The sequence below is a fragment of the Canis aureus genome, chromosome 9 (assembly GCF_053574225.1).
Source record: "Canis aureus isolate CA01 chromosome 9, VMU_Caureus_v.1.0, whole genome shotgun sequence".
In the NCBI taxonomy this organism is placed as follows: domain Eukaryota; kingdom Metazoa; phylum Chordata; class Mammalia; order Carnivora; family Canidae; genus Canis; species Canis aureus.
In genome coordinates, this window is record NC_135619.1 from 5,568,467 (window position 1) to 5,640,555 (window position 72,089).

Sequence of the window (72,089 nt, forward strand, 5' to 3'; positions counted from 1 at the left end):
CCTTCATCAGGAAGCTTGGAATGAATGGGGCAGGGGATCTGTGTCTGCTGATTGCCTGGTCTGAGGTGTCTTTGCAGACTGTTTGAGTCCTCTAGGGGGCACTGCGGGCCGTACAAGACACCAAGACTTTCTGATGGTCCAGGGTTGAATGTTAGTTAAGGAGAGAACAGAAGTCAAGTGAGCCAGTCCATTATGGATAGCAATGGTGGTGGAGTGAGGGTGGGGTGGGGGAGGGAATCTGTGTCAGTTCATCTCATGTTTTCAGCTCTGCCATTTCAACTTCAGACATGTCGAGGCCATGACCCTATATCCAAGTAATTATTCTCAGAACAGGGTAGGATTTTTCTGGGCATTGTGATGTCACCATGGAAGCTCAATAGAAAACATGGTTTACAAGCTGCCAATTGTTATGAATAAAATCCCAAAAATTACTGCCATTGAAATTTTTTCAATACCGCAGATATCCTTCCTCTTCGTACATCCATGCTGAGAGTGGAGAGAACAAGAATGTAGAGAAGAAGAAGAGAGGAAAAAGTAAGGAACAGAAATAGAAGGAAAGGTAGAGGACAATGTTGACTTTGACTGGCCATGTGTGACTTGGCCAGACTCAGCTGTGTAAGTGAGCAGGTGTCCACCAGTTGCACAGGAGACTAAGAGAGCTGGAAATTAAATTAGAGAGGACGTTATGCAGACATCTTATTTTTCTCTGACCAAATTCTGTTTGGAATCATTATCTATGCAGATGGGAAATGTCTCTATTGGTTTCTAGAATGATCTTGATATCAGGAAATTGTAGATATTTCTGCAATACCCAATGCAGACTATCAGATGGTTCACCACGATCAACTATTTTTATATAACTGAATTCTGCCCTTGTCTGTCCAATGATGCAATTTTGGGAATGGAGTCACTCTTCCCCATGATTTATCAAGGTTCTGCATAACCCAGAGACGCTGATACTTCTAGAAATATCATCCACCTCTCCTCACACACTAACCCATACATTTCTTATGTAACGTGTTTATGAAAAGAAAAAGAACTCTTATATCTTTCTATATTGGAAATATTGCCCCTCTCCCTCAGCAGTGTTGGCAAGTGCAATTTTGAAGACATTACTGTGCAGTGTCACTGGGGCACTGTGGGAGGAGTCTCGAGGTTTGTGACTGATGGGACTGAGGTGTGCTTGGTGCCCCGTGATTCTAGTGGAACAGATTGAGTGTAAGAACAGAGTTTCTCTGGACCCAGACTCTACACTCTGTAGAGTAGGGGTGAAGGCACCTCATTGACTAGACAAGGAATCATGAAGAGACACTGGGATGCTCTGCTGGGGCTCCTGTGGGTCCATGTTTGCTGTGAGTGAGGCGATCCAGAATGGGGCCTGGGGAGTGGTCCAGGGCCACAGTGGTGGGGGAGCTGACACTGAGCTCAGTGGTATTTCTTGGGATGTTTAGAGATTGAAAGCTGCATCAGTGCTCTCCAGTGATATCATTTGTGTTTGTTTTTCCTTTCTGGCAGTAGTGACAGGGATGAAGGTGGAGCAGAGCCCTTCAGCCCTGAGCCTGCAGGAGGGAGCCAGCTCTATTCTCAAGTGCAATTACTCTAGCGCAGTGAGAAGTGTGCAGTGGTTCCGACAGAATCCCGGGGGCGGCAGCCTCACCAGGCTGTTTTACATAGCTTCAGGGATGAAGCAGAGCGGAAGGCTAAACTGCACACTGAATGCTAAGGAACTGTTCAGCACCCTCCACGTCGCGGCCTCTCAGCTGGAAGACTCAGCCACCTACCTGTGTGCGGTGGAGGCACAGTGCTCCCTGGTGATCTGCAGCCTGCCCCCAAACTGCCGCTGGGCCTGCAGCACCAGCACTTCCCTGGGGAGGGCATTTGCCCCCACAGCAGCCTGTGTAGTTTTACAATTTCAGCTTTCTCTTACAATAATTTTTTCCTCCTAAACTTAGGTGCATCAGTGCTGTTGTTTGACTTACTTTTCTTGCCCTTTTTCTTCCCAGAAAATTCTTTGTAGGTAAAAACCTCTATGAAGGATCTTGAAGCAAATGACACAGATGCCTATATCCAATGCCCTGATAAATAAATTGATCTCCGGGCACTACCTATAAAGTACCTCTAAAATAATAGAAATAGAAGAGGCTTGGAAAAATAGATACCCGTCAACAGATAGAAAGAAATACCGAAATTCTTACTTAGCCTGTAGATGGTCCGTGTTCAAGTAAATGTGAAGAGAATGTGTACAATGTTCTTTCAAGTCTCTGTTAGCTTTTTCACTCTTGGGAATAGAAATGGAATTACATATTTTTATTGAAGTCCAGGAATTCTACTTATCCCACTACATATATTTTCTGTTTCAGTAATATAATCCCTGGTAAAAAAGTAGTTCATTTTATACACGAACAAAGGGAAGATTTTAGAGTGTAAGTGACTTGGTTGAGCTCATAGTATTCCTAAGTTAATAATCTGAGGTGACAGGAGAGCTTATCCTCTGAGTACCTGTTATCGAATGCCCTATAGAAGCACAAGTCTAAATGACTTCTACTGATCAATTTATATAATGTGTGGACATATATCACTGACCACGGTATATCCTTTTAAGGCATTTTTAAAGAGCACCTTGTGGAGAAGAGCTTGTGGAGATTTTCATTCTGTTCCATGAAAATGCATTGCTCTTCCTCATGTTTTGAATGAATCTACTATCTACATCATTCCCAGGTTGGGAATGGAGCAGAAAGCTTCCAAGACTGTGCAGAGGAATCTCTTCTCTGTTGTAGCCAGAGACAAAGACTTCTGAGACCAAACTCAAATTTGAACCTATCATGTGGTCCAATTACAGCAGAAATTGACTTCCAGCCTGTGCCGGTTTTTATGTTCATGCAGAACATTGGTAGGAAGGACTGGGACCCTGAAAAATCAGAGGGAGGTAGCTGGACGGACTCGCAGTAGCTGGGAGCAGAGGTAGCTTCTCGAATATGTGACCTGACAGTCACAGAGCCCGCAACTCTCCCAAGGACCCCTGCCCTTCATTGAATGCTGTGAAATCCTAAGAATGTGTTGAAATTCCTAATGATTTTATCTTCGTACTTGTCTTTAATGAGTGAGTCCCAGAAGTGGGAGGAATAGGTGCCTGAGCAGACGCTATACATAGGGCAGCAGGACACAGGCAGGAACATGTGCAGGCTCAGGTTCTGGGTCACAGCAGGCTGTGTGTGAAGTGAGCTGTTGGCAGGACCCCCTGCTGTGCCTGTGCCTGCTTTGGACTCTCTGGGGCTTTGGTATTCAGCAAGGGGTGTAGTAAAGTTTGTTGGGAAATTTTTTTTTAATTTTTATTTATTTATGATAGTCACACAGAGAGAGAGAGAGAGGCAGAGACATAGGCAGAGGGAGAAGCAGGCTCCATGCACCGGGAGCCTGATGTGGGATTCGATCCCGGGTCTCCAGGATCGCGCCCTGGGCCAAAGGCAGGCGCTAAACCGCTGCTCCACCCAGGGATCCCCTGTTGGGAAATTACTACAAAGGAAAGTGTATACATGGACATTTCAAAAGGGATTTGGCAGTTTCTTACACAGCGAAACACTCATACTATGTAATCCAGCAGAGGCCTTCCTATTTCCCCAAAAAGGTTGAAGATTTATGGCACGCAGAGTTGTACACAGGTGTTTTATGGAAGTTTTATTCACATTTGCCAAAATGAGGAAGTAAGCAGTATGTTCTTCAGGAGGTGAATGAATAAATAAATGGTGGTACGTTTAAATAATGGAATATGGTTGACGCTAAAAAGACAGGAAGTATGAAGCCATGAAGAGACAGGGCAACCTCGTATACATTTTACTCAGTAAAAACAACTAATCTGAAAGGGCTATATAGGGTATGATATAATCCCATGATGTTCTGGAAAAGCCAGAAATATGGAGGTGTTAAGATTGTGGTTGCCTAGTTTTGAGGGGAGGCAGAGGGATGAATAGAGCACAGGGTATGTTTAGTGGAGTGATCCTGCTCTGTGTGATAGTAAGTGTTGGGTACATGCTTTATACATGTGTTCACACCATTAGAAAGTACAACAGCAAGTGGGAACTCTAGATATTGTAAGCTTTGGGTGATGTGTTTCATTGTGAAATTTGTCATGGGGAAGATGATAAATGGAAGGCTATGCCTGTGCAGGGGCAGGAGGTGCACTGGAAACCTCAGTACATTTGCCTAATTTTTCTTTGAACCTTTTTTGAAATAGTTGAAAAAAGAAATTTTTTAAAAAATCAAATTCACGGGGTCCCTGGGTGGCTCAGCGGTTTAGCACCTGCCTTTGGCCCAGGACGTGACCCTGGAGTCCAGGGATCGAGTCCCACTTGGGGCTCCTTGTATGGAGCCTGCTTTTCCCTCTGCCTGTGTCTCTGCCTCTCTCTCTCTCATGAATAAATAAATAAAATCTTAAAAAAAATCAAATTGAGAGAAATAAAACTAATACGTGTAAAGAGTTAAACATTTTTAAAAAATGTTCCCTTTGAAACAACCTAAACACACTTTTATGCTGTTTTTTGTTGTTGTTGTTTTTTTTTTTTTTTTTTACTAAATATGCCCAATTTTCTTTCTTTTAAGGACTAAGTCCCAGTTTCTGAGGAGGCTCAGGGTGGGTTAGGATCAACATCAAAACCACTAGATCACATGTGTTTGTGAAAATGGTCCTGGGGTTCCATGATGCCAGCAGTTTCATCCCTTGATGACACCAGTCCAGAGTGCACACAACCATCTCAATAAATATTTGCTTTGTTATGTAGTATAAAAGAAATTTAGAGGTGGAAAAGCCCTTAGAAATCCTTTGGTCCAGCTTCATTTTTATACAACAGAGACTGCATTCAGGATGACAGTATGGAACAATTAGGTAGTGAATGAGCTGGACAAGAAAGAGAGTGCATTTTCTCACTTCCTACTTAGAAATTCTCCCCTGCCTTTTTGTTGTAGGACCATTGCTGGGTGAAAAGAAAGTGTCTAATGCAAGCCCAGTCGTAGCTCTGCCGTGTGTGTCTGAGAAAGTCGTGGTCCAATCAGTTGGAACTCCCGAATGGAGAGTTCCAATTTGGGTAAATGTCTGGGACCTTGGGCAAGAAAGGAGACTGGGGCTGAGCCACTGTTATTCTACCAGGAAACTCATCCATCACTCACTGTTTCTGTAGGAGAAAGCGAATGGTGATGCTGCCATGTGAACACCTACATATATTTCTAAAGACTTTCCCCAACATAGCAAATAAATTTTGTACCCAGATGGGCATCCCTTGAAGGAAGGATGAGTATTATAATCAAAACAACACACTGTCTGCAAAAATGATCACTGGAACGGAGCACTCATGCAGCAGGCAGTCATTGAGATGGCATAGATAAAGCTTTTCCTAGACAACTCTTTGACCTTAAGTCAAACAATATTGTATGAAATCATCATGGTGCCTGGAATTTCACACAATTTACCTTTCGATAGTTAATTCATGGAAGGAGTCATTCATTGGAATGTTCACGTTCATATCATTATATTCGGTTAGGAGAGCCACATGTGAAAAGTGCAGATATTGACCTAAGTATCTTTCTCTGAGAAGAGGAAATTTGCCCAGAAAGACTTGGAGAATTCTTCTTTTATGGGGAATAGGAGAAAGAATGGAAGATTCTCAGAATGAGAAGCTTTCCATGTATAAAAACACATTTCATATATACACGTATATTTACGTATTGAGTTGATATTCTTCACCATAACTGTCTTTAAATCTTTCAGAGCGGGAGAGGAGGAAGAAAGAGTAGTTTTATTCTTTGTCATTTCAGAGGATCCATTTGTAGGAATTATGGGACAGGGGCTTGACGTTTGGAAATGAGGTAGTCTTGGTTTTTCTGTGACCCTTTATCTTGATCATTCTTTAGGGCCAGGTTCCTGTGGGCACCATTCCCATAGCACTCAGAATTGTATTTTTTTAATCTATCTATCTATCTATCTATCTATCTAGATTTTATTTATTTATTCAAGAGTCACAGAGACATAAGCAGACACATTATGTGGCACATGGAGATGCAGGCTTCCTATGGGTAGGCTGATGTGGGACTGGATCCCAAAACCCTGGGATCACAACCTAAGCCAAAGGCAGATGCTCAATCACTGAGCCACCAGGGTGCTCCACTCAGAATCTTTATAATTGCCTGGATTCATTATCACAGAGGTCATCAGAAACTTCCAAGAAATTAATATGAATGAGAAAGGGGTTTTGGCAAAAAGAATACTGGAACTCACCGGACCGGAGACTTTATCAATGAATCTTGGGGAGCAGACACTCTATTGGAGTTTAGGAGATAGATGAAGGAGTGTGGAATGTGAACCAGTTGGCCAGGAAGTAGGAAGTATGACAGGATAGAAGGCTAATACTTCAAAAGAAATTCTCCTGAGGCTATGAGTCAGTAATTACGTTGGAGGACATGCCGTGCATTTTGACTGGAGAAAATGAAGTCTCTTCATAATAAAGTCATATGGTTATATTTTCTTGAGGTTGCAGGTGGATGTTTCATCAGAATTTCTACTCTGTCTTTCAGTACATTGCAGAATATAAGACACATAGCTTTCAAGTGGTTTTACAGATTGACAGATTTCTCTACAGAAATTTGTCTGTCAGAGGTACAATTAAGAGAAAAACATTTCCCTTACAAATCAAAACCACAATGAGATACCACCTCACACCAGTGAGAATGGGGAAAATTAACAAGGCAGGAAACAACAAATGTTGGAGAGGATGTGGAGAAAAGGGAACCCTCATACACTGTTGGTGGGAATGTGAACTGGTGCAGCCACTCTGGAAAACTGTGTGGAGGTTCCTCAAACAGTTAAAAATAGACCTGCCCTACGACCCAGCAATTGCACTGTTGGGGATTTACCCCAAAGATACAAATGCAATGAAACGCCGGGACACCTGCACCCCGATGTTTATAGCAGCAATGGCCACGAAAGCCAAACTGTGGAAGGAGCCTCGGTGTCCATCGAAAGATGAATGGATCAAGAAGATGTGGTTTATGTATACAATGGAATATTACTCAGCTATTAGAAATGACAAATACCCACCATTTGCTTCAACGTGGATGGAACTGGAGGGTATTATGCTGAGTGAAGTAAGCCAGTCGGAGAAGGACAAACATTATATGTTCTCATTCATTTGGGGAATATAAATAATAATGAAAGGGAATATAAGGGAAGGGGGAAGAAATGTGTGGGAAATATCAGAAAGGGAGACAGAACGTAAAGACTGCTCACTCTGGGAAACGAACAAGGGGTGGTGGAAGGGGAGGAGGGCGGGGGGGTGGGAGTGAATGGGTGACGGGCACTGGGGGTTATTCTGTATGTTAGTAAATTGAACACCAATAAAAAATAAATTAAAAAAAAAAAGAAAAACATTTCCCTGATGAATTGAGTCGAGATGTGGCCACTGACAGTAGTGCACTTGTGCTGACACAGAACACACACAGAGCATGTGGAGGGTTCATTCTAATGCATTCTGATTGACCAGGCTCTGTCAGAAGCAGGAGCTTTTTCTTATTGGCTGGGTGGACGGTGTGGGAAAGTACTGTTAGAGGAAAGAAGGGGCGGCCTGAGAGGAGAAGGAGCTGAGCTGGCTGAAGGCTGCAATTCTCAAGCTCTGAAGCTGATCAGCACTGAGAGGAGCCATGAAGACATCCATGAGAGCATTAATCACGTCCTTGTGGCTGCAGGTGAACTATGAATTGAGTGTTTATGGGAAAGAGAGGATATTAGTGGATATTCTTCAGAAGTCAAGAATGGTTTTACTCAGGCTTCCTCCAATTAGTGCAAAAAAGAGAATTTGGAAATATTGTCACCTGGAATCTGTTCTCTTTGTTCTGACCTTTTCTTTCTGCATAGGGGTCAGCCAAGGAGAGAATGTGGAGCCGCATCCTTCTACTTTGAGTGTCCAAGAGGGAAACACCTCTGCCATCAACTGGAATTATCCAGACAGTGGCTCGGACTACTTCCCTTGGTATAAGCAAGAATTTGGGAAAGGTCCCCAGCTCATGATAGACATTCGTTCCTCTGTGGCCGAAAAAGAAGACCAAAGACTCACTGTTTTCTTGAATAGGATGGCCCAACACCTCTCCTGCACATCGCAGGCACCCAGCCTGAAGACTCACCTGTACTTCTGTGCAGCGAGCACACTGTGCTTCCAAGGCACCTGCTGCCTCCACTCAACCCTGTGTGATGGTTGTTGGTTATTTACTAATTGTCTTGTTCTTACTGGGAAACTCTTGAGATTAGATTCGTGTAAAACATTTTACACAGGGTGAGCTAGTGCTGTCACCCAACATATCAGTACACTGGATTCTTTCCCTCCTTATAGTGCTAACTCCTGTGCAGTAGAATCAAGGCAATTCTTGATTGGTCCATTTCCCCCAAGCCTGAAAATGGAGTCAGAGGGAATCATGCTTCTATATTATTAGTTTACTTCATCTAAGGTCAAGTTAGAAGTGAGAGAGAGGGTGCCATTTCTATAGGCCTGAATGCTTGATCACACAGGGGAGAATTGATGCGGTGAAAGAAAAAAAATTGCTTTGCCCAGAGTGTACAGAGAGTACATAGCTCAGATCCAGACACATTCAGACTTGAAAGCTTCACCATGGTTGGCGTATTTGTTTCCTCCTGCCTTGGGACAATGTGGTACAAACTCGATGGCCTCGCTTGATCCTATGAGGCCATGCTGGGTGGTGAGAGTTTCCCTTTTGCTTGCTTTGTCTAGGATGTGTTGACTGAATTTGTGTAATTTCTCCCAGTCTGGCAGAGTGAGGCTGCTTTCTGCACATGCTCACTAGCCACTTCCTGAAGCTCACTCTTTTTGTCCTCCTTGGTTGGGTGTGCTTGTAGCAAGCCACAAGGTGCGAGATGGACGGGTGAGGCACTCAGTGTTGTGTGTAGTGTTTACTTTAACTAGGTTTGTTTGCTGTGAGTCAGTTGTACTCACATTTAGTTTTCAGAGAGGCCTGCTCTGTGACGTAGTTTGTACTAGTGTCCGTTCCATCTTATTAACAGCTGTGGCATAGGAGAGCTCAGTTTGCATACAGGAGGTTTACCTGCTTCCTACCTGTCTTATCCACAAGTGACCATACTTAGGAGCTCTTGGGGGGACACCGTGAAGGAGCAGGGAGTGGATTTTCCTCTTTGTGTGTTCCCGCCCCTCACTTCAACACTCTCTCAAAGCACTTTTTTGCCAACCTATGGCTCAGTGTGCACACTTCCCAGCACTCTTTGTTTGACCAATGTTCAACAGTGCAGTATCCTCTTTCTCTGTATTTCCTTCCTTCCACCTTAATTCCCTTCCCATAGGACCTTAAAATTCCGATGGTAATGGATGGTTGATAATTGGTCTGGCACTGCACCACCCTCTTATATTTGCTTGGATGTCAGATCTGTAGTGTAGATCTCTTAACGAGTGTCACCTTGAAATTTTCTTATCATTTTATTCATTTGTTGGAGAGCAAGAGAGAGCAGGAGAGAACAGGAACTGGGGGGAAGGGCTGAGGGAGAGGGAGAAGCAGACTCTCTGTCAGGTAGGCAGCCGACACCAAGCTAGATGCAAGGAGCTTGGGATCCTGACCCCAGTAGATGCCAGGTAGATGCTTAACTCACTTAGCCACTCAGGAGCCCCCCCTCACATTTTTAAAAATTTAATTATAAAATTCTACCATTTTAACAATGAGTTTTACTATTTTAACATTTTTTGTGTATATACTTCAGTAGTATTAAATCCATTACATTGTTGTTCAACCAGCACCACCGGCCATTTCTAGAATACTTTTCATCTTGAGAAACTGAATATTTCTGCTCATTCAATAGTAACTCCCCATTATTCCATCCCTTCAGTCCTTGGAAAGTACCATTGTGCTTTCTCTTTCCATGTGTTTCACTACTTTAGATACCCCAAAGAAGTGGAATTATGCTATCTTGGTCATTTTGTGACGTTTCATTTGCCATAATGTCCTCAGGGTACATCCATCTTTCAGTACTTAAAAAGTGACAGTCGCAGTTCTAAATATTGGGGTACAGTGCCAAAAACCACAGACTCACTCAGCAATGACTTGTCTTCTTTATACTTTTTCTGTATTCAATCCCAACCCCTTTTCTGGCAGTCAGGGGGTTATAGGCTGGTCCACAATGGATACATGAGAATATTACAAGGTACAGTAGTAAAATGCTCTATCAGATTGCTACTCTGTCAGCTATAAAAATGCCCTGGGATGCTTTGTTAAAGAACTTCCATATCCGGGGGTGTCTGAAGAGGAAAATAGACCTGAGAGTTTGGATTGTTGTTTTTCAGAGTTCCAACCGCCACCTGAAGCCTGCCATGTGCCTCATGGAGTCTGGGATGATACAGGTTGCTGAGTTTGGGAGAGCTGTGGGCAACACACACCCATTTCAGTCCCTGTCCACTAGGGGATGCAGCTTCCTATCACAATCACATTTCCTGTGTGAACTGAGGGCTTTCACTAAGCATTTCTTTGTCACTCTGTGTTTCTTCACGTTGAAGAATGAAGAACATTATTTAGGTGACACTCCAGAGATGAAGTGTTCTTCAGGCATCGTGATCGTCTTACTCTTCATGCTTGCTAAGGGAAATACCTCATAAATTTACATTTTTTTAATTTCCCATTGTGTCAGCAAAACCTTTAAGAATAATTTTTCCAAGAGCTTTATGCCTGCTCAAGGTGACTCAGGTCTCTTTTCATTATCCCTAGGACAAACCCATGGAGACTCAGGGACCCAGATGGGAGGCTAAGTGACCCTCTCAGAGGAGGCTTCCCTGACTATGAACTGTTATTATTCAGTGTCATGGTCCTGCACTCTTCTGGTACGGCCAGTATCAGGGAGAAGGTCCACAGCTCCTCCTGAAAACCTTGACAGACAAGGAAAAGGGAAGCAGCAAAGGTTTTGAAGCCACCTTGGACAAAACATCCAAACCCTTCCACCTGGAGAAAGGCTCAGTGAAAGTGTCAGACTCAGCTGTGTACTACTGTGCCCTGACTGACACGGTGACGGGGACTGTAGAAGGAGCTGAGAGCGAACTCTGATCAGACAGGGGCCTGGATGCTGAGCCTCTCTGACTGATCCACTCTGGTTCCAGCACAGTCCGTGGTTGCTTGTCCCTTGGTATCTGGTTGATACAAAATCATACAAATGGATGGAGCATAGGAGCCAGAAGTAACACTCCCCATCTGCTGTTCATTAGTGATATTGAAAACACTTTGATGCCAGTAGTTCCTCAGGCAGGGCATAAGCAATTTCAAAATAAAATCACATAAAAATGACGTGGTCTTCTGCTCATGCTTGCAGTGAAACTCCAGCCCCTCAATTGTTCACACCATCCTGGTGAGTATTATTGTGTCTTATGACAGTTTTAGATAGACACAGTGTGCCCAAGAACGTGGCATCTGCCCAGTGTCTTCCTGATGCAGTATGACAGGAGAGGTGATGGCAAACCAGGTTTTAGCAGACAAGGAAGGGAAGGGAAGGAAGGAGAAGGAACACATGTACCCAATCAGGGAAAAGAGAGGCCTAGGGCCTTTGCTCTTCTTTCTTTTCTAGTGAATCAGGTGGTAGACACGGCCAGATATCAAATGAATATGTGAGGGCAGAAGCATAATAGGCTCATGTCCTGGCCAGTTAAATAGATCAGTTGGCTTTCTGACAGTTAGAAGTCAAGTGACATAGTTTTCAGTGTCCAGGATATATTGTGAGAGAGAATGCTCTTGCACTATGTTTCCTAACAATATAGATAGATAGGTGACACTGGGAAGGAAATTATATAGATTTCTCTAAGTCCTGTTTTTCCCCTTCTCACAGAGGCCAAAGACCATGGGATTGGGAGAATGCATGGGAGCGTGTGAAGTTGTGTAAAGGCTAATATAAAAAGCAATGTGTGTATTGTACTGTCAAACTGCCATTATTGTTGCAATCTCCTCTATTTTTAATATATTATATATGTATATATATATATATAATTTATTTTAGAAGGAAAGGAAGAAATACAGAGAAAGATCGCAGAGAGGGGCAGAGGGAAAAGGAGAGTTACCAAACCATATACCCAGTATGTATATTTGTATTATAATAAAGTATAAATAAATCACTCTATATTATTTAGTGATCGAAACGTAGTAAAACATCTAGAAACATCAACTCCCAATTGGCAAGATGACAAAAGAGTTGGATAAGAAGTGATGAAAGGGTCAGAATTGGGAGTGGTAGTCAAAGGACTTTTACTGTATATGTAATGTGTTATTATTTTTAATAATTCATGTACTCACAAATTCCTCCTATCGTTAAATGTAATAAAAACCACCCAAGGTTTATCCATCTTCTCTTCTATTTTTGTCACCAAAAAGTAGAAAGGAGAGAATGGTCACCTTCTTCTTAAGATTTTCTCAAAACCTAAACTATACATATTTTCCATCCTCTGGGGTCACATAGTTTTTAGTTTTCACTCCTCTTAGGGTCCTACTCTTTGACCCTATTATAATTATTTTTATTTTTGTCTTCCCCATACACTGTAAACAGAATATTTTCCACTTTATATTATTTATTGTTGTTTTAATTTTATTTCCAGTTAGTTAACATGCAGTGGTATATTACTTTCAACTTACAATACAGTAATTCAACACTTCCACAAAACACCTGGTGCTCATCACAAGTGCCCTCCTTCATCCCCTCACTTATTTAACCCACCCTGCAGCCCTCTCCCTCTAGTAACTATCAGTTGTTGTTGTTGTTGTTTTAATTAAGAGTCCGTTTCTTGATTTATCTCTTTCTGTCTTATTTTTTTCCCCATTGCTTGTTTGGTGTGTTACTTAAATTCCTCATGAGTGACATCATATGGTATTTGTCTCTCTCAGACTGACTGATTTCCCTCAGCATATACCATCCATGTCATTGCAAATGGCATGATTTCACTCTTTTTAATGGCTGAATAACATTCCATTGCACTTTTATATGTTCTGAACCTTTAGTAAATTACTGCATTGAAACTAAAAGCTGAATAAAATTTATGGATTTCTTCTGAAATCATGTCAAGAAATTTAAAAGATCGCACAAGACGAGATTACCGAATTATTTTCTGATATCAATTTCCATGCAATTCTATTTTAAAAGTAGGATTTGTTTCACTTTTATTTTATTTATTTTTTATTTTTTAATTGGAGTTCAATTTGCCAACATATAGCACAACACCTAGTGCTCATCTTGCCAAGTGCCCCCCTCAGTGCCCGTCACCCAGTCACCCCTACCCCCCGCCCACCTCCCTTTCCACCACACCTTGTTCGTTTACCAGAGTTAGGAGTCTCTCATGTTCTGTCTCCCTCTCTGATATTTCCCACTCATTTTCTCTCCTTTCCCCTTTATTCCCTTTCACTATTTTTTATATTCCCCAAATGACTGAGACCATATAATGTTTGTCCTTCTCCGATTGACTTACTTCACTCAGCATAATACCCTCCAGTTCCATCCATGTCAAAGCAGATGGTGGGTATTTGTCGTTTCTAATGGCTGAGCAGTATTCCATTGTATACACAGACCACATCTTTATCCATTCATCTTTCGATGGATGGACACCGAGGCTCCTTCCACAGTTTGGCTATTGTGGACATTGCTGCTAGAAACATCGGGGTGCAGGTGTCCCGGCGTTTCATTGCATCTGTATCTTTGGGGTCAATCCCCAGCAGTGCAATTGCTGGGTCGTAGGGCAGGTCTATTTTTAACTCTTTGAGGAACCTCCACACAGTTCTCCAGAGTGGCTGCACCAGTTCACATTCCCACCAACAGTGCAGGAGGGTTCCCCTTTCTCCACATCCTCTCCAACATTTGTGGTTTCCTGCCTTGTTAATTTTCCCCTTTCTCACTGGTTCACTTTTAATCCTCATTCCATCTAAGCCTCTGACCATCTGCATTTCCTTCATCAGGAAGCTTGGAATGAATGGGGCAGGGGCTCTGTGTCTGTTACTTGGTCTGAAGTGCTCCTGGCTGACCACTTCAGTCCTCTAGGGGGCACTCTAGGCTTTACAAGATACAAAGACTTTCTGAGGATGCAAGGGTTGAACAGAGAGACAAAAATCTCTTATAGAGAGACAAAAATCATTTGAGCCAGTCCAGTTATAGATTGAAAAGGTGGGGGCGTGGGGGAAAAGGGTTTGTGTAAAGTTGATCTCAGGCTTTTAGTTCTGCCATTTCAACTTCAGACATCTAGAGGCCATGACCCTATAAATCCACTATGCAGATAATCCTTCAAAGATGCCAGGATAGGAATTTTTCTGGGCATTGTGACTATGAAAACTCAACACAAAACATCCCATTACCTGTTTTCAATTTTTTATCAGTAATCCCCCAAATATTGGCCTTGAAACTATTTCAATACCCCAGATATCCTGCCTTTTCATACGTCTCTGCTGAGAGTGGAGGGAACAGGAATGAAGAGAGAAGAAGAAGAGAGGAAGAAGTGAGGAACAAAAATAGAAGGAAAGGGAGAGGACAATAATGACTTTGATCAGCAACATGTGACTTGTGCAGGCTCACGGTGTGGGTGAGCAGTGTGTCTACCGTTTAAACAGGAGAAGTGGAAGATGAAAGCTAAATCAGACAGAACATTATGGAGGCATCCTATAATTTGCCAAACAAATTCTGGTTGGAATAATTTTCTGTGTAGATGGTGACTGTTGGTCTTGGTTTCTAGAACTCTCCTGATTTTGAGAAATTGTAGTTACTTCTGCAGTACACACTGCATGCTATCAGATAGTTTTCCTCTATCACTATTTTTTATATAACTGTCTTCTCACATTGTCTGTGAAACTGCACTTTTTGAATGGAGCCGCTCTTCATTATGATTCTTCAAGGTTCTGTGCAACCCCCACTGAGACACTGACTCTTAGAAATATCACTCACCTTTCCTCACACACTAACCCCAAAATTTCTTACACAAAGTGTTTTATGAAAAAAAAAACCAAACCTTCTTGTCCTCCTATATTGGAAATATCGCCCCTAGCTGCCTGCACCGTTGGCAAGCACAATTTTGAAGACATTACTGTGTCCTGTCACTGGGGCATTGTGGGAGGAGTCTCGAATTCAGTGAAGGATGGGGCTGAGGTATGATTGGTGCTCAGTGATTGTGGTGGAACAGATTGACTGTAAGGACACAGTTTCTCGGTAACTCTACACTCTGCACAGTAGGGGTGAAGGCACCCCAATAACTGGACAAGGAATCATGAGGAGATACTGGGGAGCTGTGCTCGGGCTCCTGTGGATGCATGGTTGCTGTGAGTGGGGCATCGGGACCAGGGCTGGGGAGCGATCTGCAGTCCACAGTGTGTGGGGAGGGGAGCTGACACTGAGGTTTGAGAGGGTCCTACATCATCATGGTTGTGACTTGGGATATTTTACAGGTTTAAAATCTGCATCGGTACCTCCCCAGTGATATCATCTGTGTATGTTTTTCTCTTTCAAGCAGTAGTGACAGGGATGAAGGTGGAGCAGAGCCCTTCAGCCCTGAGCCTGCAGGAGGGAGCCAGCTGTACTCTGAAGTGCAATTATTCTAGTACTCCGGACAATGTGCAGTGGTTCCGACAGAATCCCGGGGGCGGCAGCCTCACCAGGCTGTTTTACATAGCTTCAGGGATGAAGCAGAGCGGAAGGCTAAACTGCACACTGAATGCTAAGGAACTATTCAGCACCCTCCACGTCGCGGCCTCTCAGCTGGAAGACTCAGCCACCTACCTGTGTGCGGTGGAGGCACAGTGCTCCCTGGTGATCTGCAGCCTGCCCCCAAACTGCCGCTGGGCCTGCAGCACCAGCACTTCCCTGGGGAGGGCATGTGCTTGCACCGAGCTGCACGTTTTCAGATTTTCAGATTTATTTACAGCACTTTTCCATTGTAAAATTAGGTCCATCAGGGTTGTCGTTTCACCTAATCTCGTGGCTTTTTTCCCCAGAATACCCTTTGCAGGTAAAAAACTACCTTGGAACCGTTCGGGCAAGTGATGCAGATGCCCATATCCAATGCTCTGGGAAAACAGAATTCCTGAAAGCTAGCATATAAATTATATGTACATTACTCAACTGGAAAGCCTCGAAAAAATGGATGGTCATGAACAAATAAAGAGGTGACTACATTTTTTAGTTATTTGTAGGGTTTTTTTTTTTTTTGAAAGAGAATGTGTACAATGTCTTTCCATATCTGTTCAGCTTTTTAGAATAATCTTATTGGGGGTCACATATTCTACTTATGACATGTATTTTCTATTTCAGTAAGATAATAAACTGCAAATAGTAGTTTTGTTTCATGCAGGAATTAAGGGAGGATTTTTGAGAGTAAGTGACTGGGTTACTTATATTATTTATACTTACTCATATTATTCTAAAATTAGTGAATCTGAAGTGGCACGAGAGCTTATACGCTGAGTAGCTGATAACAGAAGATCCAGTAGAATCACAAAACGTGAATGATTTCTATTGGTCAGTCTGTACACTGTGTTGACATATATTACTGACAAAAGTATCCATTTCAGCCAATGCTAAATAGCACTTTGTGGGGAAGAACTCATGGAAATTTTCATTCTGTCCCATGAAAATCCATTGCTCTCCCTTGCATTTTGAATGAATCTATTACTCATGATTTTGTGACCATTCCCGGTTTGGGAAAGGGAGCAGAAAGCTTCCAGGACTCCACTAACATTCCCTTATGTGTTGTGGCCAGAGACAAGGACTCTTGACTCCAAACCCAAAGCTGTTACAGCACAAATTGAATTCCAGCCTGCACTCGTTTTTATGTTGGTGCAAGGGTATTGATAGGAAGGACCAGGATCCTAAAAAGTCAGATGGAGTTAAATGGACAGTCTTGCAGAAGCTGGAAGCAGAGGTAGCTTCTACCTCTGGGTATGTGACCTGTGCAGTTACAAAGCCCCTTATTTTCCCAAGGACCCCTGCCCTTCGTTGAATGCTGTGAAATCATAATGATGTGTTGAAATTCCTAATGATTTTATCTTCATACTTGTCTTTAATGAGTGAGTCCCAGAAGTGGGAGGAATAGGTGCCTGAGCAGAAGCTATACATAGGGCAGCAGGACACAGGCAGGAACACGTGCAGGCTCAGGTTCTGGGTCACAGCAGGCTGTGTGTGAAGTGAGCTGTTGGCAGGACCACCTGCCGTGCCTGTGCCTGCTTTGGACTATCTGGGGCTTTGACGTGCATCAAGGGGTGTACTGAATTTTGTTGGGAAATTACTACAAAATGCAAATATATACATGGACATTTCAAAAAGGGATTTGGCAGTTTCTTACACAGCGAAACATACTCTTAACATATGGTTCAGCAGTGGCCTTCCTGAGTAGTTACCCAAAGAGGTTGAAAATTCATATGCACACGCAGACTTGTACACAAGTCGCTTATAGCAGTTTTATTCACATTTGCCAAAATGTGGAAGTATGCAACATGTCCTTCAACAGGTGAATGAATAAATAAATGGTGGAAGTGGTGGTACATCCAAATAATGGAGTACGATTTGGTGCTAAAAAGACAGGAGGTATGGAGCCATGAAGAGATAGGGGAACCTTTCATGCGTTTTACTAAGTGAAAACAGCAATCTGCAAAGGCTACATAGCGTATGGCTATGATCCTATGATATTCCGGAAAAGCCAAAAGTATGGATGCAGTAAGAAGATTGTGGTTGCCAAGGGTTGAGGGGAGCAGGAGGAGGGAATAGAGCACAGAGCATGTTTAGTGTAGTGACTTTACTCTTTATAATGCATGGTATGTACATGCCTCATATATTTGTTCAAACCCATAGAATGTGCAACATCAGGAGTGAACCCTAATTAGATTGTGGGGTTTGGGGATATGATATGGCAGTGTAGGCTTCTTCATTGTGAAAGGTGTCATGGGGAAGATAATAATTGGAAGGCTACACCTGTGTGGGGACAGGAGGTGCGTTGGCATCATCAGTACATCTGTATCATTTTTCTTTGAACTTGGTTGGTTGAAAAAAGAAAGTCTTTAAAAAATTAAGTTGAGAGACATGAAACTAATCTGTATGAACAGCTATAGCATTTAAAAAAATAGTTTCACTAGAAATATTACCTAAGGACACCTTTCCCCTGCTTTGTGAATGAGGTTCCCAAATCTTCATTTTGAAATGATCTAAAAAATTGTATAGACATCCCTGGCTGGAAATTTTGAAACTCAAGCTCAACTTTCAAGGAGAAAGCCAGAATCCACACAGCAATTAGGCTGTTTTAGAAAGTATTTCTCGCTTTCCATATTAATAAGCTCAATCCACCTCCTCTAGATTATCTCGATTGTGGAGATTTTTTCTTTGTTTCATATGATACATAAATTATATGTAATGGATATGTAATATATAAGAAATCCAGAAGAACCTTCTGCTTACTCATGGCTCACCATGGAGTCCCTGGTCTCACTGCCTGTGAAGCACTTTATACTCAATGAATAAAGTCCTATTTTTTTTCCATGTTAATTTGGACTTAGCTCTCCTTGATACCATATTGATCTCATAAAAAGAATAAAAACCCAGTTAGGATCTGATCCTGTGGAGGGAGTGTCTGCTTCTGAAGAGGCCTTAGATTAGGATCAACTTCAGACCCACTAATTGTATGTGCTTGTGGAAATGGTCTTGTTGTTCCATGATGTGGGCAATTCCACCCCACTCCATTCTGACACCAGTCCACACTGCACACAGCCAGTTCTCAATAAGATTGTTTCTGTTAGATAGTGTCAAAGAAATTTAGAGCTGGAAGAGTCCTTAGAAATCTTAGAGTCCAACTTCATTTTATACAATAGAGACTATCTGAGATGACAGTAGGGAACAAACAGGTAGTGAATGAACTGGGCTAGAAAGACAGTGGGTGTCCTCACTTCCTCCTTAGCACTCTTTCCTCTGCCTCCTTGCTGTAGGACCATCCTGCTGGGTAAAGAGAAAGTGTCTATTGCAAGCCCAGCCATTTATGATTGCAGTTTGGGTCTGAGAAAGTCGTGGCCCAATCAGTTTGAACGCCTGAGTGGAGAGTTCCACTTTGGGTAAACGTTTGGGACCTTGGGTAGGAAAGGACTCAGGCTGAGCCACTGTTATTCTACCAGCAGACTCATCCACCACTCCCTGTTTCTGTAGGAGTAAGCCAAAGGTGATGGTGCTATGTGAACACCCACCTGTGTTTCTAAGTACTTTCCCCAACATAGCCAATATATTTACTATCCCAGATGGGCATCCCACAAGGCAGGATGAGTATAATGAGCATAACTCACACTTATCTCAAAGAAATCATTGAAATTGGAAGACTCCTGCAGTTGGCAGTCCATGAAGATGATAGATGAAGGTTTTCTAGGCCAATGCTTTGACCATAAATAAAACACTATTCTATGAAATAATCAAGAAGCTGAGAATTTTGCCCAAGGAATGGCCTTATCTGTGTTATAGGTAATACATGGAAGAGCATTTTTCCTATGAATGGTCATATTCAGACCATTACTCCCAGTTCTGAGTGTAACATCTCAAAACTACAAGTATTGACCTAAATTTCTATCTTGGAGAAGAGGGAAATTTGCTTAGAGAAGAGTTTGAGAATTCTTATTTTGTGAAGAATGGGGAAGAGAATGAAAGATTCTCAGGGTGAAGAAGGTTTCCATACATAAAAATACATTTCATATATACACATTTATGTATATATTGAGCTGATATTCTTCACCATGGCTGTCTTTAAATCTTTCAGGGTGGGAGAAGTGGAAGGAAGCTGAATTTTCGTTTTTGTCATTTCAGAAGATCCGTAAGAATGAATCACAGGAAAGGGGGCTTCAACTTTTGAGAATGAAGTAAACTTGGTTTCCCAGAGACCATTTCTCCTGATCAGTTCTTTAGAGCAGATTTCCTATTGGTATCATTCTGAGGACACAGAATATTTATGCTTCCCTGAATTTATTCTCACAGAAGACATAAAATTTCCAATAAACTAATGTGAATGATAAAGGGATTTTGGCAGGAAGAGATAATACTGGAAACTCACATGCCCGGAGAAATTTATCAATGAATCGTGGGGAACAAACACAATAGCTTTGGAGAAATATGAAGAGTATGGTATGTGAACCAGCGATGGCCAGCAAGTGGGAAGCCTGCAGGAATAGATGGTTATTACTTTAGAGGAAATTCTCCTGAGACCATGAGTCAGTAATTGCATTCGAGGACATACCATCTCTTTTGATTTGAGAAAATGAAATCATTTGAAGAATAAAGTTACACATGGTTATATTATCTGAGATTTCAGCTTGATATTTCATCAACATTTCTACTCTGTCAATATCTTGTCAAATATAAGACACACGGCATTCAAATAGTTTTTTAAAAGCATGTCAGATTTCTCTATGCAAATTTGTCCAATCTTGGCTCAGACAGTCTCCTGTAGTTGAAGCACTGATAACAGATGGAAGCTACCCCTGCTCCCTTGTCATTGAGAGCTGTTTCCTTACATTTTGTCATACTCATCTTAACTGAGGGAAGATTCCACATTTTGACTATTGGTACCATCAGTCCTCTGGGAATTGCAAGGTCATGAGCAACACCCACCTAGGAGGAGCAAGGTCTGAGATCAGAGGCATTTGAAATGTCAGATGATCTTGATCTTGTCTCTCTTACTCTAATCTTTGCATTATGTGACCTTTTACATGAGAATGGAATATTTTTCCATCTCTTTGTGTCTTCCTCAATTTCTTTCAGAAGTGTTCTATAGTTTTTAGGGTATAGATCCTTTACCTCTTTGGTTAGGTTTATTCCTGAGTATCTACTGCTTTTGGGTGCAATTGTAAATCAGATTGTCTCCTTAATTTCTCTTTCTTCAGTCTCATTGTCAGTGTATAGAAATGCCACTGATTTCTGGGCATTGATTTTGTATCCTGCCACGCTACCAAATTGCTGTATGAGTTCTAGCAATCTTGGTGTGGAGGCTATTGGGTTTTCTACGTAGAGTATCATGTCATCTGCAAAGAGGGAGAGTTTGACTTCTTCTTTACCAATTTGAATGCCTTTAATGTCTTTTTGTTGTCTGATTGCTGAGGCTAGGACTTCCAGTACTATGTTGAATAGCAGTGGTGAGAGTGGACATCCCTGTCTTGTTCCTGATCTTAGGGGAAAGGCTCCCAGTGCTTCCCCATTGAGAATGATATTGCTGTGGGCTTTTCATAGATGGCTTTTAAGATGTCGAGGAATGTTCCCTCTATCCCTACACTCTGAAGAGTTTTGATCAGGAATGGATGCTGTATTTTGTCAAATGCTTTCTCTGCATCTAATGAGAGGATCATATGGTTCTTGGTTTTTCTCTTGCTGATATGATGAATCACACTGATTATTTTACGAGTGTTGAACCAGCCTTGTGTCCCGGGGATAAATCCTACTTGTTCTAGGCGAATAATTTTTTTTAATTTATTTTTTATTGGTGTTCAATTTACTAACATACAGAATAATCCCCAGTGCCCGTCACCCATTACTCCCACCCCCCTCCCTTCTCCCCTTCCACCACCCCTAGGTCATTTCCCAGAGTTAGCAGTCTTTACGTTCTGTCGCCCTTTCTGATATTTCCCACACATTTCTTCTCCCTTCCCTTATAATCCCTGTCACTATTATTTATATTCCCCAAATGAATGAGAACATATAATGTTTGTCCTTCTCCGACTGACTTACTTCACTCAGCATAATACCCTCCAGTTCCATCCACGTCGAAGCAAATGGTAGGTATTTGTCATTTCTAATAGCTGAGTAATATTCCATTGTATACATAACCCACATCTTCTTTATCCATTCATCTTTCCATGGACACCGATGCTCCTTCCAGTTTGGCTATCGTGGCCATTGCTGCTATAAACATCGGGGTGCAGGTGTCCCGGCGTTTCATTGCATTTGTATCTTTGGGGTAAATCCCCAACAATTCAATTGCGGGGTCGTAGGGCAGGTCTATTTTTAACTGTTTGAGGAACCTCCACACAGTTTTCCAGAGTGGCTGCACCAGTTCACATTCCCACCAACAGTGTAAGAGTGTTCTCTTTTCTCCGCATCCTCTCCAACATTTGTTGTTTCCTGCCTTATTAATTTTCCCCATTCTCACTGGGTTGAGGTTGTATCTCATTGTGGTTTTGATTTGTATTTCCCTGATGGCAAGTGATGCAGAGCATTTTCTCATATGCATGTTGGCCATGTCTATGTCTTCCTCTGTGAGATTTCTCTTCATGTCTTTTGCCCATTTCATGATTGGATTGTTTGTTTCTTTGGTGTTGAGTTTAATAAGTTCTTTATAGATCTTGGAAACTAGCCCTTTATCTGATACGTCATTGGCAAATATCTTCTCCCATTCTGTAGGTTGTCTTTGAGTTTTGTTGACTGTATCCTTTGCTGTGCAAAAGCTTCTTATCTTGAGGAAGTCCCAATAGTTCATTTTTGCTTTTGTTTCTTTTGCCTTCGTGGATGTATCTTGCAAGAAGTTACTATGGCCGAGTTCAAAAAGGGTGTTGCCTGTGTTCTCCTCTAGGATTTTGATGAAATCTTGTCTCACATTTAGATCTTTCATCCATTTTGAGTTTATCTTTGTGTATGGTAAAAGAGAGTGGTCTAGTTTCATTCTTCTGCATGTGGATGTCCAATTTTCCCAGCACCATTTATAGAAGAGACTGTCTTTTTTCCAATGGATAGTCTTTCCTCCTTATCGAATATTAGTTGACCATAAAGTTCAGGGTCCACTTCTGGGTTCTCTATTCTGTTCCACTGATCTATGCGTCTGTTTTTGTGCCAGTACCACACTGTCTTGATGACCACAGCTTTGTAGTACAACCTGAAATCTGGCATTGTGATGCCCCCAGCTATGGTTTTCTTTTTTAAAATTCCCCTGGCTATTCGGGGTCTTTTCTGATTCCACACAAATCTTAAAATAATTTGTTCTAACTCTCTGAAGAAAGTCCATGGTATTTTGATAGGGATTACATTAAACGTGTATATTGCCCTGGGTAACATTGACATTTTCACAATATTAATTCTGCCAAACCATGAGCATGGAATATTTTTCCATCTCTTTGTGTCTTCCTCAATTTCTTTCAGAAGTGTTCTATAGTTTTGAGGGTATAGATCCTTTACATCTTTGGTTAGGTTTATTCCTAGGTATCTTATGCTTTTGGGTGCAATTGTAAATGAGATTGACTCCTTAATTTCTCTTTCTTCAGTCTCATTGTTAGTGTATAGAAATGCCATTGATTTCTGGGCATTGATTTTGTATCCTGCCACGCTACCAAATTGCTGTATGAGTTCTAGCAATCTTGGGGTGGAGACTTTTGGGTTTTCTATGTAGAGTATCATGTCATCGGCGAAGAGGGAGAGTTTGACTTCTTCTTTGCCAATTTGAATGCCTTTAATGTCTTTTTGTTGTCTGATTGCTGAGGCTAGGACTTCCAGTACTATGTTGAACAGCAGTGGTGAGAGTGGACATCCCTGTCTTATTCCTGATCTTAGGGGAAAGGCTCCCAGTGCTTCCCCATTGAGAATGATATTTGCTGTGGGCTTTTCATAGATGGCTTTTAAGATGTCGAGGAATGTTCCCTCTATCCCTACACTCTGAAGAGTTTTGATCAGTAATGGATGCTGTATTTTGTCAAATGCTTTCTCTGCATCTAATGAGAGGATCATATGGTTCTTGGTTTTTCTCTTGCTGATATGATGAATCACATTGATTGTTTTACGAGTGTTGAACCAGCCTTGTGTCCCAGGGATAAATCCTACTTGGTCATGGTGAATAATTTTCTTAATGTAGTGTTGGATCCTATTGGCCAGTATCTTGTTGAGAATTTTTGCATCCATGTTCATCAGGGATATTGGTCTGTAATTCTCCTTTTTGGTGGGGTCTTTGTCTGGTTTTGGAATTAAGGTGATGCTGGCCTCATAGAACGAATTTGGAAGTACTCCATCTCTTTCTATCTTTCGAAACAGCTTTAGGAGAATAGGCATGGTTTCTTCTTTAAACGTTTGATAAAATTCCCCAGGGAAGCCATCTGGCCCTGGACTCCTGTGTCTTGGGAGGTTTTTGATGACTGCTTCAATTTCCTCCCTGGTTATTGGCCTGTTCAGGTTTTCTATTTCTTCCTGTTCCAGTTTTGGTAGTTTGTGGCTTTCCAGGAATGCGTCCATTTCTCCTAGATTGCCTAATTTATTGGCATATAGCTGTTCATAATATGTTTTTAAAATCGTTTGTATTTCCTTGGTGTTGGTAGTGATCTCTCCTTTCTCATTCATGATTTTATTAATTTGAGTCTTCTCTCTCTTCTTTTTAATAAGGCTGGCTAATGGTTTATCTATCTTATTAATTCTTTCAAAGAACCAACTCCTGGTTCTGTTGATCTGTTCCACACTTCTTCTGGTCTCGATTTCGTTGAGTTCTGCTCGTATCTTTATTAACTCCCTTCTTCTCCTGGGTGTAGGATCTATTTGCTGTTTTTTCTCTAGCTCCTTTATGGGTAAGGTTAGCTTTTGTATTTGAGTTCTTTCCAGTTTTTGGATGGATGCTTGTATTGCGATGTATTTCCCCCTTAGGACTGCTTTTGCTGCATCCCAAAGATTTTGAATGGTTGTATCTTCATTCTCATTAGTTTCCATGAATCTCTTTAATTCTTCCTTAAGTTCCTGGTTGACCCTTTCATCTTTTAGCAGGATGGTCCTTAACCTACACGTGTTTGAGGTCCTTCCAAACTTCTTGTTGTGATGTAGTTCTAATTTCAAGGCATTATGGTCTGAGAATACGCAGGGGATGATCCCAATCTTTTGGTATCGGTTCAGACCCGATTTGTGACCCAATATGTGGTCTATTCTGGAGAAAGTTCCATGTGTACTTGAGAAGAATGTGTATTCAGTTGCATTTGGATGTAAAGTTCTGTAGATATCTGTGAAATCCATCTGGTCCAGTGTATCATTTAAAGCTTTTGTTTCTTTGGAGATGTTGTGCTTAGAAGACCTATTGAGTGTAGAAAGCGCTAGTTTGAAGTCACCAAGTATAAATGTATTATTGTCTAAGTATGTCTTAACTTTGGTTATTAATTGATTGACATATTTGGCAGCTCCCACATTTGGGGCATATATATTGATGATTGTTAAGTCCTCTTGTTGGATAGATCCTTTAAGTATGATATAGTGTCCCTCTTCACCTCTCACTACAGTCTTTGGGATAAATTTTAGTTTATCTGATATAAGGATGGCTACCCCTGCTTTCTCTTGAGGACCATTTGAATGGTAAATGGTTCTCCAAACATTTATTTTCAGGCTGTTGGTGTCCTTAGGTCTAAAATGAGTCTCTTGTTACAGCAAGAAAATTCCTATTTTGGTATTTTGATCTGTGTCAAAATTATTAATTAATTAATTAATTAATTAATTAGTTTGTTTGTTTATTTGTTATTTATTTATTTATAATACCTCAATTGAGACTGTTTTTTTGATTTGTTTTTATTTTTCAAAGATTTAGTTTATTTATATGAAGGAGAGAGAGAGCAGGAGCTGTGGGGAGGTGCAGAGGGAGAAACATGCTCCCAAGTGAGTAGGGAGTGGATGCAGGGCTGGATCCATGACCACAGTATTATGACCCATGCCAAAGGCAGAAGGTTATCCACCTGAGTCATCCAGATGCCCCTAAATTTTTTATTTCAAAATAATTATATGGAAAATTGACTCTTTTTGGTATACAGGGCTGTGAATTTTGAATTTTAATACATTTTATAGGTCCTATAACCATTTGAGTATCATTTACAGACTAGTTTCTTCGCTCTCCAAAACTCCTATGTTCCTTTCCTTTGCCTTTACATGCGTGCTTCCATATTCCCAACAAAACATTGGTCTATTCTTCTTTTTTAAGAATGTCATCTTGATGGGAGCCTACAACACATAGAGTTATGAGAACTATGTGTCTTGGTGGGAGGAACCACATGTCACAGGGCACACGCATGATCTCTACCTCTGTCACCCCTCTCAGTGTTTCCTACCCCTGATGACTGGAAGTTATTTTCATAGAAATGACTCATTATTTCAAGTGTTTAAATTCCTTGAGAGACTTGATTTATATAGTTCTACAAAGTATATTTGGCATTTGGTAATGCAGAGGTGGTGTTGAAGTTCGGATCAACTCATATAATCAAGCTGAGGTATGTTCTGTACACAAGCGTCATTGCACAGACTTCATCCTAAATTGTTCTCAATAGATATCTTATGATGTTTTGAGGGTAACTTAATTGATGAAGATTTACTCTCATCACTACCAATTAGGGTTGGTGATTATCTGGCTTCTGCAGGAGTTGATATGAAATAGCATATCTAATAATCGTTCAACTTTGTTGCACTAGCAATGTCTGTGCAGAGCTGAGCTATAGCACTAGGGTGAGTTTGTGTCAATAAAAGGCCATACCCATGCAAGTTATTTTATTAGTGAGAGAACAATTCAGGGTAATCAGAAATACCTAACATTTTATCATTAGAGTGGGAAAATATTTCTCAAGGATAAAAATTACCACAAAAGAGTGCAAAGGAAAATATTGCAACCAGTGGTACCAAACATCTAGATTAATTCTCTTCTATGGCCTTGGATGGGACTGTCTGCTTTATGCAATTACATGTTTCTATCTAGGATACTGCATGTGCTCTCACCTGTGGAATGCCCACTTCTGCTGAATTTCTGGAGGACTTCAGCTTAAGATCTCTAATATGAGAAACTTTTTCAATTCTTGTCAATGAAGGATGTAGGATGTCAGAGAATTGATGTACATGTAACCAAGGATCCATTTCTTGTACTTTATCTACCTAACTGGTAATAAAAAGTAGATATGAAGTCAATTCACAAGTCTCAATGGCAATCTTTTCCTGAGATTGTTCAGAGCACCAAAGGTTTAGGTCAAGTAAAGGTGGTTAAATGAATGGCCAGAGGGCAATCTGTTCCTGGGACGAAAGGCAGAGCGTCAGGAGCTTACTTAGTTCAGTATGTGAAGATTGGAATACGCATGAGTTGGGACATTCTGAGTTATGTGGTCTGTAACACATGTGCATCTTTTTACAGAGAGAAAGATGCAGGCCGTGAAGGCTAAGGTAGGTACTAGGCCAAAATAGTTGAAAGGTAACTGCTACAATTACTCATTTCAGTGTAATATTCCATTTGTTGTTTCTACTTTTCTGGAGGATTGGGGTGTGGTGGGAGAAGTGAAGTTTCAGTGTGTGAGAGCTAACCTTACCTAAGTGTCCCAGAGAAATTTGCTCTGCTATCTCGGGACTAACTGAAATTGCATAGGCAGTAAACACAGAATCCAGGTGGTAGTTGACTCTTGCGATTGCTGTGGTGTTTTGACGGAAGAGTGGTTCAATCCATTTAGAAAAGAAAATACTAGTATCAGTCCATACTCATAGGTCATGGAGGGAATAGCGTTGTGGAAGATCCCTTGGAGATACTCAAATGTTTCTTTGGGACAGTATTGGAGACCATATTCCATGTTTCCAGATTTTATGGGTTTCTGTTGAGTCCCAGAAAGGTGTGAATAGCCCCGCTGTCTGCCATCCTAGGAAAGTCTCCCCACTAGTGTTAGTTTAATGTTGCATCCCCAGTGTGGTGTGTTATCTCTGTTGGAATGTAGCTACTGGTCACTGGCGATCATTTGGCTTCACCAGGCAGCTGTCTTGGCTTTGATATACCTTGTTCTCATGGGTCATCAAATAAATCACCCCACAGAGACTGACAAGTTGCAGATGAGCAATTATATTTTAGGTGTGTCTCTATAGGTGCAGAAAACCATTGGAGAAAATCCAGATCCATTCCTGCTTAAAACTTGCAGCAAATTACTTAGAATTGAAAGGAATTTCCTCAACTTAAAAAAGGGGCTAAACAAAAACACCTCATCAAATGTCATACTCGATGGTGAAACCTAAATCTCTTTCTCCTTAGTTTCAGAATTAAGGGAAGAATTTTAGCTCTTACCATTTGTATTCAATATTGAAATAAAGGTTCTAGCCAATACAATAAGGCATGTGGAAGCAGCAAAAGCCATACAAAAAGCCATACGTTTGGAAACAAAGAAGTTAACTTATCTTTATTTATAGACAACATAATTGTCTGAAGAGAAAATGCAAGGAAATCTACAAAAACATCTACTAGAACACACTGGCTTAAGAAAATCAAAAGTACTCCTACCATAGAATCCAGCCACTCTACTCCCAAGTATGGACTCAAGAGGAAACAAAAGCATGTTTCTATAAAATATCTCAAATGCAAATGTTCACAGCAGCTTTCTTTATAACAGTCCCTGGGAATAATTGATTTGGTCAGCAACAGGTGAATAGATAAATTGTTTTATAGGCACATGATGCTATACTACAGCGTAACAAAAAGACAACAACAGAAAGTTAAGACCAATGAAGAATTTCAAAATAATTATATTGAGAAGAAGCCAGACAAAAGAGTGTCATTAGGAAAAAATTTATAAAAAATTATGAAATATGAAGACTAATCATGACAGAAGTGTTTCCTGGAAATGGGAGTGGTAAAGAGTTGAGAGAAGGATTACAAAGTGACATGAGGAAACATTTGGGGTGATCCATATGTTCATTATCATGATTGTGGTGATGGTTTTACAAATGTATACATGCGTCAAATATTACAGAATTGTTTAATTTGGTGCAGTTTATTGTTATGCAATATATGCAATAATATAAGCCATTAAATATCTAAATTTACTATGCCGTATCTCCCCACAGTGTTGCGCAAAGTTTCTTGTGTGACCCACATGCAAAATATTTCTCATGTAGGCTTTTATTGGCCTGATAGTATGTTTTTTTCTTTAAGTTATAGATCATACTTTCTGCACCTATGTGCTATACTGTTTGTTAAGTCTTTTTCAAAGACTTATTTATTTATTTATTTATTTATTTTAGAGAGAGAGAGAGATTGCCTGGGTGGCAGGTGAGGCGGTGGGGGAGGATGAGTGGAAAGCAGAGACTCTTGAGCATATTCCTGGAGAACTCAGAGTCCCATGTGGGGCTCCATCCTACAACCCTGAGATCATGACCCTAGTTGATATCAAGACCTTGAGTCTCAACTAATTGAGCCACCTGGAAGCCCTCTGTTTATTTTCTTTTTTTAAATTGTTATTTTTTAAAAAATATTCATTTAAATACAATTTGCCAACTTGTAGTATAAAACCCAGTGCTCAATCCATCAATCCAGCCCTGTTCGTTTTCAACCAGCATCATTGCAACCCCTTTGGGATTGTCCCTACAAATCTGAATACAAATTTGTAGTGGCTTGTCCAAAATTCCTTTCTAGCCGAGTTTTGTGGCAGATTTTGACAATGTGATTTGGAAATTGGAGGAAAGGAAGGGATACCTGAACCCAAGCAATATCCAGGCCTGAATTTCTTCCTTCACTCTGTATCTGAGAAAGCATTCCCATGTTGACTCTGGACTCATGAAACTCCTTGTTCTGAATCTGTGAAAAAGGGTGGGAAGGAAACAGCTTGAGCTAAGCTTGCATCTATGTGTGTAGAGATAAAAGTTTACAGAGCATTACAGAAGACTTGTCCCTCTCCAAAACTTTATCTGGATAATCCTAATTTCTTACATTTTGGGGAAATTTGTTGTTGTTGTAACTCTTGGCAACAAAATTTGACAACCGCATCATAATGGAAAGCATCCTTGAGTCTAAAACCTGTTAAGAGTATAGCATTAGTATTTGTTGCCTGATTGACATACACTAGCCACCATATGCTGGAGTCAACAAAACAGTGAGAATATAAGATAAAAAACTCAGATCATTCTACAGGGATTTGATAACTTCATGTATGATGTTTCTTCTGTCTATAATTCACATATTTCACTTTTTAATGAGTCTGAAAATTAGGAATCGCTGAGTATTAAAATATTTGAATATAAAAGAGTATGACTTTTCTTCTGAAACGCTTTCATTAAAAAGAAAGTAGTATTACAATTGGTAGTATTTTATTTTATTTTATTTTATTTTTTAATTTATTTTTTATTGGTGTTCAATTTACTAACATACAATTGGTATTATTTTAGAATCAGGTATCTGGTTCTAAAGGAAATAAGGTATCAAGTAAAGGACATTTGTTCATTATTTTTGTTTAATTTGAAAATTCTTTAGTAAACACGTAGAAAATGGCAGTCACTATTCTTAATTTTAGGGTACACTGCCAGCCAAAAAACACAGAATCACTCACCAATGATTTTCCTTCCTAATACTTTTTTCTGTCTGTATTCAACCACAACCTCTTTTCTGGCAGTCAGGGGATTATAGGATGGCTCACATGGATACATCAGAATATTATAAGGTACAGGTAAAATGTTCTATGAGATTGCTACGCTGTGAGCTATAAAAATGCTCTGGGATACCGTGTTACAGAAATCCCATATCAGGTAGTCTCTGAAGAACAAAATAGACCTGAGAGGTAGGATTGCTGCTGTTCAGAGTTCCAAGTGCCACCCGAAAACTGGCATGTGCTTCATGAAGTCAGGGGTGAAACAGATTGTTGAGTTTGGGAGGATTCTGTCCAAGGCGCACCCATTTCAGTCCCTGTCCACCAGGAGGTGGAGCTTCCTCCCTCAATCACATTTCCTGTGTGAAATGAGGGCTTCCACTGATCATTTCTCTGTCACTCCAGCGTTTCTTCAGGTTAAGAAGCAGAAACATTATTTAAGTGACACTCTAGAGATGAAGTGTTCTCCAGGGATCGTGATTGTCCTATTCTTAATGCTTGGTAAGTGAAATGCCTCATAAATTTAGATCTTTCCCCCTATTGTGTCAGCAAAGACTTTAACTATCCTTTTCTCCACCGACTTTGTGCTGAAGGTAACACAGGTCTCTTTTCCCCCAGGACAAACCCATGGAAACTCAGTGAACCAGACTGAAGGCCAGGTGACCCTCTCAGAAGAGGCTTCCTTGACTATGAATTGTACTTACTCAACGTCAGGGTATCCTGTCCTTTTCTGGTATGTCCAGTATCTGGGGAATGGTCCACAACTCCTTCTGAAAGCATCAGGAGACAAGGAGAAGGGAAGTAACAAAGGGTTTGAAGCCACTTTGGACAGCTCATCCAAATCCTTCCACTTGAAGAAAGGCTCACTGCACGTGTCAGACTCAGCTGTGTACTACTGTGTCATGAGTGACACAGTGACGGGGACTGTAGGGGGAGCTGAGCGCAAACTCTGAGCAGAGCGGGGGCCTGGATGCTGAGCGTCTCTGACTGATCCACTCTGGTTCCAGCGCAGTCGGTGGTTGTTAGTCCCTCAGCATCTGGTTGATACAAAGTCATACAAAAGGCTAGAGCCTAGGAACCAAGATAATACTCTCCACCTGGCTATTCATTGGTGACTTTGACAACAGTTTGATGACCGTTGTTCCTCAGCCAGGGTGTAAGCAATTTCAAGATAAAGCCAGATAACAATGAAGTGGTCTTTTGCTCATCCTTGCAGGGAAAGTCCAGCCCCACAAGTTGTTCAGCCACTCTGGTGTGTTGACACTTTTAGAGTAACTCAGTGTGCCTGAGAGGGTGGCTTCTGCCCAGTGTGTCTATGACAGAGTATGTATGACAGGAGGGGGAATGGGAGAGCTTTAGCCCCCAAACCAGGTTTTAGGAGAGAAAGAAGGGAAGGGAAGAAAGGAGGAGAAGCAGTATACCTGAGCAAGGAAAAGAGCGGCCAGGGACCTCTGCCTGCTTTCTTCTCTAATAAGTCAGGTGTCACACATGCACTGATATTCAAAATGAAGGCATGGGGACAGAAATATAATGGAGGAAGTGGCTTATATCTAAATCACAAACTGTGCCCCTCATTCCATCTTGGTAAGTACATAAATCATTAACCTACTAACAAGAAGGCCTTGAGTGAGATGGTCTTCCAGTGCCAAGGGAAGTTGTGGCATACATATTCCTCTCTGTACCCCTTGAAGCTCTGTTAAAAAGATGGTAAGGAATTGTAAAGAGCATAAACTTACAAAGAGAACAGAAAAAGATGATAACAGAGAGTGATATTAGAAAAATTTTAGAGGGTGAGCTGTATGTTTATGGAGCAATATGGAGCAATGCAAACTTGCTAAGCAGACCAAATATAGAAGTAACGAAGTAGCACATAGTAGAGAAGTGCCTCAGTGTGTGCTACACCCTCTGGAAAGGGTTAGGAAAAAGTGGCACCAATTACATTTTAATAATTATGGTAGATAGTGTCGTGTGTGTGTGTGTGTGTGTGTGTGTGTGTTGGTTGTTTGGAAGATCATAGGACTGAATGAGAAAATATGTAAGTAATGGACAACCCATGCTCTTTACCTGGGCCTATATAATAAGTAGTGACACTTTTCAAATCCTATAGAAGAATGGAAGATAGTCACTGAACTGAAGAACAGCACATCAAAAAGTCAGATAACCCATCTTTTCAGTGTATCTGTGTCTTGGGGATAATGATGGGGGACCTGCACCCCAATATTCATAACTACAATGTCCACAGTTGCCAAACTGTGGAAGGAGCTGAGAAGTCCTCTGACGGATGAATGGATAAAGAGGATGTGGTCTATATATACAATGGAATATTACTCAGGCATCAGAAAGGATGAATACCTACCATTAACTTTGACGTGGATGAAACTGGAGGGTATGATGCTCAGTGAAATACGTCAATTGGAGAAAGACAATTATCATATGGTTTCACTCCTATGTGGAATATAGGAAATAGTGAAAGAGACCATAAGGGAAGGGGGAGAATCTGAGTGGGGAAAAATTAGAGTGGGAGACAAACTATGAGAGACTCATAACTCTGGGAAACAAACAAAGGGTTTGCAGAAGTTTTGATACAGTAATTTGGGATTAAGTAAAGCACGAGATGAATTGAGCACTGGGTGTTATACTACATCTTGGTAAATTGAATTTAAATTTTAAAAAGTGGAAGCTGCCATGCATGCCAGTTACCTAATGCCCATGGATCTAACCCGGGCACCCGGCTCTGAGGGGACTGCCCAAGAGCCTACTGGGAAGTGGACTTTACTGAGGTGAAACCTGGAAAATACGGATACAGGTATTTACTAATGTTTGTAGATACTTTTTCAGGATGGACCGAGGCATTTCCCACCAAACATGAAACGGCACAGACCGTGTCCAAGAAACTGCTGGAAGACATCTTACCGAGGTATGGTTTTCCTGAGAGAATTGGATCAGACAACGGACCAGGACTCGTCTCTAAGGTAGCACGGGGAGTGGCACTAGTACTTGGGGCAGATTGGAAATTACATTGTGCGTATAGGCCCCAAAGCTCAGGACAGATAGAGAGGATGAACAAAACATAAAGGAGACCTTAACTAAATTAGCTCTGGAGACCGGCAGGGACTGGGTGACTCTCCTCCCCTTTGCCCTATATAGGGTGAGGAACAACCCATATAAGATGGGACTGACTCCTTACGAGATCATGGTCGGTCTTCACCTGTTATCACCAATTTAAAACCTGAGGTGCTTGCTGAATTTGATGATCACCAACTGCTTTTCTCCCTCCAAATGTTACAACGGACCCATGAGCCGGTGTGGCCTAAGCTGAGGGCCCTGTAAGAGACTGGGCCACCCCTGGACCCCCATCTATATCGGCCAGGTGACTGGGTGTACGTCCAGAGATACCAACACCAGACACTTCAACCTGGCTGGAAGGGACCCTACATCGTGAGCCTGACCACTCCCACCGCTCTCAAGGTCGACGGGATTACTTCCTGGGTCCACGGACACTGAGGGGGGCACTTGATGGGATGAGCAGTGGGTGTTATGCTATATGTTGACAAATTGAACTCCAATTAAAAAAAATAGAAGGGGATTAGACTTAGTCTTCTTACAATGGCGGGGGGGGTGGGGACGATAATGTGCTGCCTTAAACTAGGATGTTGCTTCTTCACTGGGACGCAAACAGGAATGAGAACAGCAACAAGGTTGGTTCGAATCCTGGTTTAATCATTCCCCCTGGCTTACTCTGAGACCAACCTGGACCTATGATTGGGTCCTTGCTTAGGTTCCTCTGAGAGGGAGAAATGTGGAGGCAGAGAAAATTAAGGCCATTCCACCTTATGTTCAGTGTTAGCACAAGTACAGCCATCTCAGGCCCCTGTGAATAAGAGCTGAACTTTACCTTACTTCAGTTACAGAAAAAAACAGCTTAAGGCCCGAAAAAGCCCCATATTAGAATGAGAACAGAGCTTAATGCCCTTGAAAGCCCCATATCAGAATGTAAACAGAACTTGAGAAATTCCTCCACCCTTTCTGGAGGTCCCTTAGACCAGCCCATAAAACTCACCTGGAACCCACCTCAGGGTCCAACTTCCTGCTCCACTGTGACAGGTATACTTGGACCCAAGCTCGAGTTTGTTAATAAACCCTTGTGTACTTGCATCAGTGTCGCCTCCTCGGTGGTTTCTTGGATTTGCAACCTTGGACACAACAGTATCTTTTGTGTTCCTCTTTAAGAGGAGGAATTAGACTTGGGTTTGGAGTTCAGAAGAGTCTCAGCTACTTGAATTGCCTTGAAATCTGCTGCTGCCGCCTCAGTGTTCTGGACCCTATCACTATGTTGCAGGAAATTTCCTGACTTTTCTTCCATTACTGCATAGAATTCCTGATGAAGTTCATGAAAATCCGTCGTGGTAATGATGAAGTTTTGGAATATAGGTGAGGTCCGGAGCTGATGACCAAGAAAGAGTTCTTGAGACTTCTTTGGTGCAAAATGGTGGTTTCACTAAGGCAAGGGGGCAGGACCTGTGGGCAGAAAGAGCAACTTCCCAGGGCATGTGAGGGGTGGCTGATTATATACTTGCAGAGTTGGAGGAGGTAAGGAAAAGGAGATTCCAAAAGGATTTTCATATGCTAAGGAGGACCTACAAGATACTGGAGGCCTTGCAATTGTGAAGTTAAAGATGGCTATTCCCTCTAGCAATGCAAAACATTAGACAAATGGAAGCTTCCTGAAGAATAGCCCACATATCCCACCCTGGGTGGGGGTGGTTTGCAGGACTTTAGTTGTGCTTTGTCCTTTGCCAGCCCTGCTCCCACATCAGTAAGTATCCTTGCCTTTCCTGAGGCTGCTGTTCAAAATGGGCTTTATTTCAAATATAGTGCCCCTATTTTAAGCAGAACGGGAATGGATGGGAATGGACTGCTACCTTGTCTGAGACTCTCTCTCTCTCTCTCTTGCGCTCTCTCGCTCTCCCTTTCCCTCTCCCTTTCTCCTCGCATATCTCCCCTCAACCCTCTCCTTCCTGAGTTTGCTGGACTGATTTTGTGTTTTAGTTCTTCCCTGAAGGGAGTGTCCTGAGGGATCAACCATTTCTGGGGCTACAATATCTTCACCATTAATACTTAACCATTTTATTGTGAAAACACAACACATGTTCATGAAAGTATGTAACACAAACAAACCATCTATGTTATTTAGGAGTATACACATTTAAAACTGATTTTTTCGAATATGAAAGTTCTTCATTGATTTTTAAAAATATTCTCTGTATTACTCAGGGTTCTCCAGAGAGACAGAATCTAAATAAGATCAATAATATGTGCACGCGTGCCTGTGTGTGTGCGCACGCATGCGCGAGTCTCTGTATGTGCGTGTAAAGAGATTGACAGACACAGAGAGAAAGAGATTTTAGGAATTGGCTTATGTGATTGTGGAGACAGGCAAGTCCAAATTCCATAAGGCAGGTGGGTAGGCTGGACCCCAGAAAGAGTTGGTATTGCAGCTTGTGTCCCAGAGCAGTCTGGTGGCAGAATTCCTTCTACCTCCAGGTCCTTGATCTATTTCTCTTAAGATCTTCAACTCCTGAGATGAGGCCTACTCATGTCATGGAGAGTAATCTGCTTTTTTCGGTCTATTGACTTAAACATTAATCTCATCTTAAAAATACCTTTATAGAGGCTCCTGAGTGGCTCAGTCAGTCAAGTGTATAACTATTGATTTCAGCTCAGATCATGATCTCAGGGTTGTGGGATGGAGCCCCACATTAGACTCTGCACTTGGTGTGTCACCTACTTGAGATTCTTTCCTTCCTATTCCCTCTGACTCTGTCTCTCAAAAAAACAAAACAAAGCAAAACAAAACAAAACAAAACACCATCAAAACACAACCGAAAACAAAACAAAACCCCAAAACAAAAAGACCTTCACAGCAACTTCTAATTTGACATTTGACCAAATATCTGGGTACCATGACTTAGTCAAGTAGACACATAAAATTAAACATTGTGCCTTCTTTACCTCCAATAGTTCTATTCTGAAAGCCTAGTTTCTATTATACGCATACAATACGCCAGGTTTCTTTTGGTTATTTCACATGGTCTGTCTCTTTCCATCTTTTGGATATACCACTCTGTGTCCTAAACTTTACCTAGCAATAAAGCCTCATACATATATCTACACTCTCAACTATTCATTGAGAAAATAGAAGTAAAAAGAGGAGAACTTTCACGAGCTTCTAACTTACTTGACTAACAAACAGAGTTGCCAGGTCTGTGCTCAAATATTGTGCCTTTCTCTTACTAGATTGTAATTCCACGAGAGCAGAGATTTTGCTTATTTTCAAAACATATGAGCATACTTGACAAACAGTAGGCCTACAAAAAATCTGTTGAAATACCAATGAGTACTAAAAATAGTACTGTTAGTACTAGAGCAAAGTATCATTATCAGTTCATTCAATAAAGCTTTGCTATGTGTCTTTTTCTACAAACTGAGGGTATAGGAGAGAATAGAACAGGATCCTAAGGAGTTTATGTTTAGTTGAGGGCTAAATCCAAACGACTACCTTCTGTAGGCACTTTATATGCATCTTCTCTTTTGTTTAATTTTTTTTTCCAATTTTATTGATGTTAAGTTGTTTGTGTTCCTTATATATTTTGGATGTTAGTCTCTTATCAGATGGGTGGTTCACAGATATTTTCTACAATTCCATAAATTATCTTGCATTCAGTTGACTGTTTCCTTTACCATGCAGGAGCTTTTTAGTTTGATGCAATTCCATTTCTGTATTTTTGTTTTGTCATCTGTGCCTTTGGGTCATACCCAAAAAATTAGCTAGATATCTGGGAGGATCAGGCTATCCATTGTTCTGTGCTCTGTATGAGGTGAGAAAGAAACTGGCTCATGAAAGGTGATTTGAATTATTTGGCATAAGGCCTCCTTACCTTCATCCCCTTCTTTTTGGGATTAAAACCTAGGTTCTGCACTTATTCCCAATCTTGCAAGCAATACCAGCTGTAGAGTGTTCCCCTTCCTTACTTTTGTCCTAGCTGTTACAGTGGATTAGGCCCTGTCTGTCCTTCAGATTGGTATGAGGTAGAATTGAGCTCCAGCCCCATGGAGAGGTTCTGAGAGGCTAGGAAGCCCAGGACAAAGCCCCACTTATGCCATAAACCAGAAAGTGTGGTCTGATCATGGGAGTAATGGCATCCAATGTTCCAACTAAGGACTGGAACACAGCACCCCTCCATGGACACCTGGGAAAGGCAGAGCCTGTGTGTAGCTGAGTGGGTGAATGTTCTCTGTCCAAGGCCTGGAAACGAACAGAAGTGGACTATCTTCTGTTCCCTCCATTGTGGGGGGGGGGACCTGATGAGTGCACAAGATGGTAAAAGTTCTCCCACCACTGGTCACCCTTAAAATTGGATGAATCCAGCACGCAGTAAGAGCCTGTAGCTTGTTACTTGAGGGGAGCTTTCACTCCATGGCTGGATATTTGGCTGCCACCATTTTTTCCCTCTGCTTTCTCCCTGGAGACGCACAGTCTCTAGGGAACAACGGCCTCACTGGACAAAGAGTTTCACACGGAGTCTGGCCACCTGGCAAAGCGTGGGGCTCCTCTGCCCAGGCACAGACACCTGAGAATGAGTATAGCAGGTGTCTTCCCCAGAAGAACAGCTAGAAGAACAGCGTAACAGCACGTTTACAGACCATGCAGCCCTGGAAAGTCCAGGACTGAAGGAATATAGTGTATAGGAATTCAAGGCTTTTGCTTTTTATTTATCTTTCACATTAAAATATTCCAATATTCTTTCTTTTTTCCTGCCTTAGCTAAAATATTTTATAAACTATTCATTTTTCAGTTTTTCTTTTTCAAGTTTCCTATTTTTACAAATACATCTAGTACCTATTTTCTTCATTTTTTAGTTCCTTTCATGTATTCAATTTAATTTTTGTAGATATATAAGTTTGGGTTTTTTGTTTTTGTTTTGTTTTGTTTCATAATTTTGTAATTTAGTATCTTCTAAGATACAGATGAAAATACACTCAGAACCAGTTGGAGAAGTATATAGGTGTACTCTGTGATATTACGTTTTCTCTTCCTTCACATTCTGCACACCTATTTTGTCTCCTTGTTTTTGTGATTGTTGTTGCTGTTGTTCTCTATATAAGTTTGCTTGCTTATATAAATCTGGAATTGAACACCTTCTCACATACGATCAAAATACACTCAGAACTAAGAGTATCACTGTCTTGGTCCACTCTGTGAGACAATATTCACTCTCCCCCACCACTCTTTTCCCCCCTTTTAAATTTTTTACAATTTAAAAAAAATTTGTTTTCTAATTTCATAGTTTTCTGTTTCTTTTATTTTCTGGTACCTGACCTCTTCAGAATTGTCTAGGGGGTATTTTATTTAGGTCATTGTTGATATTTTTGACTCTGCTCACTCATACAGCCATTCTCCACTGCACAGAATGACTAGAACGGAGAATTCATCAGAAAAGAAAGTACCAAATTACTGGTGGCTTTTGAAGAAACATAAAAGACTGTATAGATTCTCTTACTACCAAACTGAGATCTAATCAGGCCAAATTTAACACTCTAAACTGGATGCTCTAACAGCTAGGCTTAATGAGGCAGAAGAGAGTGAGTGACATAGAAGACAAGTTGATGGTAAGGAAGGTTGTTGGTAAGGAAGGAAACTGAGGGAAATAGAGAAAACCAACAAAGAGCCCACAAAGAGAGAATCTGGGAATTAAGTGATAGTTTGAGAAAGAATAATATTCATCTTATGGAGATTCCAGAGGATGTGGAGAGAAATTATGTTTCAACAAATCATAGCTGAGAACTTCCTTAATTTGTGGAAGTAATAGCAGCAATGTCCACAATAGCTAAACTGTGGAAGGAGCCTTGGTGTCCATCGAAAGATGAATGGAAAGAGAAGATGTGGTCTATGTATACAATGGAATATTACTCAGCCTTTAGAAACGACAAATACCCACCATTTGCTTGGACGTGGATGCAACTGGAGGGTATTATTCTGAGTGAAATAAGTCAATAGGAGAAGGACAAACATTATATGGTCTCCTTCATTTGGGGACTATAAAAAACAGTGAAAGAGAATAAAGGGGAAAGGAGAAAAAATGAGTGGGAAATATCAGAGAGGGAGACAGAACATGAGAGACTCCTAACTCTGGTAAACGAACAAGGTGTGGTGGAAAGGGAGGTGGGCAGGGGTGGGGGTGACGGGGTGACGGGCACTGAGGGGGGCACTTGATGGGATGAGCACTGGGTGTTATGCTATGTGTTAACAAATTGAACTCCAATAGAAAAAAATCTGGGGAATTAAAGAGGCATTCATGTCCTGGAGATAGAGAGACCCAGCCCCCAAGATCAACAGAAACTGAATAAAGTCTCGACGTGTAATGGTGAAGTTTGAAAATTTCAGAGATAATGAGAAAAACCTAAAAGCAGTGAGAGATAAGATATTCCTAACTTATATGGCAAGGAATATCATATTTTTTTTCTAGGTAAATAATTTTTATGATCATTTAAAATTCTGTTTTAAACTTGCAACTTTATTGATATATATTGAACACATTCAATAGTACAGAACACAATCCATTTAATCTTGAACACACTATATAACAAAACTACAGAAATGAGCACAAACCCCACCAACCAGTATGCTCCCTCATCAATTCTATAACTGCAATAAATTTAATAATGTAAACAAACACTGAACAAATCAGAGCACTGTGGAAAGAGCTCAGCAGCTCAAACAAGTCATACTATAATTTTTATGTGCTCAGAGAGTAGTGAGGCAAATCAAATTCTTAGAACGTTACTTAAAAATAGGTTTTTAAAGACAAAGGTCCCAACTGATTCTTAAATACACACAGAAAAGTTCATCTGTCACAGACAGCAAATGTTGAATTTATACACTGGAGTTTCCGGAAGCATCCTGAACATTTAGAATGATTAAAGTTGCCCAATCTAGGATGGATCATTCAAATCTGTATAGGATGGGATACAGCCGTCCTGGGCTACTGCGTATGTGCTCACTGCTGCTTCTCAAATGCAAAAACAAAGGAAATACTTGTGGCTTCCCACTCCGATTTACTTAAGGTTCCCCAAGGTAACCTTACTTGACTGTTCTTCATGTACTCTGCTGCATGTTCATAGTCATCCACCTTCTCGAAGGCAAGTTTGGAATTCTCATTTGCTGGATATGGCTCCAAGGCCTGCATTCGTTTTAACAGCATTTTATTTTCGTTGTGCTTAAACTTTTCCTCATAGAATTCCAGAAATGTCTTTTTGTAGACTAGTTTCATATTGTACTTCTTCGCCATTTCATTTAGCAATGGAAAATAGACCAGGAATTCAGGGACATCCACAACACCTTCCAAGTTGAAGTCACATTTGCAGCCAAATAAAGGATAATCTCCTTTTCTGAAACTTCACAGTATATATCTCATTCCCAAATGGTTCTGTTTCTGAAGCTTCAAGGCGTCTTATCAGTTCAAAGCTATTGGGAGTGGTACCAATAAAATAGCCTCCAGGGCTCAGTCTCTCACAGGCATTTCTGAGCATCATGTCAGCCTGCTCATAGGATTCAAATGAATAATGACAGACAAACTGACAACTACAGATGTCAAAGCATGTTTCGGCGTCACGAAATTTGTTAATCAAAAGTTCCTTTGAACAATCAGCAGTTACAAATTCTGCACTGAAAATACATTCATTATCACGACAATGATTTTTCATGTCCTCATACCACTGCTGACACTGTTTGACAGAAACATCAGCGATATCTGTACAAACTAGCTTGTTAATTCTTCCCTTTTTCCATTTGAGCAAATCTCCACCTATACCCCATCCCAGGTTCAAAACAGTGATATCGTGTTTTTTTTCTGTTGTACCTTTTCTAAAAATTCCCCAATAAGGACACTTTTCATCCAATTATTAACGTTTCTTAGGTAAAAAATACAACTTTGGCTACGCTTCTCCAAAGCAACTTCCTGTAGTTCATTATAGTGGGCAGCCACTATTGAACTGTGTCCTTCTTCTAATTTTTTTTTGCTTTTCAGGAACATCCTCAAGTTCTATTTTTCTCTTCTTCTGTGTGCCATCTCCAGTAGACGGTTCATCTTTTGGAAAATCATTAATTTCCCTTTTTCTTTTCCTTGAAATGCCCTCATCATCACCAGAACCTATTTCCTCTGGGACAAATTCAGCATCAAGTTTTTTTTTCTTGGTTGGAGTATCTTCCCCACCACTACAACTTTCTTTTATAAGATCATCTTCAAATCCATTTTTCTCTTTTTTGGTGTGTCTGCTTGTCCCCAGACAGGAGCCTTTTCAGAAAATCGAGACCCAGGAGTGGTTGTGTTTTCATTAATACTGAATAAAGACTTTGTTTCCAAATCTTTTGATGCTTTTGCCTCTTCGAGAGAGAGCTTTTCACACTCTTCTGCTTTTGCAGAATTTTCCATTTTTGATTACTTAAGTAGGTGGCAAAACTTCATGAACTAAGATAAGTGGAACTGCTGGGTGTTTCTTCTGGCCTAGTGACACCACGCAGGCGGCTACGGCTCTCAAGGAATATCATATTAATAACAGACTTATCAACAGAGCCAAGGCAAGCCACAAAGCGCTGGTATGATGTATTCAGGGTCCTGAATGAGAAGAACATGCAGCCAAGAATACTTTCTCCAGCAAGGCTGTCATTCAGAATAGGAGAGATAAAGAGCTTTCAGGATGAAGAGAAACTGAAAGAATATGTGATCACCAAAGCAGCTCTGCAAGAAATATTAAGGGTGACCCTGTAAGCAAAGAGGGAGCCCAAAAAAACAATCTGAACAGGGATCCTTGGGTGGCTCAGTGGTTAGCGCCTGCCTTAAGCTAAGGGCTTGATCCTGGAGTCCCGGGATCGAGTCCCGCATCAAGCTCCCCCATGGAGCCTCCTTCTCCCTCTGCCTGTGTCCGTGCCTCTCTCTGTGTGTGTGCCTCTCATGAATAAATGAATTTTAAAAATCTTAAAAAAAGAAACAATGTGCACAAGTAGTGACTGAATAGGTAACACTATGACACTAAATTGATATTCATATCTTTCAGTAGTTATTCTGAATATGAATGGGCTAAATGATCCTGTCAAAAGATACATAGTATCAGACTGGATAAAAAGCTTATGTATATGCTGTCTACAAGAGACTCATTTTAGACCTAAGGACACCTTCATATTGAGGGGGGTGGAGAACCATTTACCATTCAAATGGACATCAAAAAAAAAAAAAAAAGCTGGGGTAGCAATCCACACATCAGAGAAATTAAAGTTTATCCCAAAGTTTGTAATAAGATATGAGGAGGGATAGTATATCATATTTAAAGGGTCTGTCCTTTAATAAGAAGACTAAAAATTATGAATATTTATGCCCCTAATGTGGGAGCAGCCAAGAATATCAACCAATTAATAATCAAAATAAAGAGATTCTTAAATAATAATAATTAATAGTCACAGACTTCAACAAGGCACTCTCAGCAAAGGACAGATCTTCTAAGCAGAAGATCAGCAAAGAAACAAGGGCTTTGAATGACCTACGGATCAATTGGATTTCACATATACAACAGAACATTCTGCCCTAATGCAATATAATACATATTCTTCTCTAGTGCACATGGAACTTTCTCCAGAATAGACCACATACTGGGTCACAAATCAGGTCTCAGCCTATATCAAAAGATTGGGATTGTCCCCTGCATATTTTGACCTTAATGCTTTGAAACTAGACTCATCACAAGAAGAAAGTTGTAAGGAAGTCAAACACTTGGAAGTTAAAGTGCATCCTACTAAAAGATGAAAGGGTCAACCAGGAAATTAGAGAAGAATTAAAAGATTCATGGAAATTAACGAAAATGAAAATACAACTGTTCAAAATCTTTGAGATACAGCCAAAGTGGTCCTAAGAGGGAAATACCTCAATACAAGCCTCCCTCAAAAAACTGAGAAATCTCAAATATACAGCTAACCCTACACCTAAAGGAACTGGTGAAAGATCAGCAAATAAAGCCTCAATCAAGCAGAAGAAGAGAGATAATAAAGATTTGAGCAGAACTCAATGAAATAGAAATCAGAAGAAGTGTAGAACATATCAATGAAACCAGGGAGTGATTCATTGAAAGAATTAATAAGATAGATCAATCCCTAGCCAGACTTATTAAAAAGAAAAGAGAAGAGATCAACTTAATAAATCATGAATGAAAAAAGAGAGAGCACAACCAATACCAAGGAAATACAAACAATTTAAAAAATGTATTATAAGCTACTATATGTCAGCCAATTAGGCAATCTGGAAGAAATGAGTATATTGCTAGACATCTTCAAATTACCAAAAGTAAAACAAGAAGAAGTAGAATACAGGCCAAAAAGCAGTGAGAAAATTGAACCAGTCATCAAAAACCTCCCAGGACACAAAAGTCCAGGGCCAGATGGCTTTCCAGGGGAATTCTTCAAACAGTTAAAGAAGAAATAATACTTATTCTACTAAAGCTATTCCAAAGGACAGATGGAAAGAATGCTTCCCAAGTTGTCCTATGAGACCAGCAATACCTTGACCCCAGAACTAGACTAAGACCCCATCAAAAAGAATAATTACGGACCAATATCCCTGATGAGCATTGATGCAAAAATTTTCACCAAGATACTAGCCAACTGGATGGAACAGTACATCAAGAGGGTTATTCACCAGGACCAAATGAGATTTATCCCTGAGGTGCAAGAGTGGTTCACCAGTCCAGAACAGTCAATGTGATAATCATATCAATAAAAGACAAGAACCATATGATCCTCTCAATAGATGCAGAGAAAGCATTTGACAAAATACAGCATCTGTTCCTGACAAAACTCTTCAAAGAGTAGGGATAGAAGGGACATATCTCAATATCATCAAAGCCACCTATGAAAAGCCCACAGTGAATATCATTCTCAAGGGGGAAAAGCTGAGAGCCCTTTCCCTAAGGTCAGGAACATGACAGGGATACCCACTCTCACCACATAGCACATGAAAGTATTGAAAGGCATTCAAATGGGCAAAGAAGAGGTCAAAATCTCCTTCTTTGCGATGACATGATACAGTATCTGGAAAATCCAAAAGACTCCACCCCAAGGTTGCTAGAACTCATATGGCAATTTAGCAATGTTGCAGGATTAAAATTAATGCACAGAAATTGGTTGCATTTTTATACACTAATAATGAGACTGAAGAAAGAAAAATTAGGGAATCAATTCCATTTACAATTGTGCCCCAACCTGTGAGATAACTAGAAATAAACGCAATCAAAGAGGTAAAGGATCTATGCTCTAAAAAGTACAGAACACTCATGGAAGAAATCAAGGAAGAGATAAAGAGATGTAAAGACATTCCATGAACTGGAGGTTATTATGCTGAGTGAAGTAAGTCAATCGGAGAAGGACAATCATCATATGGTGTCACTCATATGAGGAATATAAGAATTAGTGAAAGGGATTAAAAGGGAAAGGAGGGAAACTGAGTGGGGAAAATTAGAGGGGGTGACAAACCATGAGAGACTCCTAACTTAGGGAAACGAAAACAGAGTAGTAGGAGGGCAGGTGGGCGAGGGGATAGGGTAGCTCGGTGATGGGCATTGAGGAGGGCACTTGATGGGATGAGCATTCGGTGTTATGCTATATGGTGGCAAAATAAATTTAAGTAAAATAAAACATACACAAATGTTCATCGCAGCTTTATTTTATTTACAGTCACCCTGCGGCTAGTTGACATGGTCATCAATAGATGAATAAACTCCTCGTTTTATAGGCATAGGATGGGATACTACACTGCAACAAAAGGAACAAAGTCTTGATAATTATGACTATGGAAGAATCTCAAAATAAGTGTGCTGAGAAGAAGCCAAACCAGAGTGCATGTGATTCCGTTTATACAAAATTATAAAACATGCAAACTAATTCATAACAAAAAGGTTCCCTGGAAATGGGTGTATTGATTTGAGAGAAGGATGACAAAGAGATTAAGAAGAAAAATTTGCGGTGAAACATATGTTCATTATCTGGATGCGGTGATGGCTTCACAAGTGGATACACACCACAACTTATAGTATCGTTCAATTTGGTGCCGTTTATTGTTATGTAAATTATCTATTAATAAAGCCATTAAATATCCACGTTTAGTATGCAGCATCTTCCCTCACTCTTGTACAAATCTTCTCATGTGACATAAATGCAAAATATTTCTCCCACGGGTTTTGATTGCCCTGAAACTACATTTTTTAAAGTTATACACGATGTCTTCCTGCATCTATGTACTATTTTGTTTATTTTCAACCATCATGATTCCAACCTATTTCACATTGTCCTTGCATATCTGAATAGAAGTTTGTAGGTGCTTGTCCGAAATTCCATTTAGCATAGATTTGAGGCAGGTTTCTGACAATATTTGGAAGGTGGAGGGGAAGCGAAGAGATACCTGACCTAAAACAGGATCCAAGCCTAAATTTCTTACTCCTCTCTGCATCTGGGAAACCGTTACACTATGTTGGCTCTGAACTCATAAAGTTCTTGACCTGAATGTGTGGGGAGTCACCTCCAGGAAACAGCTGCGCTAAGCTTCTGAATGTGTCCAGGAATAAATGTTTACAGAACTTTATGAAAGTTCTGTAAGACTCCAACTTTTTCCTAGTAATCCTGATTTCTTCCCTTGTGGGGAAAATTATTTGATTAATATTTGGCAACGGATTAAAAAAATCATTCATGGATGATGTATCTTTTGTCTAGAATTCCTACTTTTCACTTTTAAATGATACTGAAACTTAGGAATAGTTGAATATTAAAACATTTGGATATAGAATGCAGTTATTTTCTTCAGAAAAACTTATTCAAAAGATATTATTATTGGTATTATTTTAGAACCACTTAAATACTGTATTTCAAGTAAAGACCATTTGTTCATTACGTTGTGTAACTTAACCAACAATTAGTGAGTGCTTAAAAACCGACAGTCACTATTCTCAGTTTAGGAGTATGGTGCCAAAATACACAGAATCAATCAGCAATTTCTTTTCTTCTTATTACTTTTTCTGTAATCAACCCTGAGCACTTTTCTGACAGACGGTGGATTATAGGCTGGCCAACATGGGTATATGAGAATATTATAAAGTACTGTTGTGAAATGCTTTAGTACACGGTTACCCTGTCAGCTACCAAATCCCCCGGGATGATGTGTTACGGAACTTCCATACCAGGGAGTGTCTGAAGAACAAAATGGACTTGAGAGGTTAGACTGTTGTTTTTCAGAGTTCCAAGTGCCACCTGAAGCCTGACATGGGCCTCAGAAGTCAGGGATGAAACAAGGTTGGGGAGTTTGGGAGGACCCTGACCAACATAGTTCATTCAGTCCCTGTCCACCAGGGGGTGCAGCTTCCTACCACAAACACTACCCTGGGTGAAATGAGGGCTTCCCCTGATCATTTCCCTCACACCACGTTTCTTCACGTTGAAGAGCGATGAACATTATTTCATGTTCACTGTCATGTCATGTCATTTCAGTGACACTCCAGAGATGAAGTGTCCTCCAGGCTTTGTGATTGCCCTATTCTTCATGGTTGGTAGGTAAAATGTCTCTTAAAATTTAAATTTATTTTTTTCCACTATGTCAGCAAAACTGAAGTTAACTATTATTTTCTCTAAGAGCTTCATGCCCAAGGTGACACAGATCTCTTTTCTTTTTCCCCCAGGACAAACCGATGGAGACTCAGTGAACCAGACGGAAGGCCAAGTGACCCTCTCAAAAGAGGCCTTCCTGACTATAAACTGTACCTACTCAGCAACAGGATCCCCCACTCTATTCTGGTATGTCCAGTATCTGGGAGAAGGGCCACAGCTCCTCCTGAAAGCATTAAGAGACAAGGAAAAAGGAAGCAGCAAAGGTTTTGAAGCCACCTTGGACAAAACATCCAGATCCTTCCACTTGAAGAAAGGCTCGGTGCAACTGTCAGACTCAGCTGTGTACTACTGTGCCCTGAGAGACACAGTGATAGGGACTGCAGGGGGAGCTGGGTGCAAACTCTGAGCAGAGCAGGGCCTGGATGCCGAGCCTCTCTGACTGATCCACTCTGGTTCCAGCACAGCCTGTGGCTGTTTGTCTCTCAGTGTCTGGTTGTTATAAAGTCAGAAAAATGGCTGGAGCTTAGGAACCAGAAGTGACATTCCACAACATTAACTGTTCATTAGTGATATTAAAAATACTTTGATGCCAAGAGTCCCTCATCCAGGGTGTAAGAAATTTCAAGATAAATCCATGTGACAATGAGGTGGCACCTGCCTGATTCTTGCTGTGAGAGTCCAGCCGCACAAGTTGATCAGACAATCCTGGTGGGTAGTACTGTGCCTTTGACACTTTTCGAAAGACAAGGTGTGCCCAAGATCGTGGCTTCTGCCCATTGTCTTCCTGATGGAGTATGACGAGAGAGGTGATGGGAGAGCTAGAGCTCCCAAACTCAGTTTCAGTAAAGAAGGGAAGGGAAGAAAGGAATAGGAACAGGAAGAAAGAGGCCAGGGACTTCTGCCCTGCTTTCTTCTCTGGGATATCAGATGGTAGACACAGGCTGGTGTTCAAAATGAAGGCATGGGGGCAGAAACAGAATCATGAAAGGGTTCATGTCCTGGCCACTGAAATAGATCAGTTGGCTCTCTGGCTAGGAACTGAAGGGAGATTGTTCTCGGTGCCCAGGAAATATGGTGAGAGAAAATGTTCTTGCACTGCTATTTCCTGACAATATAAATCAATAGATGACACAGAGAGGGAACGATACATATTTCTGTAAGTCCTGGTTGCAGCCTCTCACAGAGGGCCACAAATCATGGGATTGGGAGAACGTATGGGAGTAAGTGAAATTGTGTGAAGAATAATGAAAAGCAAGGTGTGTATTGCATTGCCAGACTTTGCCAATGATTTTGAAATCTTCTTCTTTTAAAAATATTTCATAAATATTTATTTATTTATTTTAGAGGAAAAAGGTGAGGGAAAGCTAGAGCGGAGAGTGGCAGAAGGAGAGAGAGAGAGAGAATCTCAATCACACTCTCCCTTGAGCACAAAGCCCAAAAAGGGACTGGATCTAAGGACCCTGAGATCACGGTCTGAGTGAAAGCCAAGAGTCAGTCATTTGCTTACCTGATCCATTCTGGTGCCATGAAACCTTCTTTAATTACTATCTCCTGTTATTAATGAGCTATGATCAGAATATTAATATATTTCCTCATTATTATATATTGTACACTTAAATTAATTTTTAATTGGTTTAAAATATAATTTTTCAAAGCTCTATAAATTCAAATGCATGTCAAAATGTATTTTAAATAATTCAAAATATTATATAATAAGAATATTTCTCAGACATTTTGATAAAATTGTAGACTAGGGGCGTTTGGCTGACCTGCTCAGTAGAGCTGCAATTATGGATCTCAGGGTTGTAAGTTCCGGCCCCATGTTGGGTGTTGAGATTACTTAAAAAGAAAGTCTCTAAAAATACCCCTGGGAGATTGCTAATACACATTTATCTCTTGATTTCTCAAAAACTCTATTAAAAATATAGTAAAGATACTTCAAAGGGCTGAAATGCAAACCCAAAGAGAAGTATGACAGAAGCTATCATCACACAGTGACGCCAAGCAATTTTAGAGAATGAGGTGTGTATGGTGAAAGGCAAACTTGCATTAAGGACTAGATTGGGAGAAAGTTGAGCTTAGCGTGGAAGTACCTCAGTGTGTGCTGTGCCCCCAGAATGGGACAGGGAGAAGAAGCACCATGGTTTTTTAGGTAATTAAGGAAGATGGTGTTGCCCACATTGGTGGGTATGTATGTGTGTGTGTGTGTGTGTGTGTGTGTGTGTGTGTGTTTGCCTGTGTTGAAGGTATGGGGGTGGAGGGAAGTGAAATATGTGGATTGAGTGAGAATATTTCTAAGTCACAGAACAGCCATGCACTCCACAGCCTTTCATAGGAAACAACGATCACTTTCTCAACCCAGCAGAAGATTGGAAGTTGGTTTTTGAGCAATTGAAAGGCACACAATAAAAAATTTCCCCCAAATGTTGTGTATTACTAAGCTTTTTGACTTTTGCTCACCATTAGACTTTCCTTCCCTTAGGGAAGTTCTTCCCTTCCTCTGTCTAGCCCCTGGCAATCCATGATCTTTTTACTGTCTCCACAGTGTTGTCTTTCTCAAGAATGTCACATACTAGGTAGCAAACAGAATGTAGCCTTTTCAGACTGGCTTCTCTCACTTAGAAATACGCAGGTAAGTCTCCTCCATGTCTTTCCGTGGCTTGATGGCTCATTTCTCTTCAGCACTGAGTACAATACCCTTGTCTGGCTGTACAATAGTTTCCTTACCCTTTCTTCTACTGAAAGACATCTTCCTGGCTTCTCTATTTTGGCAATTGTGACTAAAGCTGCTATAAACAGTTGTGTGCAAGTTGTTGTGTACACAAACGTTTCCAGCTCTTTGGGTAAACCCCAAGGATTGTCACTGCTAGATCATATGGTAGGAGTCTGTTTGGTTGTGTAAGAAACTGTTACCCTTGTGTTTCAACGTGGCACTATAGTTGCACGTTTGTGTCAGCCACAAATGAGGCCTCCTGGGCATCCTTGACTGTGTTAAAAGAAAAAAAAAAAACAGACCAGCCTTGAAAATTCCCTGGGCAAAGAGCATGAGGAAATCAGCTTAGTCCTACAAATAAAGCTTAATTTAACTTATTTTGCACGACTAAGTTGACCTGTATCATTTTTGCTATGCTTCTGGAAATCATAAGCAAAACTTGCACTGTTTGTTTCCCAAGTTTCATGTGAGATGCCCACTGACTAATTTCTGATATTATAACCAATCCGTGTAAAGAAGAGACAGTCAGTCTCGCCTCAGTATCTAAGTTGCTTTCTAACAATATACTCCTGAGTTTCATTCCATGTTTTGGTTTTAGTGCTCCCTGTTAATAAGTGTGCCTTTTCGGGGTGTGCACATGATACTTTTACTAATTACTATCTTGTAATGTCTATTACTCATGATTTTGTAACATCTACTATCATTACTATCTTGGTGAAATTCATGGGATTTACTTGGGCTACTTGTAATTTTTGGACACCAGCACTGGTAGCATCAGTGTTGTGGTGTCTTCCTTTTTCAAATTGAATTTATAACATGAGAAAACACTTACCGTTAAGATACAGCCTCTTTCAATTTTAAGTGTACAATACATGGATGTTGACTATGGGTACAATGTTTAAAGTGACTCTCTGTTCTTTTACCTTGCTCATGAATTAGTATCCCCCCATTACCCCAACCCCAGAGCTCATGGCAGCTCTTCTTTGATTCTCTCTTTGATTCTAGCAGTTTGACTATTTTAGACACCATATTTAAGTGAAATCATGCAATCTTTGTCTTATCGGACTGGCTTAATTCAGTTAGAATAATGTCCTCAAGATTCATCCATGTGGTTGCATATTATCATTTTTTAAATAATAAATTTATTTTTTATTGGTGTTCAATTTGCCAACATACAGAATAACACCCAGTGCTCATCCCAACAAGTGTCCCCCTCAGTGCCCGTCACCCATTCACCCCCAGCCCCCGCTCTCCTCCCCTTCCACCACCCTTAGTTCATTTCCCAGAGTTAGGAGTCTTTATGTTCTGTCTCCCTTTCTGATATTTCCCACACATTTCTTCTCCCTTCCCTTATATTCCCTTTCACTATTATTTATATTCTCCAAATGAATGAGAACATACACTGTTTGTCCTTCTCCGATGACTTACTTCTCTCAGCATAATACCCTCCAGTTCCATCCACGTTGAAGCAAATGGTGGGTATTTGTCGTTTCTAATGGCTGACGAATGTTTCATTGTATACATAGACCACATCTTCTTTATCCATTCATCTTTCGATGGACACCGAGGCTCCTTCAACAGTTTGGCTATTGTGGACATTGCTGCTAGAAACATCGGGTGCAGGTGTCCCGGCGTACCTAACTTTTTGATGTTTCGATGAAGTAGAGTTTTTAGACATGGACAAGGAATAAAATCATAGAGAAGACTACTGCTGTGTTTTACATATGTTACCGAAGAAGTCTGTGGATTCAGCAAAATAATTTAATCATTTGACAGAGTTTACTATTTTGTTCATGTGGTTGCATGTTGCTGGATTTCCTTTTTTCTTTTTAAGGCTGAATAGTGCTCCACTTATGTATATACCACATTTTCTCTATCCATTCATCTGTCTTTGGACATTCAAATTGTTTATCCATCTTGGCTATTGTGAACACTGCTCCAGGGAACATAGGAGTGATTGATGTCTCTCCAGAGTGTGCTTTCAATTCTTTTCGATATATACTCGAAGGTGGAATTACTGGATCGGTTGATAGCTGTATTTTAAACTTCTTGAAGAGCCTCTATATTGTTTTCTATGGTTGCAACACTGTGAATTCTCACCAAAGCGTGCGAATATTCCAATCTCTTTCACGTTCTCGGAAACATGTGTATGTTGTGTTTTTGATAAGAGCCATCATTTTGTTTTAGTGTTTAAAGTACGGATATACCCGATACTTTATCGTAAAAGTCACGGCAAATACATTGAGATTGTCGTCATTTAAAAGGAACTAGAAACTTCCACATGTTTAAAGTATGTGCTTTTTTCTGCGAAGTTCTGGCTATACCACCATGTTAAATCTGAAATACTGAATAGGACTGTCCATTTTCATGTAATTGCATGACTGTAGAAGGGGCTAATTCACTGGGGCTCTGATTTGCATTTTCCTGATGAACAGTGACATTGAGTATTTGCTCAGATACTTGTTGGACATTTGAAAGTTTTCTTTAAAGAAATGTGTGTTCTAGTCCTTAGACCATTTTTAATTGGCTTATTGGTGTCTAAAAACTGCTATTTTAGGAATTCCTTCTGTAGTTTGATATGAGCCTCTTATCATATATGTGGTTTGCAAATATTCTCTCCCATTCCATGGGATGACTTTTGATGTTGATTGTTTCCCTTGTTGTACTGAGGTTTTTAGTTTGATTTATTTTTTATCCTCTGATGTTTAAAATTTAATTTAATTTAATATAATTTTAAAAGATTTCATTTATTCATTCATGAGAGATAGAGCGAGAGGCAGAGACAGAAGCAGAGGACAAAGCAGGCTTCCCATAGGAGCCTTATGTGGGACTCGATCCCAGGACCCCAGGATCATAGCCTTAGCTGAAGGCAGATGTTGAACCACTGAGCCACCCAGGCGTCCTGTATTTTCTGCCTTTTTTAAAAAAATAGATCCTCCCTTTAGCAGTAATTAGTTTGCTGGCTAAGGGTTCTCTTAGATCTAATTTGACTGCCTCTTCGGCTAGCCTGAACTGTTTCGGCATCTCTCTGATGGTTCTGTGTATTTGGCAGGTTAGGACAGGCCTTTAGACTTTGTACACTGGGGCAGCAGGTAAATCCCATCCTATCTGCTCACCTTTCTTGATTGTCTTCTTTTCGGTTTGCTTCTTTTTTTTATATTTATTTATTTATTCATGAGAGAGAGAGAGAGAGAGAGAGAGGCAGAGACACAGGCAGAGGGAGAAGCAGGCTCCATACAGGGAGCCTGACATGGGACTCCATCCAAGGTCTCCAGGATCACACCCTGGGCTGAAGGCGGCACTAAACCGCTGAGCCACCTGGGCTGCCCCTCGGTTTGCTTCTTAAGTGATATGGAGCAATAGTTGTTTTGGTTTAATAACTTCTTTTTATCTATGTTTTGATTAGTGATATATTTGGAGTAATTTCAAATATTTTGGTTTTGCTCTATATGCTTCACTTCTTCCTTTTCTCTTCTGTTGGACTGATAAACGTTTCTCCTTTTCTCTGTTGATTTGGGAAAAGTAAAGTGCCTTTCTCTCTAATGACAATAGAAAGTGGAAACTGGGGAAGCCTCGGTGGCTCAGCGGTTTAGTGCCGCCTTCAGTCCAGGGCCTGATCCTGGAGACTCCGGATCAAGTCCTACATCAGGTTCCCTGCAAGAAGCCTGCTTCTCCTTCTGCCTGTGACTCTGTCTGTGTGTCTCTCTCTCTGTGTCTCTCATGAATAAATTAATAAAATCTTTAAAAAAAATGAAAACTGTCAAACAGAATGATCAGAAGATGAATTATCTTCTTTCTTCCTCAGACTCTTTGTCCCGACTTTCCTGTACTTGGAGTAATTTTCACCTGCTAGCCTCAGGGCATATTCATTCAGGTTTTCGTCATCTCTGTTCTAGGAAGATCATGTGCCCATATGAGGAATGCTTGATAGGGTTTATTTTAGTTCAATATTTCATAGATTAAATAATCTGAAGCTTGAATCAGTAAAGGAAAGGATGTAGAAATGGAAATATAGCCATAATATGGAATATAATGTAACAGACGGTTGATTATAGGTTAATATATTAGGACCAACACGATTTCCTATTGAGATTTTAAAGCAAGTTACAGAAGGGTAGACCAAGAATGTATATTTGTATTATAATAAAGTATAATAAACTATTATGTATTTTCTGGTGATTTTAACCTAGTAAAAGATGTGGAAACATTAACTCCAAATCGTCAAGATGAAGAAAAAATTAGGGTGGTAATGATGAAAAGGTCAGAATTCGGAGGGGTAGTAAACGGGATTTTACTTTGTAGGTAATGTTTGATTACTCTTAGTAATTCATGTACTCACAAATTCCTCCTATTGTTAAAACAATAAAAATCATAAAAGCCAGCATAAAAGTTCATCCATCTTGTCCCCTATTCTCATCACGAGAAAGTAGAAAAGAGAATAGTCACCTTCTTCTTAATATTTTGTCCAAACCTAAACTATACATATTCTCCTTCCTCTGGTTCACATAGTTTTTAGTTTTCACTCCACTTAAGGTCCTACTCGTTGACTCTACTATAGTTATGTATATGTTGGTTTTCTCTGTACATTGTACGTTTTCCACTTTTGTATGTTTTATTAGTTTGTTGTTCTATTTTTAATTTCAAAAAGTTAACACACAGGGTTATATTTTTCAGGTGTACAATATAGCGATTCAACACTTCCACAGAACACCCGGTGCTCATCAGGACACGGGCACTCCCTCATCCCTTCATGTATTGAACCCATCCCATGGCCCTCTCCCTCTGGTAACCATAGTTTGTTCTGTTTAATAAAGCATCTGGTTCTCGATTTATCTCTCTCTATCATATTTTTGCCATTTACTTGTTTGGTTTGTTTCTTAAACTCCACATGAGTGAATCATAGGTTTTTTGTCTTTCTTTGACTGGCTTATTTCCCTCAGCATTATACTCTCTACCACCAGCCACATAGTGACAAATGGCAAGATTCCATTATTTCATATGGTTGAATAATAGTCCATTAAAATTTTATATCTTCTGAACCTTTAGGAAATTACAGTGTTGAAACTAAATGCTCCGTAATATATATGGATTTCTTTTGAATGAAGATAAGGAAATCAAATAGCACAAGATGAGATTTACTAAATTAATTTCCAATATCAGTTTCCGTATAATTCTATTTTAAAAGTAAGATTTGGTTCACTTTTAATACCCCTTCAATCTAAGCAGTTATCTTCTTCTCTGACCATCTGCCTTTCCTTCATCAGGAAGCTTGGAATGAATGGGGCAGGGGATCTGTGCCTGCTGATTGCCTGGTCTGAGGTGTCTTTGCTGACTGTTTGAGTCCTCTAGGGGGCACTGCGGGCCGTACAAGACACCAAGACTTTCTGATGGTCCAGGGTTGAATGTTAGTGAAGGAGAGAACAGAAATCAAGTGAGCCAGTCCATTATGGATAGCAAAGATGGCGGGTGGGGGGTGGAGGGGTGGGAAGGAATCTGTGTCAGTAAATCTCATGTTTTCAGCTCTGCCATTTCAACTTCAGACATGTCGAGGCCATGACCCTATATCCAAGTAATTATTCTCAGAACAGGGTAGGATTTTTCTGGGCATTGTGATGTCATCATGGAAACTCAATAGAAAACATGGTTTACAAGCTGCCAATTGTTATGAATAAAATCCCCGAAAATTACTGCCATTGAAATTTTTTCAATACCGCAGATATCCTCCCTCTTCGTACATCCATGCTGAGAGTGGAGAGAACAAGAATGTAGAGAAGAAGAAGAGAGGAAAAAGTAAGGAACAGAAATAGAAGGAAAGGTAGAGGACAATGTTGACTTTGACCGGCCATGTGTGACTTGGCCAGACTCAGCTGTGTAAGTGAGCAGGTGTCCACCAGTTGCACAGGAGACTAAGAGAGCTGGAAATTAAATTAGAGAGGACGTTATGCAGACATCTTATTTTTCACTGACCAAATTCTGTTTGGAATCATTATCTATGCAGATGGGAAATGTCTCTATTGGTTTCTAGAACTATCTTGATATCAGGAAATTGTAGATATTTCTGCAATACCCAAAGCAAACTATCAGATGGTTCACCACGATCAACTATTTTTATATAACTGAATTCTCACATTGTCTGTCCAATGATGCAATTTTGGGAATGGAGTCACTCTTCCCTATGATTTATCAAGATTCTGCAAAACCCAGAGACGCTGGCACTTCTAGAAATACCATCCAGCTTTCCTCACACACTAACCCATACATTGCTTACGAAAAGTGTTTATGAAGAGAAAAAGAACTCTTATATCTTTCTATGTTGGAAATATTGCCCCTCTCCCTCGGCAGTGTTGGCAAGTGCAATTTTGAAGACATTACTGTGCAGTGTCACTGGGGCACTGTGGGAGGAGTCTCGAGTTTTGTGACTGATGAGACTGAGGTGTGATTGGCTCCCCATGATTCTAGTGGAACAGATTGAGTGTAAGAACAAGGTTTCTCTAGACCCGGACTCTACACTCTGTAGAGTAGGGGTGAAGGCACCTCATTGACTAGACAAGGAATCATGAGGAGAATCTGGGACGCTCTGCTGGGGCTCCTGTGGGTCCATGTTTGCTGTGAGTGAGGCGATCCAGAATGGGGCCAGGGGAGTGGTCCAGGGAGCTGACACTGAGCTAGAGGGTCCTATATGCTCAGTGGTGTTTTTTGGGATGTTTAGAGATTGAAAGCTGCATCAGTGCTCTCCAGTGATATCGTTTGTGTTTGTTTTTCTTTTTCTAGCAGTAGTGACAGGGATGAAGGTGGAGCAGAGCCCTTCAGCCCTGAGCCTGCAGGAGGGAGCCAGCTCTATCCTCAAGTGTAATTACTCTAGCACAGTGAGCAGTGTGCAGTGGTTTCGACAGAATCCCGGGGGCGGCAGCCTCACCAGGCTGTTTTACATAGCTTCAGGGATGAAGCAGAGCGGAAGGCTAAACTGCACACTGAATGCTAAGGAACTGTTCAGCACCCTCCACGTCGCGGCCTCTCAGCTGGAAGACTCAGCCACCTACCTGTGTGCGGTGGAGGCACAGTGCTCCCTGGTGATCTGCAGCCTGCCCCCAAACTGCCGCTGGGCCTGCAGCACCAGCACTTCCCTGGGGAGGGCATTTGCCCCCACAGCAGCCTGTGTAGTTTTACAATTTCAGCTTTCTCTTACAATACTTTTTTCCTCCTAAACTTAGAGGCATCAGTGCTGTTAGACTTACTTTCCTTGCCCTTTTTCTTCCCAGAAAATTCTTTGTAGGTAAAAACCTGTGTGAAGGAGCTTGAAGCAAATGATAGAGATGCGCATATCCAATGCCATGATAAATAGATCTCTGGCGCTACCCCTAAAGTACCTGTAAAATAATAGAAATAGAACAGGCTTAAAAAAATGATACCCGTCAACAGATAGAAATACTGAGATTCTTTCTTAGCCTGTAGGTGGTCCGTGTTCAAGGAAATGTGAAGAGAATGTGTACAATGTTCTTTTAAGTCTCTGTTAGCTTTTTCAGTCTTGGGAATAGAAATAGAATTACGTATTTTTATTGAAGTCCAGGAATTCTACTTATCCCACTACATATATTTTCTGTTTCAGTAATATAATCCGTGGTAAAGAAGTCGTTCGTTTTATACATGAACAAAGGGAAGATTTTAGAGTGTAAGTGACTTGGTTGAGCTCATAGTATTCCTAAGTTAATAATCTGAGGTGACAGGAGAGCTTATCCTCTGAGTACCTGTTATCGAATGCCCTAAAGAAGCAGAAGTCTAAATGACTTCTACTGATCAATTTATATAATGTGTGGACATATATCACTGACCACGGTATATCCTTTTAAGGCATTTTTAAAGACCACCTTGTGGAGAAGAGCTTGTGGAGATTTTCATTCTGTTCCATGAAAATACATTGCTCTTCCTCACGTTTTGAATGAATCTATTACTCATGATTTTGTAACATCATTCCCAGGTTGGGAAAAGGAGCAGAAAGCTTCCAAGACTGTGCAGAGGAATCTCTTCTCTGTTGTAGCCAGAGACAAAGACTTCTGAGACCAATCTCAAAGTTGAACCTATCATGTGGTTCAATTACAGCAGAAATTGAATTCCAGCCTGTGCTGGTTTTTCTGTTCATGCAGGACATTGGTAGGAAGGACTGGGACCCTTAAAAATCAGATGGAGGTAGCTGGACAGACTCGCAGTAGCTGGGAGCAGAGGTAGCTTCTCGAATATATGACCTGATAGTCACAGAGCCCACAACCTCCCAAGGACCCCTGCCCTTCATTGAATGCTGTGAAATCATAAGAATGTGTTGAAATTCCTAATGATTTTATCTTCGTACTTGTCTTTAATGAGTGAGTCCCAGAAGTGGGAGGAATAGGTGCCTGAGCAGAAGCTATACATAGGGCAGCAGGACACAGGCAGGAACACGTGCAGGCTCAGGTTCTGGGTCACAGCAGGCTGTGTGTGAAGTGAGCTGTTGGCAGGACCCCCTGCTGTGCCTGTGCCTGCTTTAGACTCTCTGGGGCTTTGGTATGCAGCAAGGGGTGTAGTAAAGTTTGTTGGGAAATTACTACAAAGCAAAGTGTAAACATGGACATTTGAAAAAGGGATTTGGCAGTTTCCTACACAGCGAAACACTCATACTATGTGATCCAGCAGCAGCCTTCCAATTTCCCCAACAAGGTTGAAAATTTACGTGCACACAGAGTTGTACACGGGTGTTTTATGGAATTTTTATTCACATTTGCCAAAATGAGGAAGTAAGCAGTATATTCTTCAGGAGGTGAATGAATAAATAAATGGTGGTACGTTTAAGTAATGGAATATGGTTGATGCTAAAAAGACAGGAAGTATGAAGCCATGAAGAGACAGGGCAACCTCGTATACATTTTACTGTAAAAACAGCTAATCTGATAGGGCTATATAGAGTATGATATGATCCCATGATGTTCTGGAGAAGCCAGAAATATGGAGGCATTAAGATTGTGGTTGCCTAGTTTTGAGGGAGGCAGAGGGATGAATAGAGCACAGGGTATGTTTAGTGGAGTGATCCTGCTCTGTATGATAGTAAGTGTTGGGTACATGCTTTATACATGTGTTCACACCATTAGAAAGTACAACAGCAAAAGGGAACCCTAGAATTCTAGGCTTTGGGTGATATCCTTCATTGTGAAATTTGTCATGGGGAAGATGATAAATGGAAGGCTATGCCTGTGCAGGGGCAGGAGGTGCACTGGAAACCTCAGTACATTTGCCTAATTTTTCTTTGAATCTTTTTTGAAAGTGTTGAAAAGAAGAAATTTTTTATAAAATCAAATTCACGGGGTCCCTGGGTGGCACGGCGGTTTAGCGCCTGCCTTTGGCCCAGGACGTGACCTTAGAGTCCCGGGATAGAGTCCCATGTCTCAGGCTCCCATGTCTCAGGCTCCCTGCTTCTCCCTCTGCCTTGTCTCTGCCTCTCTCTCTCTCTCTCTCATGAATAAATAAATAAAATCTTAAGAAAAATCAAATTGAGAGATATAAAACTAATACGTATAAAGAGTTAAACATTTTAGAAAATTACTTCCCTAGAAACAACTGAAACACAACTTTACGCTGTTTTTTTTTTTTTTTTTTTTTTTTTTTTTTTTACTAAAGATGCCCAATTTTCTTTTCTTTTTTCTTTTTCAATTTTCATTTTGAAATGATCACGAAGATTTTCGAACCATCTCTGGCTGGACATTTTAAACCTTCAAACTAAATTTTCAGGAGAAAGCTGGATCCAGAAACTAACTAGGCTTTCTTAAAACTTGCTTCTCACTTACCATATTAATAGCTCATCCACCTCCTCTAGATTGTTTCGTATGTGGAGATTCTTCCATTTTTCTGTACCGTATATGTAATCTATGTAAAGAAATATGTCCCCAGAAGAATATCCTACTTACCTAAGGCTCAGCCATGGAGCCCCCTGGTCTCACTGCCTGTGAAGGACTTGACACTCAGTGAATAGAGTCCCATTTTATTCCATGTTAATATGGATTTAGTTTCCTTGATAGATATTTGATGTCATAGGAGAAATGAAATCCAAGAGAGGATCTGGTTTTGAGGACTAAGTCCCAGTTTCTGAGGAGGCCTCAGGGTAGGTTAGGATCAACATCAAAACCACTAGATCACATGTGTTTGTGAAAATGGTCCTGGGGTTCCATGATGCCAGCAGTTTCATCCCTTGATGACACCAGTCCAGAGTGCACACAACCGGGTCTCAATAAATATTAGCTTTGTTATGTAGTATAAAAGAAATTTAGAGGTGGAAGAGCCCTTAGAAGTCCTTTGGTCCAGCTTCATTTTATACAACAGAGACTGCATTCAGGATGACAGTATGGAACAATTAGGTAGTGAATGAGCTGGACAAGAGAGTGCATTTTCTCACTTCCTACCTAGAATTTTCTCCCCTGCCTTTTTGTTGTAGGACCATTGCTGGGTGAAGACAAAGTGTCTAATGCAAGCCCAGTCGTAGCTCTGCCGTGTGTGTCTGAGAAAGTCGTGGTCCAATCAGTTGGAATTCCCGAATGGAGAGTTCCAATTTGGGTAAATGTCTGGGACCTTGGGCAAGAAAGGAGACTGGGGCTGAGCCACTGTTATTCTACCAGGAAACTCATCCATCACTCACTGTTTCTGTAGGAGAAAGCGAATGGTGATGGTGCCATGTGAACACCTACATATATTTCTAAAGACTTTCCCCACATAGCAAATAAATTTAGTATCCCAGATGGGCATCCCTTGAAGGAAGCATGAGTATTATAATCAAAACTACACACTGTCTGCAGAAATGATCACTGGAACGGAGCACTCATGCAGCAGGCAGTCATTGAGATGGCATAGATAAAGCTTTTCCTAGACAACTCTTTGACCTTAAGTCAAACAATATTGCATGAAATCATCATGGCGCTGGGAATTTCACACAACTTACCTTTCGATAGTTAATTCATAGAAGGAATCATTTATTGAAATGTTCACGTTCATATCATTATATTCTGTTATGAGAGCCACATGTGAAAAGTACAGATATTGACCTAAGTATCTTTCTCTGAAAAGAGGGAAATTTTCCCAGAAAGACTTGGAGAATTCTTCTTTTATGGGGAATAGGAGAGAGAATGGAAAATTCTCAGAATGAGAAGCTTTCCATGTATAAAAACAGATTTCATATATACACATATATTTATGTATTGAGTTGATATTCTTCACCATAACTGTCTTTAAATCTTTCAGAGTGGGAGAGGAGGAAGAAAGAGTAGTTTTATTCTTTGTCATTTCAGAGGATCCATTTGTAGGAATCATGGGACAGGAGCTTGACTTTTGGAAATGAGGTAGTCTTGGTTTATCTGAGACCCTTTCTCTTGATCATTCTTTAGGGCCAGGTTCCTGTTGGCACCATTCCCATAGCACTCAGAATATAAGACATAAGCACTTTGCAGAATATAAGACAAAGAGCATTCAAGTGGTTTTACAGATTGACAGATTACTCTACAGAAATTTGTCCGTCAGGGGTACAATTAAGAGAAAATTATTTCCCTGATGAATTGAGTCGAGATGTGGCCACTGACAGTAGTGCATCTGTGCTGACACAAAACACACAGAGCATGTGGAGGGTTCATTCTAGTGCATTCTGATTGACCAGGCTCTGTCAGAAGCAGGAGCTTTTTCTTATTGGCTGGGTAGACAGTGTGGGAAAGTACTGTTAGAGGAAAGAAGGGGCAGCCTGAGAGGAGAAGGAGCTGAGCTGGCTGAAGGCTGCAATTCTGAAGCTCTGAAGCTGATCAGCATGACAGGAGCCATGAAGACATCCATGAGAGCATTAATCACGTCCTTGTGGCTGTAGGTGAAGTATGAATTGAGCGCTTATGGGAAAGAGAGGATATTAGTGGATATTCTTCAGAAGTCAAGAATGGTTTTACTCAGGCTTCCTCCAATTAGTGCAAAAAAGAGAATTTGGAAATATTATCACCTGGAATCTGTTCTCTTTGTTCTGACCTTTTCTTTCTGCATAGGGGTCAGCCAAGGAGAGAATGTGGAGCCGCATCCTTCTACTTTGAGTGTCCAGGAGGGAAACACCTCTGCCATCAACTGGAATTATCCAGACAGTGGCTCTGGAAACTTCCCTTGGTATAAGCAAGAATTTGGGAAAGGTCCCCAGCTCATGATAGACATTCGTTCCTCTGTGGCCGAAAAAGAAGACCAAAGACTCACTGTTTTCTTGAATAGGATGGCCCAACACCTCTCCTGCACATCGCAGGCACCCAGCCTGAAGACTCACCTGTACTTCTGTGTGATGGTTGTTGGTTATTTACTAATTGTCTTGTTCTTACTGGGAAACTCTTGAGATTAGATTCGTGTAAAACATTTTACACAGGGTGAGCTAGTGCTGTCACCCAACATATCAGTACACTGGATTCTTTCCCTCCTTATAGTGCTAACTCCTGTGCAGTAGAATCAAGGCAATTCTTGATTGGTCCATTTCCCCCAAGCCTGAAAATGGAGTCAGAGGGAATCATGCTTCTATATTATTAGTTCACTTCATCTAAGGTCAACTTAGAAGTGAGAGAGAGGGTGCCATTTCTATAGGCCTGAATGCTTGATCACACAGGGGAAAATTGATGCGGTGAAAGAAAAAAATTGCTTTTTCCAGAGTGTGCAGAGAGTACATAGCTCAGATCCAGACACATTCAGACTTGAAAGCTTCACCATGGTTGGCGTATTTGTTTCCTCCTGCCTTGGGACAATGTGGTACAAACTCGATGGCCTCTCTTGATCCAATGAGGCCATACTGGGTGGTGAGTTTCCCTTTTGCTTGCTTTGTCTAAGATGGTGTTGACTGAATTTGTGTAATTTCTCCCAGTCTGGCAGAGTGAGGCTGCTTTCTGCACATGCTCACTAGCCACTTCCAGAAGCTCACTCTTCTTGTCCTCCTTGGTTGGGTGTGCTTGTAGCAAGCCACAAGGTGCGAGATGGACGGGTGAGGCACTCAGTGTTGTGTGTAGTGTTTACTTTAACTAGGTTTGTTTGCTGTGAGTCAGTTGTACTCACATTTAGTTTTCAGAGAGGCCTGCTCTGTGACGTAGTTTGTACTAGTGTCCGTTCCATCTTATTAACAGCTGTGGCATAGGAGAGCTCAGTTTGCATACAGGAGGTTTACCTGCTTCCTACCTGTCTTATCCACAAGTGACCATACTTAGGAGCTCTTGGGGGGACACCGTGAAGGAGCAGGGAGTGGATTTTCCTCTTTGTGTGTTCCCGCCCCTCACTTCAACACTCTCTCAAAGCACTTTTTTGCCAACCTATGGCTCAGTGTGCACACTTCCCAGCACTCTTTGTTTGACCAATGTTCAACAGTGCAGTATCCTCTTTCTCTGTATTTCCTTCCTTCCACCTTAATTCCCTTCCCATAGGACCTTAAAATTCCGATGGTAATGGATGGTTGATAATTGGTCTGGCACTGCACCACCCTCTTATATTTGCTTGGATGGCAGATCTGTAGTGTAGATCTCTTAACGAGTGTCACCTTGAAATTTTCTTATCATTTTATTCATTTGTTGGAGAGCAAGAGAGAGCAGGAGAGAACAGGAACTGGGGGGAAGGGCTGAGGGAGAGGGAGAAGCAGACTCTCTGTCAGGTAGGCAGCCGACACCAAGCTAGATGCAAGGAGCTTGGGATCCTGACCCCAGGTAGATGCCAGGTAGATGCTTAACTCACTTAGCCACTCAGGAGCCCCCACTCACATTTTTAAATATTTAATTATAAAATTCTACCATTTTAACAATGAGTTTTACTATTTTAACATTTTTTGTGTATATACTTCAGTAGTATTAAATCCATTACATTGTTGTTCAACCAGCACCACCAGCCATTTCTAGAATACTTTTCATCTTGAGAAACTAAATATTTCTGCTCATTCAACCTTAACTCCCCTTTATTCCATCCCTCCAGTCCCTAGAAAGTACCATTGTGCTTTCTCTTTCCATGTGTTTCACTACTTTAGATACCCCAAAGAAGTGGAGTTATGCTATCTTGGTCATTTTGTGACGTTTCATTTGCCATAATGTCCTCAGGGTACCTCCATCTTTCAGTATGTTGCCGAATGTCTTTGCTTTTTGAGGTTTAATAATACTCCCGTGCAGGGCATATCTCATTTTGTTTATCCATTACTATTTGTGATAGACCTTTTGGTTTCTTCCAAATATTGGTAGAATCAGGAATACATAAACAATTCAATATTTTGGGTATTTTTATATTCTGTCCATTTTTGAGTATATAGCTGAAGCGGATAGCTGTGTCATAGGGCAATTACATTTCTAAATTTTTTAGAGACATTTATGCTTGTTAACTGGAAAAACTATGCTCCAGACTGTGTTATCACAAGCAACTTTCAAGGAACAGAGAGAGTGATCACTGGTCACGATTGAGGCACCAACATCTTGGTGCATCAAAAATCCTAGGAGAGTTTACAGTTTTGCTACTGTGCATTGTAGTAATCAGATGTCAATAATAGGTCTGAATGGAATTGTGAAGCCACGTCTCACTGCTCACTGGTCGGCTCCTGAGTAGCAGTTTGGGTATCCCTTATAATATGTTTTCTTTCTTCTTTTGGTAAAAGAGCCAAACCTGCAATTATTTAATTCTTCCTTATTTGCGTTAGTTCATTTGCATTAGTTCAATACGTTCAATAGTTCAATTAGTTCAATAAAGAATGTATAAAACACTGTTCTAAAATATTTCAAAGGCTTGGGAGGAAATCATTTTGCTATGCTCTAATGTCTCTCTCAATTTTTTTTCTGTCAACTATCTGTAGTGGCAGAAACAGGGAACAGGATTTTACTATCAGCCAGCTCTGTGTTGAAAACTGTTAACTCTGCCATTAAATTCTTGATACTTTTGAGCTTCATTCATTATGTGTAAAAATGGGAGAGTGATATTTTCTTTAATATTTTGTTATGACAATTTATCGATGATATATCCAAAGTGATTGACAAGTACCAGATGAGCAATTTAGGAGGTTAATCTTAACAGATACTGTAAAAGCATTTGACGAAATCTACATCCATTCCAAAGAGAAACTCCTAGTGAATAAGGAAGTGAGGGGAGTTTCTTCAATGAGAAAAAAGCTGAACCAAAATCTACATCAAATGTCATACTTGATGGGGAAAGTCCAAATGCTTTCTCCTTAGTGTCAGAAATAAAGGAAGATTTTTGGCTTTCATCACTTGTATTTTGATTTGAAGTAGAAATTACAGTAAATGCAATAAGGCACATAGAAGAAACAAAAGCCATATAGCTTGGAAAGATAGAAGTAAACTTATATTTATTAACAGAGGGCATAATTGTGTGAAGAGAAAATGACAGGGAATCTACAAAGAAAGCTACTCGTATACATTGGTTTAAGAAGTTAAATGTAGGGATGCCTAGGTGGCTCAGCTTTTGAGCGTCTACCTTGTGCTCAGGGTGTGATTCCGGGTCCAGGGATGGAGTTCCACCTCAGGCTCCCTGAGAAGAGCCTGCTTCTCTCTCTGCCTATGTCTCTGCCTCTCTCTGTGTGTCTCTCACGAATAAATAAATAAAATCTTAAAAAAAAGAAAATGAATTATACACCTAACGTGTGATCCAGCCATTGTACTCTCAGAAATTGATCCAAGAGAAATGAGAGCATATGTCTAAAACATCTTGCACACAAATATTCACAGCAGCTTTACTTGTAAGAGCCCCACTAGCACGAATCCATATAGTCATCAACAGCTGAATAGACCACTTGTTTTATAGGCACAGGATGGGTTCTACACAACAACATAAGGAAACAAAGTCTTGATAATTATGACTATGAAAGAATCTCAAAATAATTATTCTGAGAAGAAGCCATGCAAAAGGGTACATATGATGCCATTTACACAAAATTACAAACTATGCAAACTAATTCATGACAAAGGTTTCCCTGGAAAATGGGTGTACTGAGGGTTGAGAGAAGGATCACAAAGCAATAGGAAGAAACTTTTGGAGTGATGCATCTGTTCATTATCTCGATTGTGATGATGACTTCACAAATACATGCATACAACAAATCTTATAGAATGTTTAATTTGGTGCCACTTATTGTGATGTAAATTATGTATTAATAAATCCATTCAATATCCAAATTTTATATGCAGCATTTGCCCTCACTGTGGTACAAGTCCTCTAGAGTGACACGAAATGCAAAATATTTCTCCTGTAGACTTTCATTGGCCTGAAATTGTGTTATTTTATTAAAGTTATACATAATGACGTTTTGCATCTATTTGCCATACAATTATTTTTCAGTCAACATCATCTGAACCTATTTGCGTTGTTCCTGCTTATCTGAATAGAAGTTTGTAGGGGCTTGCCAAGAAATTCCTTTCTAGCATAGATTTGAAGCAGGTTTCTGACAAATAATTTGGAAGGTGGAGGGGAAGTGAAGAGACACGTTACCTAACACAGGATCCAAGCCTGAATTTCTTACTTCTCTCTGCATCTGGGAAAGCATTACACCATGTTGGCCCTGAACTCATAAAGTTCTGAATGTGTGGGGAATCACCTCCAAGAAACAGCTGGGTTAAGCTGCCTATTGTGTCCAGAGATAAATCTTTACAGGGCTTTACAAAAATGGGTCCCTCCCCAGAACTTTTTCCTGATAATCCTGATTTCTTACCTGTGCGGAAAATTATTTGATTAACATTTGGCAACACAACGTGACAGATGGATGGTGTAATGGAAAGCATCTTTGAGGCTAAACTTGTTAAGAGGATAGGATTAGTATTTGTTGTCTGATTCACAATCACTAGTCACCATATGTTGGAATCAACAAAACAGTGAGAACAGAAGATAAGAATCACAGGTCATTCTACAGGGATTTGACAACTTCATGTATGATCTTTCTTCTACCTAGAGTTCCTACTTTTCACTCTTTAATGATTCTGAAACTCAGGAATATTGACTATTAAAATGGTTGACTACAAATAGTGTGACTTCTTCTGAAAGCTTTTGTTAAAAAACAGTATTTCTGGAACACCTGGCTGTCTCAGCAGTTGAGCCTTTGGCTCAGGTCGTGATCCCTGGGTACTGGGATCGAGTTCCACATCAGGCTCCGCATGGGGAGCCTGCTTCTCCCTCTTCCTCTGTCTCTGCCTCTCTCTCTCTGTGTCTCTCATGAATAAATAAATAAACTCTTAAAAAAACAGTATTTCTTGTAACCGTTAGTAGTTTAGGAACAAGTAAATATGCTATTTCAATTAAAGGGAATTTGTTCATTATTTTATTAATTTAAGAAATATCTAGTGAGTACTTAAAAAGTGACAGTCGCAGTTCTAACTATTGGGGTACAGTGCCAAAACCACAGACTCACTCAGCAATGACTTGTCTTCTTTATACTTTTTCTGTATTCAACCCCAACCCCTTTTCTGGCAGTCAGGGGGTTATAGGCTGGTCCACAATGGATACATGAGAATATTACAAGGTACAGTAGTAAAATGCTCTATCAGATTGCTACTCTGTCAGCTATAAAAATGCCCTGGGATGCTTTGTTAAAGAACTTCCATATCCGGGGGTGTCTGAAGAGGAAAATAGACCTGAGAGTTTGGATTGTTGTTTTTCAGAGTTCCAACCGCCACCTGAAGCCTGCCATGTGCCTCATGGAGTCTGGGATGAAACAGGTTGCTGAGTTTGGGAGACCTGTGGGCAACACACACCCATTTCAGTCCCTGTCCACTAGGGGATGCAGCTTCCTATCACAATCACATTTCCTGTGTGAACTGAGGGCTTTCACTAAGCATTTCTTTGTCACTCTGTTTCTTCACGTTGAAGAATGAAGAACATTATTTAGGTGACACTCCAGAGATGAAGTGTTCTTCAGGCATTGTGATTGTCTTAGTCTTCATGCTAGGTAAGGAAAATACCTCAAAAGTTTACATTTTTTATTCCCCATTGTGTCAGCAAAACTTTTAACTATGATTTTTCCAAGAGTGTTATGCCTGCTCAAGGTGACACAGGTCTCTTTTTCCCCAGGACAAACCCATGGAGACTCAGTGAAACAGATGGAAGGCCAAGTGACCCTCTCAGAAGAGGCTTCGTTGACTATAAATTGTACTTTCTCAACATCAGTGACACCCACTCTCTTCTGGTATGTCCAGTATCTGGGAGAAGGTCCACAGATCCTCCTGAAAGCATTAAGAGACAAGGAAAAGGGAAGCAACAAAGGATTTGAAGCAACCTTGGACAGTTCATCCAAATCCTTCCACTTGAAGAAAGGCTCAGTGCAAATGTCAGACTCAGCTGTGTACTACTGTGTCATGAGTGACACAGTGATGGGGACTGTAGGGGGAGCTGAGCACAAACTCAGAGTAGAGCGGGGGCCTGGATGCTGAGCCTCTCTGACTGATCCACTCTGGTTCCAGCGCAGTAGGTGGTTGTTTGTCTCTTGGCGTCTGGTAGATACAAAGTCATACAAAAGGCTAGAGCCTAGGAACCAAGATAATACTCCCCACCTGGCTATCCATTAGTGACTTAGACAACAGTTTGATGCCCTTCGTTCCTCAGCCAGGGTGTAAGTAATTTCAAGATAAAACCACATAACAATGAAGTGGACTCTTGCTCATCCTTGCAGGGAAAGTCCAGCCCCACAAGTTGTTCAGCCACTCTGGTGCGTTGACACTTTTAGAGGAACTCAGTGTGCCTGAGAAGGTGGCTTCTGCCCAGTGTGTCTATGACAGAGTATGTACGACGGCAGGATGGATGGGAGAGCTTCAGCCCCCAAACCAGGTTTTAGGAGAGAAAGAAAGGAAAGGAAGAAAGGAGGAAAAGGAGTGTATCTGAGCAAGGAAAAGAGGGGCCAGGGACCTCTGCCCTGCTTTCTTCTCTAATAAATCAGGTGGTAGACATGGGCTGACATTCAAAATGAAGGTATTGAGACAGACACATAATGAAGTGGCTCATGTAAATCACAAGTTGTGCCCCTCCTTTCATCTTGGTAAGTACATAAATCATTAACCTACCTACAAGAAGGCCTTGAGTGAGATGGTCTTGCAGTACCAAGGGAAGATGGAGTGTACATATTCCTCTCTGTACCTCCCTGAGGCACTGTTAAAAAGATGATAAGGAATTGTAAAGGTAATAAACGGACAAAGAGAACTGAAAAAGATGACAAATGACAGTGATATTAGAAAAATTTTAGAGGGTGAGCTGTATGTATATGGTGGAATCAATGCAAACTTGCTGAGCAGACCAAATAAAGAAGTAACCAAGGAGCACATAGTAGAGAAGTACCTCAGTGTGTGCTGTACCCTCTGGAGAGGGTAAGGAAAAAGTGACACCAATTACATTTTAATAATTATGGTAGATAGTGTCGTGTGTGTGCATGTGTGTGTGTGTGTGTGTGTGTTGAATGTTTGGAAGATCATAGAAGGACTGAATGAGAAAATATATAAGTAATGGACAACCCATGTTCTTTACCTGGGCCTGTATAATAAGCAGTGATCACTTCTCAAACTCTATAGAAGAATGGAAGATAGTTAGTATAAACTGAAGAATAGCACATCAAAAAGTCAGATAGCCGAACTTTTCAGTATATCTGTGTTGGGGATAAAGATGGGAGGCCTGTACCCCAATATTCACAGCTACAATGTCCACAGTGGCCAAACTGTGAAGCGAGCCAAGATGTCCTTTGACAGATGAATGGATAAAGAAGATGTGGTCTAGATATACAATGGAATACTACTCAGTTATCAGAAAGGACGAATACCTGCCATTAACTTTGACGTGGATGAAACTGGAAGATATGATGCTCAGTAAAATAAGACAATTGGAGAAAGACAATTATCATATGGTTTTGCTCCTATGTGGACTCTAGGAAATAGTGAAAGGGATCATAAGGGAAGGGGGAGAAACTGAGTGGGGAAAAATTAGAGAGGAAGACAAACTATGAGAGACTCATAACTCTGGGAAACACACAAAGGGTTTGCAGAAGGGTTGATATAGTAATTTGGGATTAAGTAAAGCCCGTGATGAAATGAGCCCTGGGTGTTATACTACATCTTGGAAAATTGAATTTAAATTAAAAAAAAAAGTGGAAATCCAAGGTGGCTCAGTTGGTTGACATCTGCCTTTGGCTTAGGTCATCATCAGGATCCTTGGGCTGAGGCAGGCATGGGGCTCCCTGCTCAGTGGAGAGTCTGCTTCTCTCTTTCTCCCTCTGCCTCTCCCCCCCTTACTTGTACTCGTGATCTCACTAATGATCTTGCTCATGCTCCTGTGCCTGTGTGCTTTCTCAAATAAATAAAACCTTAAAAAAAGTCAGAAAGCCAAAACAATTAAAACAGTAAAATATAATGATTCATTTTAGGAAAAATATTGTTCAGGAAAGGAACATATTCATACTAGTCTGTATTTTTCAACTAAACAGTCTTCTAGATTAGTTTCAGTAATATGTACTGCTAATAGTGATGATTGGTCAGAAAACCTATGTCCCCATACCTTATGTATTGCTGAGTTTTTTGACTTTTGCTTGTCAGTTGGGCTTCCCTTATTATTAATAGTTTCTCTAATTATGAATGAGATGGAGTTTCATTTCACATTTTTAAATACTGTTCGCATTATTTCTCTATAATTTGTCCACATATATATCTGCCCATTCCTACTGTGTTACTGTCTTTTAAACATACAGATTTTTAAGGCCCATTGTCTATGTTCAGAAAATTGTATTATGACTGTCATGTATATGTGGCTTTTAAAAATGTTTGTTATTATCCTTTACATTTCGTGAATTTTTTTTGCCATCTAGAATTTTAAAATAGCATAGTGTAAATTTAACAATCTTTAAAATAGATTCTGAGTCATGTGTCCTGCATAACAATCCACAGCACTCTAAAATGGTAAAATTTATTCTCACATTTTCTTTAGTTTCTCTCAAATTATTTTTATCTTTAAATCTTAAGTGCAACTTTGTATCCTTTGTGTTCCTCTTTAAGAGGAGGAATTAGACTTGGGTTTGGAGTTCAGAAGAGTCTCAGCTACTTGAATTGCCTTGAAATCTGCTGCTGCCTCAGTGTTCTGGACCCTATCATGGTGTTGCAGGAAATTTCCTGACTTTTCTTCCATTACTGCATATACTTCCTGATGAAGTTCATGAAAATCCATCGTGGTAATGATGAAGTTTTGGAATATAGGTGAGGTCCGCAGCTGGCGACCAAGAAGGAATTCTAGAGACTTCTTTGGTGCAAAATGGTAGTTTTACTAAGGCTAGGGGGCAGGACCTGTGGGCAGGAAGAGCAACTGTCCAGGGCATGTGAGGGGTGGCTGATTATATACTTGCAGAGTTGGAGGAGGTAAGGAATAGGGAGATTCCAAAAGGATTTTCTTTTTTTTAAATTTTTATTTATTTATTTATTTATGATAGTCACACACAGAGAGAGAGAGAGGCAGAGACACAGGCAGAGGGAGAAGCAGGCTCCCAGGATCACGCCCTGGGCCAAAGGCAGGTGCTAAACCGCTGCGCCACCCAGGGATCCCCCAAAAGGATTTTCATATGCTAAGGAAGACCTACAAGATACTGGAGGCCTTGCCATTGTCAAGATGAAGATTGCTTTTCCCTCTAGGAAGGCATTGACATTAAGACAACTGGAAGCTTCCTGAAGAATATCCCACATATCCCACCCTGGGTGGCGGTGTTTGCAGGGCTTTAGTTGTGCTTTGTCCTCTGCCAGCCCTGCTCCCACATCAGTAACTATCCTTACCTTTCCTGAGGCTGCTGTTCAAAATGGGCTTTATTTCAAATATAGTGCCCCTATTTTTGCAGAACAGGAATGGATGGGAATGGACTGTTACCTTGTCTGAGACTCTCTCTCTCTCTCTTGCTCTCTCTCACTCTCGCTTTCCCTCGTCCTTTCTCCTCCCCTCTCTTCCCTCAAACCTCTCCTTCCTGAGTTTGCTGGACTGATTTTGTGTTTTAGTTCTTCCCTGAAGGGAGTGTCCTGAGGGATCTACCATTTCTGGGCCTACATTATCTTCACCATCAATACTTAACCATTTTATTGTGAAACACAACACTTATTCATGAAAGTATATAAAACAAACAAACCATCTATATTATTTAGGTGTATACACATTTAAAACTGATTTTTTTCAAATATGAAAGTTCTTCATTGATTTTTTTTAATTTATTTTTTATTGGTGTTCAATTTACTAACATACAGAATAACCCCCAGTGCCCGTCACCCATTCATTGATTGATTTTTTGAAAGTATTCTTTGTATTACTCAGTGTTCTCCAGAGAGACAGAATCTAAATAAGATCAATAGCATGTGCGCACACGCGTGTGCA

At 40.6% G+C, this 72,089-nt stretch overlaps 2 long non-coding RNA genes and 1 pseudogene across 2 annotated transcripts; 1 reads left to right on the forward strand and 2 right to left on the reverse strand.

The window, feature by feature from the left end:
* Nucleotides 1–15,159: 15,159 nt before the first annotated feature.
* Nucleotides 15,160–16,171, forward strand: LOC144320006 (uncharacterized). Its single transcript, XR_013385607.1, has 2 exons — nucleotides 15,160–15,318; nucleotides 15,510–16,171. It is a non-coding gene; the product is annotated as an uncharacterized LOC144320006 (long non-coding RNA).
* A 15,765-nt stretch (nucleotides 16,172–31,936) lies between these two features.
* On the reverse strand, nucleotides 31,937–34,870 carry LOC144320007 (uncharacterized). Its single transcript, XR_013385608.1, has 3 exons — nucleotides 34,382–34,870; nucleotides 32,678–32,766; nucleotides 31,937–32,014 (listed from the first exon to the last, which is right to left on the reverse strand). It is a non-coding gene; the product is annotated as an uncharacterized LOC144320007 (long non-coding RNA).
* A 5,468-nt stretch (nucleotides 34,871–40,338) lies between these two features.
* Nucleotides 40,339–41,910, reverse strand: LOC144320008 (mRNA cap guanine-N(7) methyltransferase pseudogene; annotated as a pseudogene).
* Nucleotides 41,911–72,089: the final 30,179 nt, after the last annotated feature.